This window comes from Megalobrama amblycephala, unplaced genomic scaffold (assembly GCF_018812025.1).
Source record: "Megalobrama amblycephala isolate DHTTF-2021 unplaced genomic scaffold, ASM1881202v1 scaffold253, whole genome shotgun sequence".
NCBI classification, from domain to species: domain Eukaryota; kingdom Metazoa; phylum Chordata; class Actinopteri; order Cypriniformes; family Xenocyprididae; genus Megalobrama; species Megalobrama amblycephala.
In genome coordinates this window covers 934,525-995,472 of record NW_025953340.1, presented here as the reverse complement: position 1 = coordinate 995,472, position 60,948 = coordinate 934,525, and the positions used below count along the sequence as shown (strand labels likewise).

Below are 60,948 nucleotides of genomic sequence, written 5' to 3'. Positions count from 1 at the left end.
GCCAGATCTGTGCCTTGCCACAATTCTGTCTCTGAGCTCTTCAGGCACTTCCTTTGACCTCATGATTCTCATTTGCTCTGACATGCACTCTGAGCTGTAAGGTCTTCTATAGACAGGTGTGTGGCTTTCCTAATCAAGTCAAATCAGTATAATCAAACACAGCTGGACTCAAATGAAGGTGTAGAACCATCTCAAGGATGATCAGAAGAAATGGACAGCACCTGAGTTAAATATATGAGTGTCACAGCAAAGGGTCTGAATACCATGCACCATGTGATATTTCAGTTTTTCTTTTTTAATAAATCTGCAAAAATGTCAACAATTCTGTGTTTTTCTGTCAATATGGGGTGCTGTGTGTACATTAATGAGGGAAAAAAATGAACTTAAATGATTTTAGCAAATGGCTGCAATATAACAAAGAGTGAAAAATCTAAGGGGGTCTGAATACTTTCCATACCCACTGTATATTCATGACATAAAGCTCATTTAATCCAATCACTGCGCTGTAGTATGCATAAGATTATAATTGTGGTATTATGCATGAGAAAGTATCACTTTTCTTGCCTTGTTCTCTTGTCATTCAGAGACATATCGTTGGTGTTTGTTTCCTCAGTGCTACAACACAATGTGTTTTCTTGTGACGCAACCAGAGCAGAGGTTTGTGTGCACGTGGATTGTTTTGCTGTAATCTACCAGCGCAAATGGAAAATATGTTCACGTGAGATCACATTACAGCGGAGAATTCAAATGTCACAAAAGTGCAGCTCATTCTCCTCTGCCTGCTCTAGCTGCGTTCAAACACGCGAGCCATAGGCTGTTTCCTTCAGCACAGCAGCACATGAGCGTTGTTTGTATTTTGCCCGTGATGCGGTCAGAACTAGAGTTTGAATACGGACACATGAAAAATCCGACTTATTATATACACGCAGAGCGCGCATATGATCGGTTTCAGCGCGGAGCTCCGCGATGAGTTTAACAACACTAGCCACGTGGCTCATAGCTCATACAGAATAAAGTATCTGTGTAAAGTTTTTATTTCACACATTCTCCTGCACCAAACATTAACCAGCACGGTGTAGTTTTGCACACATATTTCATCAAGTCTTCTTCAAATGAATTATATGTGCAAACTGGACACTGATATAGTGGTATAGCCTATCTGAACGTGATGACACGATTATTCTAATAGACAAAAGACTGATTTTGAGACTGCAGTGCTCGTAAAGGTAATCAAAGTAGCATATTATTAGCCCTATTAAATATTCTTTCGCATTTCTCCCTTGTGCTTGGGAGTTTGTTGTCATTTTCTCCGTGCTCATATATTAATATTCATTATTCTGTATAATGAGTGTGTTCTATGTCTGTGCTTCATTGGTTGTTCTCTCCCCTCTTCTCCCCCTCTACACTCCCACTTTTACAGAGCTTTACACGCCCATTTTTACAGAGTTTTCGCAGCTCAGAGGTGTGAACAACCAGGCTAAAATGGGGGGGTTTCATGACCCTTTAAAAAAATGAAAAGACACTTAAACGTGAAATTAAACCCACCAGCTGGTGGCAGCGAATGTCATTCAGATTCAGCCAATTCATTCAGGAAATGCTGCTCAGAGACGCAAAACAATTCTGTGGACTCTGGAACTATTTTGTAGGTGAAATAGAGTGAAACAGACGGTTTCAGGCAGTCCTTATTGTCGAGCCCTGACACAAGTAACACTGTTTCATTTAATCACCATTTGGGTGTGTGGTGAAAATTTTGGACCCTGGCTTGTTCAGTGCTGTCAGAAACAAACCATGCATGAAAATGGAAGCATTTTATGACTTTCAAATTTCAATTTTCATCATTTTTTATCCCCCCACCCAAAACAATATTTTTTTCTTAGGGTGTACTCACACTAGGCAAGGTTGCCTTGAACCGAGCGCGATTGTCCCCCTCCCCACTCCCCCGCTGGCCTGCACTCATATTGCACTTAACGTTCCAGGCTGAAGCACACTTACATCATATACAATGCAACTTTTTGAATGGAAGAAAACAGGAAGAAATTCACTTTCACTAAGATACTGCCTAATATATTTATCATTTTTGCCGAGCAGCGATTTTCACTTGCACGGGGATTATTACAGCAGCTGACGTCAATGGAGAATTTGCAGCTTTACTCGCAAACTACAATTCCTATTCATCAATAAGGTGAGAATCAGACCCGTTATAAACCCACATACACTCAAATTAATTACATGAATTGAAAAGTAGTAAAAAAAGATGTTTGCCGTTGTAATGATGACAGTAGCGCGCACAAAAGTAGCAAGGAACGGAGCAATCACACTTGTCAAACGAACCAGGCTTTGAGGGTCAAACGCACTCGGGCATGGTTCAGATCGCCTAGTGTGAGTACACCCTTAGACTTATGCTGTCAACATTGGTCATACTTCTGTAAAAATTTGCAAAAAATATCACATTCATTTGTCTCTTGTTATGGCATTCCATTGAGAGCAGATGTCACATTCAGTGACAAAATCATTTATTGTTATAGCATTATTATAGCCAGGGCCCTAAGCAAATACCAGTTGTTTTACTTTTGTAAGTATATAATTTGTATATAATCTAAAATAAAATATATAATTTGCTGTCTCATAGTTCACTACTTGACATTTGCACCCCCCAGGCAGGGATAGGAATAGCTAGGAGTGAGGAGATTGGGTGGTGGAGGGATAAAAACTCAGGCATTTTGATCAGCAAGTGGATTAGGCATAGGCCGGTATAAGATTTTGATGGTATGATAACCTTAAGCAAAAATATCACGGTTTCACAGTATCATGGTATTGCAATAACAACTCTAAAATGTGTTATTTTAAAAATGTCAACAGCTTTTTTTCCTTTGAACACAATATATTTCTATGCAACATAGAATATTTGGAAAAGTAGTAAACATGTATTTTAGATTAAATAATTAAAATAAATAATTTAATTATTCTTAATTAAATTAAAATTATAAAAATAAAATAAATGCAGTCATTTAAGTGAGCCTAAACCTGCAGCTCAACAATAATTAGAACAGAGATTGAATTATTTTCTGTAAAAGTTGCAGTCACTTGAGTTAAGCATGTGATCAGCTATAGAAGCTTTATATTTATATGATATAATAATTTGTTATTTTTATAATTCAGAACTACAGTAAGATTTCAGTACTAATATTCACGATGTCTTTATTTCTTGCTTTCAAACGTTAAATCCTTGAGCTTTTATTTTGACTGAAAACCAGAGGTCCAGGAAGATGTTTTTCTTTGACAACAGATTTATAAACTACACTCTCAGTATAGATGTTTGGTGCACGTTGTGTTCCTAAATGCAAATGATAAGCGACTCAAACACACAGCACTTGCAGAGCAGCATTTTCTGTGAATCGAAGCTGAAAGCTGTTTTACTCCATACAGCACATCAGACTATATATTTCTATAATTACATCACAACCATTGCGATTTGATGATCGCACTAAGACATATCACATTCTCACATCCATGCATTGTCAAAATTCATAAAAAGTTACCAGGAAACTGGTAAATAAACGTTTTAGTTCTGATTTTTACGCTTTGAACACTGGCGATCATGCTAAGTGTCCCGCAAATGGCACTGCGAGCTCGCGCAGCTCTATCAGAGCAGAAACAATCCGTGAATTAAATAAAGGTATTAGAAAATGTAACATTTTGCAGTTTATTAAGTATTTGTTCAGGCCATTTTGCGATTTCAATCATCAGACATTTACCAGCCACTTCACTTCATCTTTTTCAATAGGGGAAAAATGGCCTCCTTCTGCCATCCTACACACACACACAAACAGGTGACTGTCTGTCTGACTGCTCACACCAACGGAGGGGGAGGGGTTGTGTTACTCACTATGCTGCACACAGCCTGGAGGATTCCTGCACTTTGCGTCTTTGACATGACATACAAAAACAGCAGACACCACAGGAACGGTATCACAGAAAAATTTAGTGGTTTTGAAACCGTGACGTTTTCAAACCGTGGTATACCTTGAAACTGTTAAACGGCCCATGCCTAATTCTATCTAACCTAAATGCCTCTGATAAGTCATTGTGTTCAAGAAATCAACAGGTATGTTGACTTTGACAGTTTTCAGGTGCAAACATAAATCCACCCTGGAGCATTTGCTAAATATGTTTCACCACATCAGATGGGCCCCCTGATTCCCTGAGGCCCAAAGCAGCCACTTCACTTATTGGTTAGGTCCGTCTCTGATTATAGCATAGTTAATTATTTTAAAACCATTTACCTCAATATCTCCAGCTGACAGTTTGGATTCTTCAGTCCGTCAGAAAGAAGCTTCACTCCAGAATCCTGCATATCATTGTTACTCAGGTCCAGCTCTCTCAGGACAGAGTTTGAGGATTGTAGAGCTGAAGATAAACTTTCACAGGACTGAGCAGTGAGATTACAACACTGTAGCCTGTGTAAAGAACAAACAAATGGCAACAGTAATGTTTATTTGGTAGCATTTATAATCTAGAGCTTAAAAAACATTGGACTGTAGTGATGTAAGTGTAACCCTGGTTTTTCCTGCTTTTACTTTCTCTTCTCACGACTCCCCACTGTTCACGCTATTGCGAGATTCATGCAAGTATCACGAGATTTGACAGAGTCCACGTCATTTCCCTTTAAATGTGGCGCCACGCTATTGTTTTGTGTGTGTGTGTGTGGGAGTCGATGTGTTGTGCTGCTGCAGGTAGGCGTTTAACCCTGTAAATGTTTTATATTGACTCATTAGACTGCCGGTTTTGAACTGTTATGCCTGCCAACCTTTTTAGATGCCTCCAGTTCGGTTGAGACTGTGCCGTGTTGAGTGATTTAATGATACAAGAACTGGTGAGTGTCATTGTTTGTATCATACGGTGCTAAAGCTAGCGCTTTTGTGTATGGCATATGAATCTGTTAGCAGGTGCTGGCACTGGTGCTGACTGTGGTTGTTATTGTATTGATTCAGATTATATATATTATGTGCTTAATTATATCGATTTTATATGAACAATGCACTACTATTGACATTTATAGCAATATTGATGTTTCTGATTATGAAATGGTTTACTATTTAATATTGAGATGAAGTTTGAAACTATTTACATGTTAATTATAGAGTACTCTTGTAGATTGTTGAATTATATTGCTATATGCAGGATAAATTTGAATCATGTACATGATAATGATGGAATATGATGATAATATGATGACATTATGATATTGTATGATTATACGATTTATGTAAAGTGTTATTTATTGCTTGGTCCTGCTTACAGGCCAGGTTTCTTGTATCGATGGCGAGCTACTAGACCCTGAACCAAAGACTGAGAGTGCAAGCATCTGCCGGTGTGGTAGGAGGCACTGCAACTGCTTCCCTCACACACCCTCGCACACCATTATACACCTATACACACTCACACATCTTTATTACATACTTTCAAGCACATTCATATTGCTTTATGGACTGATTTTTCCTGAAATTCTCTGGATTGTCGGACTTTGCTTATTGTGTGAGTGGTATATGTACAGTTGCAGCACTTGAATCCTCGAATCAATGTATAAACTCTGAGAACACGTGAATTGCTCATTAATAATTTTGAACTCAATACTATCTATGTGTATATGTAAATATTGTAAATGTTGTCAACTTATTTCATTGTAATATACTTCACCATAGGGTACTGCAATCTTGTTTCTGTCTCACTGAACGCACCATTTTCCTCCCTGAGCTGAATTTAGTTCTTCTGATATTGGTCCATTATTTCAATCTACCATTTCAGTATTTATACACGTTACATAAGCAAAGCAAAAAAAAAAAAAAAAAAAAATCTCCTCATAAAAACCAGTATTTACATTACCACACACATTACAATTATTGATTTCTGAACAGTCTAGTCCAACATGCCACCCATGTAAAATAAAGGCCCATTTACAAAAAAATAAAAGTGTATATAAATTAATGCAAATAAGATCCTCACAGTGCTCTTCTGGTGTTTTTGATCACTGGCAGAAGTTTTATCAATGCTTCATCAGATCTTCTGTATTTCTGCAGTTCAAACTTCTCTTGAGTCTCTTCTGACATGAGGAGCACAAACACCAGACCAGACCACTGAGCAGAGGAGAGATTCTGTGCTGAAAGCTTTCCTGAGCTCAGATTCTTCTGGATTTCCTCCAGAAAGTCATCTTTCAGTTCACTCAGACAGTAGAAGAGATTGATGGTCCTCTCTACTGATTTCTCCTTCTCTATCTTCTTTTTGATATAGTCAACAGTGTCTTTAACATTCTCTGTTTTGAGTTCCAGTTTTGGCAGTAGTTCCTTCAAGACACTCTGATTGGACTCCAATGAAAGACCCAGGAGGAACCGAAGGAAAAGATCCAGGTGTCCGTTCTTGCTTTCTAAAGCCTTCTTGACTGCAGCCCTGTGAAGTTTAAACAGTGGCTTTTTGGAGAATTTCCATGCAAATTTTTCTGTCCATGATTGAAGAAATGGGTTTTCTTTGTTGTCTCTGTTAATCAAAAACACATACAGACCAGCAAGGAATTCCTGTACGCTGAGATGTACAAAGCTGTAAACATTTCTTGCTGAAACAGCTTTTTCCTCCTGAAACAGTCGAGTGCATAACCCAGAGTACACAGATCCATCGCTGACATCTAGTCCACATTCCTCAAGATCTTCTTTGTAGAAAATCAGGTTTCCTTTCTTCAGCTGTTGAAAGGCTAGTTTCCCAAGCTTCAGAATAATCTGATCAAAAGACCTGGCATTGGCTTTAGGTTCAGGATCATCACAGTATTTTTCTTCCATCTGTTGCTGCTGAGAAATTAAGAAGTTTGTGTACATCCCTGTGAGAGTTGTGGGAGTTTTGTCATTGCTCTCTTGAGCCAGTAGAGGCTGAAGAACAGTGAGAGAGATCCAGCAGAAGACAGGGATATGGCACATGATGTACAGACTCCTGGATTTCTTGATGTGACGGATAATGTTTTCAGAAACCTCAGAACTGCTGTTTTTGATGAAGTATTGCTCTTTCTGCTCATCGTTAAATCCTCGCACCTCTGTCACTTGATCAATGAAGTGACGGGGTATCAGACTGGCTGCTGCTGGTCTGGATGTGATCCAGATGAGAGCAGAGGGAACCAGATGTTTCTTGATTAAGCTTGTAACTATCTTACTCACTGTTGTTATTTTGTGAACATCTGTAATTCTATCAGGCTCTTTAAATCTCAAAGAGAATCGACATTCATCCAGCCCATCAAAAATAAACATGATTTTACCATCTCCTTGAGGAAGAGAGGGCAATTCTTCAGTACCACTAAATAAGCATTTATTAAGCAGTCCCATGAGACTGCACTTGTTTCTGATCAAATTTAGCTCACGGAATGGCAGAGGTAAAATGAAGGCTATATCCTGATTTTCTGTTCCTTCAGCCCAGTCAAAGATGAATTTATTGACAGAGACAGTTTTCCCAACTCCTGCTATCCCCATTGTCAGCACTTTTCTGTTTCGTCGACCCGTGTCACACTGGAATTTAAACATGTCATTACAATTGATTTGCATCTCCTTGGCAGTCAGTTGGTTGTGATTTGTTTCGATCTGTATCACCTCATGGTCATTCACTCTTCCTCCAGTCTCATTATCGACTACATATAAATCAGTGTAAATATCATTTAGGTGTTTCTGATGACCCGTCTGTGAATTACCAACCAATATCTTCTCGTAGTCCTGTTTTAATTTGTTCTTCAGTCTGCAGCTGGTCTCTGTGTAATCATGGGGAGTAGCTTGACTGTCATCTGCAGCTGAGCCTTTAAGAAAGAGGGAGAAAAAACAGCAAAGACTAAGTTATCATGCTTTTCATAAATTCATTCTTCTACTTTATTTAAATAAATCACACTTTTACTGCAATAGTGTTTACATGCACATCTTAAATGTACTTGTATAAGATCTGGCCCAGTAATTGCTGCTTGCTGTTATATTTTCAGTCAATCACATTACAGTCAATCACATTACAGTCACTGTGAATTAAACATTACCTTGCTTGAATTTGTTCTCCAGTTGCTTAGCCAGATTATTCTGGTTCATCTTCCTCAGGATCTCCATCGTGATCTTCACAGCTTCTTCTGGTGCAAAACATGCTACCATCTTATCCACTGTGTCTAAGATATCTGCATTCTCCATATCAGAATTTGATATACACCCATGTTTCTTTAAGTGCCACTGAAACTTCTTTAGTTTAGCTTTTTCCAGTTCATTCAGTGATTCCTCAAGCAGCTCTTCAACAGACGCCATCGTCCTTCACCAATTCACAGCTGCAGGATAAAAAGAAAAATATCAGGACCCGTATGTATAAAACCTCTCAGAAATGCTCTTAAGAATAGTCTTAAGTTTTGACTTAAGTGTTAAAAAATTCTTAGTAAAAAGTAGGACTTTTCTAAAAGTAGGGGACTCTTATATAGACGCTAAAAGCAACTTTCAGTAAAGTCTAAGAATGATTCTTAAAGTACTGACTTAAGAGTTGTGAACTAAAGCTACAACTCAAAATGGCCGTCCTCAACCTCTGAATCATCATTGTATTTATTGCATTTTTTTTTTTTTAAATATATATTTAAGGCATTATTTATTTTACAAAGGTATTTATAAAGGTAAAAAATGCACTGGAAAAAACGATTTAAGAAGGTTATTGTCCCTTAATGGAAATGTGTAACTGCAGTCTAAGTGGAAAAGAGAGGGTACACAGAAGATATTTAATCCCTCAGGGGGTACAACACTCTAGAAAGTTTGAGAACCACTGAAATATGTACAGTTGCACAAGTGCTACTGCTATCAGTGCAATGTCAATACAGCCTGTTACCTTGATTCAAATTTTTCATAAGCTTGAATGAATTGGTCTAAAAAGAAAAATTATGACTATTTTGTCTAAAGACTGCATATAAAATAGCTAATCAAAATTAATGTTGGTAACTGTAGTTTGACTAAAAGTATTGACTAAGACTTGACAAAAATTTGATAACTTTTCGTCGACTAAAACTAGACTAAAATATGAAAGACTAAAATGACTAAAATGTGACTAAGATTAAGGGAGCATTTTCGTCTGAAGATGAAGACTAACCCTGCGTTCCATTCGGAAGGGCTCATCCCTATGCCCTAATCCCTTCAAAGGGTTTACCCTCCGGAGTGAGAGCTTCGAAGGGATGAAGGGTGTAAGGGTAAAAAAAAACTTATTTTGGAACGCACTTCAGCGTCATCTTAACGAGACAATCAAAGAGGAGTAGATTGTGCAAGCTGCGCCCTTTGTTTAACGTTAGTTTATTTATTTATTTTAGGTTTATCGCACCATTTATATTGTGTCTATGTATGTAACATTTGAATGGACTGAAAAAGAGAGCTGTAAAGTATTTTTGTTGAAGTACAATGTCGTTTTGACCATAATAATGTACCAAATATAATCGTATAAATATTACAGCAGTATAGAAAAATACTATACATACATTTATAGGTAAAATCGAACTCCGAGCCACCTGTACCCATTCTGTGACGTCAAACAGCTTCCTTGTGCAAAGGATCATGGGGGCCCGAAGTGTTCATCAGTTGTACCCTTCGAAATCCTTCATTCCGAAGGGCCCTTTGAAGTGGCCAGTTTTCAGCATATCGGTTTGGAACGACCCTTCAATATGGCGGCCATGATTATTTTCACTCCGAAGTGCCCTTCGGAGGGCGATATATCCCGTTTGGAACACACCGTCAGACTAAATAAAAAATGGCTGCCAAAATTAACACTGATACTGCGGAGCTTATATATGGCGTTGTATCCTATAGGTAGATGTGAGTCACCTGCGAGTCAGCTGATGTGAGCTTGATGTGAGCTTGACTTTTTGGTGTCATTAAATGTATTAAAATGTATTAATTATTTTTAAGTAATATTTAGTACATATATTTAAAGTTATTACATTTCTTATTGGGTTAGTTACAAAATTAATTTTTCAATCAAGTTTAAATCATTTTATCAAATCTGTGTCATCATATAACTCCAATACAGCATATCTTTATTGGAAAGTGTGTACCTCCTCTTCTCTGCTGCCATCTTGTTACTCTTAACTAGGTTAAGACACCTCTCCATCACTCTTAATTAATTTAGGAGCTGAGACCTAGTTTTGACACTTAGGAACCTTTATGAATCACACTTATTCTTAAGTCTAGGAATAAGAGTAAAATTACATCATTCTTAGAATTTTGACACACTTAAGACTAAAATTTTATTCAGAGTGGCTTCGTACATACGGGCCCAGAAGTAGTTTCACTCTTAACATGTGGACCGAAGTATTCAAATGCTTTTTTTGGATTAGGAAATCTGTGATATGGGCCTGTATTTATCAAGCCTCTGAGAATTCCTCACAAGAACACTGCTAAGAATTGACTTAAAGTGTCATCAAACATGAAATTCATGAAAAAATGTGTAAAGCTCTGGAAAAGTGGGAGTGTAGAGGGGAAGAGAGGAGAGAACAACCAATGAAACACAGACCTACAACACACTCATTATACAGAATAATGAATATTTGAGCATGGAGAAAATGACAACAGACTCCCAAGCACAAGGGAGAAACACGCAAGAATATTTAAAAGGGCTAATAATATTTTCATTAAGTTTACAAGCACTACAGTCTCGTGATGAACGACAGAAATAATAAAGACAGTAACTTTTTTGTCCATTCTTCTTTGAATTTTTAATCTAAATGAGTCTTTTGTGTATCAGCATAATATCATCGCGTTCAGACACCACTGTATCAGTGTCCATTTGAAGAAGACTTGATGAAATATGTGTGCATACACCGTTCATGTGGTTCATGTTTGGTGCAGGAGAATATGTAAAATATGTCTATAAAAACTTTCAACACAGATACATTATTCTGTAGTAAGATCTATGATCCACGTGGCGAGTGTTGTTAAACTCATCATGGAGCTCTGCGCTGAAACCAATCATATGCACGCTCCGTGTGAATGTCGTAACAATCGTATTTTTCATGTGTTCATATTCAAACTCCAGTTCAGACCAAAATACAAACAACACTCATGTGCTGCTATGCTGAGGAAAACATACACACGACTTGCGTGTCCAAACGCAGAGTTGAATGAACAGCACTTTTGTGACATTTGAATTCTCCGCTGTAATGCGATCTCATGCGAACATATTTTACATTTGTGCTGGTGGACAAGAGCAAAACAAACCGCCTACACCCAATATAACGGTATTGACGATAATCGTGATATTCAAAGCATGAAATATCGACATCGTGTTAATTTATGGTGTGACAATATACCGGTTTTGGCGAAAACCACAATATTTAAAATGAATAGGACGCTTATGATATGTAAATACTCCAGCGCCAGTACCTGGTTGAGCTCTCAGGTGGCAGTATTGCACCTTAACGCTGACGCCTGTCAAACAAAAAGAAGATGCAGTGCGCAGCTATTCCGAGCGGGAGAGTGAAAGGCTCTGTCCACAACCGAAAAAAGTAAAATAAGCTTGACAGAATGGGAGTGTGAAAAATGTGAATACTAATTAGTGAATACTAATCACACAAAAATGAGACATTTGTCTAAAGAAACGTTGAAATGTCAGGTTTTAAATCATGTAAGTCAAATCGAAAACTAATATTCTCTGTTTATGTAATCTGTTTGAAAAGAGAGTGATGTCAGCCATGGCTATTCCCAACTATATTGCTATACTGAGATGAGTGAAATTGTCTGAAATACGCAATAAATACTGAAATAAAATGTGTTAGCAATGTATTTCACTGCACATTAACATTTAGGCTCTATAATATAAAAAATATATGAAATGCCATAGAGATAACATTAATTTTTAGACGCTTTGCATCACAGAAATGCATTATATTTTAAAGTAAATTAAAATAGAAAACCTTTATTTTAAATTGTAATAATATTTCAAAGTATTGCTGTTTTTTTGGTTTTTTTTGGTATTTTTGATCATATAGCTTGATGAGCTTGAGACTTCTTTCAAAAACATTTTAAATAATAACGTGTCCAATCTTTTGACTGATACTGTCATTTAAAATATAGGCCTATACAAAATTTTCTTCACATGATGTGCGATAATATGTGCATGCATAAGATCTCAAAAATCATGTTTTCTGTTAAGAGTGGACATTATATTAATTTTACAATAGCTGATATATAGCTCACAGAGGGTTTTTTCTTTTATCTCACAGATTTGAAAATTATATTGGTCCATATTGGACTGCATGAATATGATACTGAGATCACTGACTGGAAGCAGGAAAGTTTTTTTCTTCTTCTTCTTCTTTCCCTCCTCCATTGCAGAAACACCAAATTCCAGGTATGTGATATCAGGTATATATCTTTGAACAGGCATAAAATGTTCGCAGATGCCCATCGATCTCCTACCCCTGTATACCATCCTGGAGATAAGGTCTGGCTATTGACCCGGGATCTACGCCTCCGCCAGCCATGCCGGAAGCTGAGTCCCCGCTATATAGGTCCATTTACCTTTGAGAGGCAGATGAATGAATTTTCACCTACCGTCTTCAACTCCCTGCAAGGTACCGAATTCACCCCTCATTCCATGTTTCCCTCCTTAAACCTGTGTCTCCCTCCTCCACAGAACCGGACGAGTCGCCAGGACCTCCTCCTCCTGAGGTCATTGAAGAGCCTCAGATCTATCGAGTGCAGGAGATCTTGAATTTTCAGCGACGGGGCGGCCTTTTGGATCTGGTGGATATCTTGTGGACTGGGAGGGATATAACATGATGATGCATTGGACCCTACACTCCTGACTGAATTTCACCAGAGCCACCCAGACGGTCACACACCCAGAGGTCATGGCCGCCCCCATCGCCGTAGAAGGGCATCAGGAGCTGCCCCTGGAGGAGGGGGTACTGTCAGGGAGTCAACTCAGATCCCAGTCACCCGACTACTGATTCCCTCCACCTGTCAGCAATCAGCTCCAGCCCCATATATACTGCACTCCACCCGTTCACTCACTGTCTGGTCTCAACCTTACCTAGTTGTGTTCCTGGATCATCTTGGATCATTTTCTCCTGTGTTTTTCCAACTTTTATGGATATAAAATCATCAAACATAAACATTGTTGGACTGTTCCCTGGTTTTCACTAACTTCTGCTTTTATCTGCATTGCAAAAAATGCTTTCCTTACTTGAGAGTTTTTGTCTTGTTTCTATTTAAAATATCTAAACATTCTTAAATTAAAAAGCATTTTCTAGAAAAGTTAAAATTATTGTCTTAAGTGAGTTTTTTCTTAAAACAAGCAAAATAATCTGCCAGTGGGGTAAACAAAATAATCTTATTTTAAACCGAAAACAAGATTACTTCGCTTGTCCCACTGATAGCTTATTTTGCTTGTTATTTTGCAGCTGTACCCCTCTGGGCTAACGTGGTGTTGTTTGGTGTGGCTGTGTATAGTGAGTGCTGCTCGTCACAAATTGTGTAAGGCAATGTTCTTTGTTAATAAACTTGAGTCACCTATTGCTACCCCTTTTCATCTCTTGTCTTTTCCCCCTTTTGGTTAACATAGAGCTTTTTTACACCTCGTCACAACTGCACTAATTTAACTCTTTCTTGGCTGGATTTTCCTACACTGTTAATTAGTTTGGAAAGATCATAATGTTTTGGAATACAAAGCACAATGTCTGTTAATATGACAATTCCAATTAAATATTGTTAATCTGTCATTTTTATGTTTAAGGGGATACTGGAGTGCTCCATTTAAGTATAGCACAATTCATACACAAATCAAGCAATCTGCGTTAGTTCAGGCAGGCCTCGTAGTCAAGCTCTGCTGTCAGCTGATTCGCAAATTCTAACCCCACCCATATCAGCTGATCTGATTTCTATGGACTCCATTGTCAACTCTAAAATAAGGCGCATTACTTAAACGCAGCTTCCGTCTCTCTGCTTGCTTGGCTGCTTTCACTGCACGCTGCTTGCAATAAATTAAGATAAGTGAAACGGTCTTTGTATGCTATGTCACTATCATTTTCGTGTGGTCTGCTTTATCAGGTCATTATGAAATAACAATATGAGGTTTAATTCACGTGTCAGTGAACAGTCTGTTTTAATACTCAAGAGTGATTTACTAAGCATATAAGAAGCTAGCCAATATGAGATTTGCTTTTATTCAGAAACGAGTTTTGCTGAACTCTATTAAAGGAGGCTTTTCACTTTGTATTCGCATCTCAAACGAAGCTACAGAAATCATAGATTTTGTACAGCAGAATGTATAATAGATTCAGACTGCATGTTAGCGAATATCACCAGCAATAGATCGCTAGCAGATTTTGCGGTTAAGCAGATGCTGTGTTTGCTTACTATTTGCATCTTATGATTAAATGCAAACAATGTATTCACCTATTTACATAGGAGTACGCGAGCAGCTGCATTTAGGCGATTGTATCTGGGCATATACAATTTCATAACTATGAGATGAATAGCGATTTATGATAATGACATATTCGTCAGCGTATTGGTAGGCTTCACTGCTGTCACCTAATATTATTTCAACTTACTGAGTGTAGCAGTTCCAGGTATTCTCAACGAAGCAAGAGCACAGTGATGCTGTAATCATATCATTTTGGCAAACGTTGGTCATCAGGTGTTCACTATATCAGTCACAGTCACTTAAGGCTGATTTATACTTCTGCGTCGAGTGTACGCCGAGTGTTGATGCGGACAACGACCCAGAAGTATAAATGAAAACAGACGCATAGCCTACGGTGCAGAGGCTCTGGCGTAGGTCCGACGCAGAAGTATAAATCAGCCTTTACTGCTCAAACGCAGAGCCGGCCCTCCCTATAAGAAAACTAAGCAGCTGCTTAGGGCCCCGCCGCCACCAGGGGGCCCCCAAGAGCAAATTAACTCTGGGACTCTGCACAATAACAAAAGTTCATTATTTGCATGTGCTTCAAAGCCTTGCCAGTTAAACATTTAATTCATTTCATTCTGATATGCGCTTTTTCTGAGCGCATACACCGGAAGCATGCGCGCACACACTACAGCGCCCGAATAGCGGACTTTATCTTTCACGTCTGATTGCACTAATACTGTCAAATACACACAAGGTTTACATAAACACAGTTGGTTATGTCTAAAGTGAAAGTAATCAGTTGAGAGAAAATCGGATGCGTGTCTGTATTTTAGATGTGTGCAGGTCTTAAAGTAACAGCCGCCTAATAGTAAACATGCTGCCCTTGTCCTTAAAGGGACAGTTCACCCAAAAATGACAATTCTGTCATTATTTACCCACACTCATATTGTTCCAAACCTGTATTCATTTCGTTCTTCTGTTGAACACGAAATAAGATATTTTGAAGAATGTGGGTAACAAAAGAGTTGGTGACCAGCAACCCACATTCTTCAAAATATCTTATTTTGTGTTCAGCAGAAGGAACAAATTCATTTAGATTTAAAACAACTTGAGAGTGAGTAAATGATGAGAGAATTTTCATTTTTGGGTGAACTATTCCTTTAATGTTAATACATTTATTATTGTTATCTTCCTACAGGTCCATCTGAACTGTTATTTTTATGTCATTAAGTATTTAATATTGTCCATTTTGTACAATTACATTTATTTTTTATATAAGAAGATACTGTTTATCTTAAGTTATTTTAACCGAGGGGCCCCCAAATAAAATTCTGCTTAGAGCCCCATAAAAGCTTGGGCTGGACTATCAGGACTCCAAAGCTCTGACACTGTTTTCAAAGCACTATCACACCAAAGCTATAGATATATGGACTTTGATCACACGCTGTGCCACTGCATGTATAGAAATATCAATACTACATGAATACCACGTGATTTGTTCACACGCTTTTTCAAACCACATAATTGCTGCAGTGATTTGTTAGATAAGGTGGAGAAAACAAGTCTGACTTGTTTTCACTAATTTTCACTAATTTTAACGGCTTACTGATGCAGCTGCACTTCCTTAGACCGCTCGGGCTGAGATTGAGCTAGGGGTCTTTGCATGCTCTCGCGGCCATATGTAATTCATGAAATAAAGTGTTCATACTGCTGTGAGGACTGACAGTCTGTTGCACGCTGCAGGGTTTGGAAGTGACCGCTACATATACGTGGGATTTAGTATCAAAATGCATGGATTGACATAACATTTTGAAGGGACAGAGATATGCCAAGTAGCAATGCATTAATGTTAACTCAGACTAATAGTATGTTAGGCCTCTAATAGAAAATTAGTATCAGAAGCTGTTTCTTGCTCAATAGGATATGCATTAGAGCACCCTCACTAAATTTGGGTAAAATTCTGGATTCCAGAACGGGGCTTGGCATTCACATCTAAACCTTTTCTTTTAATCTACGAATTATCAAACAAAGGAGGGTGTTTACAGTTTTGCATAGAGGAGTAAAATACAAGCATATAACAGTAGTGCTACATATGAAGTTTATGCAGCAGCATCAAGCCATCTACGTAAAAAATTACTGCAACTAAACATAGTGGACATGAGATGTTTGGTGATGGGCTTTTTCATGTATGGACATTTACCAGGGCTCAACTATTTTCAACGCCTTTTCCAATGGGCTGATATTTTCATTTAACCATGTGTTTCGGGCTGATTTCAGCTGAATGAGTGTTGGACACATACTATCATCTGTCCAAATGACCCTACACATTTACTATAGGGATATAGAGGGTTTGTTGTGATTTTGTGTTATAATGGTCAGTGGTTTGCTAGTGTATTGCAATGAGTTGCTATCCATGCTGCTATCACCTTGTCAACCGCTCTGTTGTAATTGATCCATTGTGATAGCTGTATTCTGTGGGGTAAACACAAGTCTAGAAACATTGTTCTTTATTCAACCATTCATATTAATAAGGGACTGTATACAGTCCAGATTACAAAGATTTGAAGTTGCCTTATTGGTTCAGTCATGGTTAAATTCATATTTCAGGCTGCACACATTCCATGCTAAACAACCAATTGCTGATTCTCTGTCTTTGTTTGAATTTCAGAAATTCCACCTCTTGTGTCTAGAGGCAGTGCCATCAGCCTGGTCTGCCCCCGCTTCAGCCAAACTGTACTAGACTAGATATGACCCTTCAACATATTTGCACTCTGCAGCTCACTACATGTGTAGTCGTCTAGCCAAATCTACATTTTAAAAAATGTGTCTGCTGGGTCTCACTTCAGTTCTTCTGTGCCACCTTCTCCATAGCTGTACTGCCTTCAACCAAAAGTATGGTCACCTGCACTGCCTGGATCCATCTACCATCAGCATAATAGAAATCCATCTATTTGTTTCCTGCTAACAGGCTTTAAAAAGAAACCTCATGTCAATGATCAGCTTTTCCTCACGGTTTCTCAGAGGTGGCGAGTTTTCGACACTCACAGATTAATCTGTCACATGACCTCACAATATTATTTGCACCACCTCATATTTCTAAAGCACTCTAAAACTGATAGGAACAATAAATGAATAGTCGCTTTAATCTCTGAATCTAACTCTGCTTTTATCCTCTGTCATCTATGTTGGACTACCTGAGGAGCCGTCCACAAGCTGGTCAGCACGACACATTATTTGCCATGGAGGAGGGAAAGCCCATGTCCAGGGCCTGGTTTACCTCCCATCTACACCCTCTCTGCAATACTACAAGCTTCCCTAGAGCTTCCTTCACTCACTGTGCTATGTGCTGCTACAACTGCAGCTTCCTCCACTCCTGTCTCTACATTGAAGGCCATGGGGCGATGGTCTTCAGCTGCTTATGAACGTTACCTCCGGCCGATACTCGAGCCAGAAAAGCAATGAGTGCTGCTCCTTGGTCCATGGCTTAAAAATAAATATTATGGCTTCAATAGCTGTTGGGTCTATTTACATTTAAATACTGTAAATTTGACCGCAGATGCGTGATGACGCTGCGTGTGCTTGGTGCGTGTCCACTGGCAAGGAGCAGAGTGAGCGTTTTCAATTCATTTCTTTAAAGTTGAGCTTGAAGTTCAGAAAAGCTGAAGCAAATTACATTCACAGGATTCATTGACAGGGTATGAGAGACCTGTGAGAAACGCATGCTTTACTTCATGTTTACACTTGCAGTTTGCGGTCTCGTCCGCCGATGTGCTATTTTCTGTACAAATGCTCTACGAAGGCATCATTTATGTTGTTTGGAATGCCATGGGCTTATATAAAATATGAAATTCACTGATGGAAGGCTGCTTTCGATTTCAAATTCTCACGTGCGCTTTGGGAAGAGCGCTCACGCATGCGACTAGTCCTTTAAATTAACTTGTTAATGCAAAATTAAAAACAAAACAAAAAAAAACCCTATTTCGATCATTGCCTTTTGCTACATTCCTCATGCTAGCTTCGCATAGATCGATTGGCTCTTAATTTCAGTAAGACTAGCTTTCTGAAATGCTCTTTTGGTTCCTCTGCTGGCTTTTCGATTGGCAGAAAAAGCCAGGGAGGATAGCCTTGTATGGTCTGTTTGGGGGGGAATTTGTGCTCTCCCTGATTATAAAATGGGAGGTAGTCCCCAGAAGCTGCTGCTGTTCCCTGTCTTAACTTATCATGGAGCTCATGTAAAGGACAGGGAATTTTAGAACGGAGCCATACTTATTTAATATTTATTTCTATTGTTTGCTCTAGCTACATTTCTCATACTAGCTTCACGTAGCTTGATTTGTTCTTTTACAATTATTGTTGCATTGGCTTCCTGAAATGCACATCTGGATCCTCAGTTGGCTCTTTGATTTAGCAGGAAGAGCCAGGGAGGATTGCCTGGTATGGTCTGTTTGGGAGGGGGATTTTCTGCTGCTCTCCCAGTTAAAAAATGGGAGGTTGTCCCCAGAAGCTGCTGCTGTTCCCAGTCTTGGCTTTCATGGAGCTCATGAAAAGGAGGGGGAATTTAGAACAGAGCCATACCGCCAAATGTAACTTTAGCAAAATATGCCAATAAAAAATTTGTAATTTTTGACTTAAGTGGTCCTGACTGAAATATGAGTGTTATACTGTATACATGACATACAGTTAAACCATTTTCTATCAGTGAGTGCTATGTGTATAGTTGTACACTATTATTTAAAAACAAAATGTCATAAAAAGCGTGGATCACGGGGTGCTCGAAGGTAAACGGGCCCCCACACACTGTTTTTGCATAGGGCCCAAGATTCAGTGCTGCGCCCCTGCATACACAATGTGTATCTGATATGAATAAAACAATTTGTGAAATTATATAATTGAAAGGGTTATTGTTGCAGCTTCCATAGACATCAGCATATGAAATTTTAAGAAACTATAAATGTCTTTTTTGTGTATTTAAATGTCTGAAATCTAAAATAAACCTGATGTGGTTGAAAACAATGCTTGTCATGCATCACAACTATTCAGCGAGCGCATCTGTCTCTAGCTCAGCACCAAAGCACATTTGAATTTAGCAGTGAATCTTTGCATTTTATTCTTTGCCATAATCCTAATTGAACACTGGGTGTATTACAGCTTCAGAATTATATTCGTATTGACTGTCAACAGTTATAAGGTATAGTTAAGAGTGCTCCAGACCATCCTTACGAAAGTATGACTTACAGAAGGTATACTTAACTAAGAACGTTTCGGGAAACCCATATTAATGTTAAGGTACAACTTAAGGTATAATTTAAGAAGGACATAGAGTTAAGAAGGTTTCGGGAAACCCAGCCCAGCTCTGTAGTGAATATGAATATCCAAACTATAGAGAAAACACTATTAGCAAGGTAACAAAGATCGGCAGTTTAAGACATTAAATTCGTAAGCACATAACACAAGGCACTTCTCTTCAAAAATATAAATGAGACTTTATTTATTATTCTAACAAGCTAATATCTAACACAAACACATTCACATGAGTCGCAGAAAGAAAGGAAGTGAGGAAAGAATGAGTTTTAAGAGAGTGAAATGATGAAATCCCAAGTTTCTAGCAATTTTATTTTTATTTATTTTACCTTTATTTAACCAGGAAGTCTCATTGAGATTTAAAAGGTCTTTTACAAGAGATACCTGGCCAAGGTAACACTCAAACAGTAAGACAATTTTAAAATACAAAATGTGTTTACACATTACAACAATATTTAAACACATCCTCTCAACAAAAACAATCACAAGCTTCCAATACCACTGTCTTTGTAATGCATTTAAATTCACCAATAGACAAATTTATCTAGTTTTAGATCCTTTTGCAACTTATTCCATGCCCAGGGTACATAATATGAAAAAGCAGTTTTCCCCAGTTCTGTACAAACTCGAGGTATGTTAAAAAGCAAACACTTGGAAGAGCGTAGCTGGTAATTGCCAGAACAAAGACAAAGAAGAGTACAGAGATAAGCTGGAAGTTTACCTAACATTGCTTTATAAATAAAAGTGTACCGGTGCTGTTTTCTACGTACAGATAATGATATCCAACCCACCATCTCATATAAAATGCAATGATAAGTACGGGATTTTGCATTTGTAATAAAACGTAGTGAAGCATGGTATATCGAATCAAGGCATGTTAAAATAGAAGAGGCCGCATGCATGTATAATATCTCACCATAATCAAGCACAGTTAGAAAAGTAGCTTCTACAAGTTTCTTTTTGGTCTTAAAAGTAAAATTAGATTTATTTCTATAATAAAAGCCAAGCTTCAGTTTGAGTTTCCTGATTAAATTAGCAATATGTACATTAAACAAAAGCTTATCATCAATCCAAATGCCCAAGTACTTATAAAAAGGTACTCTTTCAATAACTTTACCATCAGATGCAAAAATACTAAAATTATCAAGTACTTGTGCCTGAGCTTTTGAAAAAACCATAAACTTTTTTTTCTGTGAATTTAAAACTAATTTTAAACCAACCAGAGCATCTTCCAGTGACTGAAATGCAATCTGAAGCTCTTTCACCGCCTGTGTTATAGATGGAGCAAGTGTATAAAAAATCGTATCATCAGCATAAAAGTGTTTTTTTGCTTGAATGTCCTTACCCAAATCATTTATATAAATAGAAAACAAAATAGGTCCTAAAATGGAACCCTGGGGGACCCCCTTAGATATATCAAGAAAATCAGATTTAAGATCCTCCACATGAACACACTGAGTCCGATCTACCAAATAATTTCTAAACCATTTCAATGTTCCCGGACCAAACCAGCACTGCTAAGTTTATTTATCAATAAATCATGATTCACTGAATCAAACGCCTTAGACAGATCCACAAATAAGGCTGCACAGTGTTGTTTTTTTATCCAGGGCACCAATAATATCATTTAACACTACCGTAGCAGCAGTAATGGTACTATGGCCAGTTCTAAAACCAGATTGATAAGAATATAAAATATTATTATCAAATAAAAACTGTTTCGACTGTGAATTTACCTGAGATTCAAAAATCGTAGTCAAAATCGAAAGTTTGGAGATGGGACGATAGTTGTTCATGTCTGAGGGATCACCACCTTTAAATAATGGGAGAACATAAGCAGCTTTCCAAATTTTAGGTAACGAGTTTGATACAAGACTTAGATTTAATATATGAGTAACTGGCTCAACAATAACATCCGCTGCCACCTTCAAAAGATAAGGGTCTAAGTTTTCTGGGCCCACAGATGTCTTATTATCAATGCCTTTCAGCGCTTTACAATTTGATTTACTGAAACTGCTTTAAAAACAAAAACATCCAGATTACCAGTCGCTGGTGTAATCCCAGAACATGGTGCAGTTGTATTTGCATTTACATTTAAACTGTCAAATACAGACCCAGCATGTATAAAGTCTTTATTTAACTGGCTAATCATAGCAACTTTATTATTTATTTTATCTAGCCCAACCTGAATATATTCAGGTAGGCTAGAGGCTACATGAGTCCCTGATGTGGATTTAATTATTTTCCAAAACTTTGAAGGGTTATTTAAATTCTCTGTAACTGACTTTAAATAAAACTCTGATTTAGACTTCCTAATCATCCAAGTGCACTTATTCCTTAGTGATCTAAATGTAGACCAATCAGCAGGATTGTTTGAAAATGTAGCTTGTGCCCATGATTTATTTCTTACATTAATTAATTCTGAAAGACTATCTGAAAACCAAGGATTATCCCTACCACTGATCCTGAACTTATTAACAGGAACATATTTATTAGAAATAAACTGAAAAATTGATTGAAAGTATTCCCATGCCAGTTCATGTATTAAAGTTACCCTTCTAAGATCCCTATGGTATAAATCATGCATAAATGCTTGTTCCTCAATTTTTAAAATATCTTTTTAAAAAATAAAACAGGGTTTTACCTTAGGACGTTTTGTATCCCAGACACAAGCAATTATAGGCACAAGCAATATACCAGTTGAAATAAATTTATGAGCAGCATTTGTTATGATTAGATCCAGTAAAGTAGATTTATGTTGCGCTTTAGGATTTAGCCTTGTTGGTACATTAATAAGTTGCATAAGGCTTAAGGAGTCACACAATTCTTTAAGACAATCTGAGGTCCCAGAGAGCCAGTCCCAATTCATATCACCCATAAGGATGAACTCAGAAGAGTCATTTAACTCATGTAAAACATCTGAAAAAGCTTTGAAAGCATCCCCTGTACCAAACGGAGGTCTATAACAGCCAACCACAGTGATATTAGAGACTATTGAAACATCCACTTTGATGGCCAAAACCTCAAACTGTTTAGCTCTAGTAACTGATAAAGTTACAGAGCTAACAAATTTAGATTTAACATAAATGGCCACCCCGCCTCCTTTACCCACCCGATCAGTTCTATAGACTTTATAGCCATCAATATAAATCAAATCATCAGTGATCGATTTCTTAAGCCAGGTTTCAGAAAGAACAATTATATCAACGTTTGTCATATTTACCCAAATCTTAATCATATCCAGTTTAGGAACCAAACTTCTAACATTTAAATGCATAAACCCAAGGCCTGTTCTACTTTTGAAATCTGAGGGAGTGGGTAAGCAATGCATAGATGCAATAGGCCCAGGATTTGGCTGAACATTTCCAGATAACATCAATAAAAGCATTATCATACATCGTAATTTTAGATTAACAGGAAATGATTCATCATGATCCCCATCAATGGTAAACTGAAAAAAAGAGTCCTCTGTGAATGAATGAAAAGAAGTCAAGAGTTGTTTTAAGTAGAGCAAATATAACTCGGGTTGACTCTCCTTATTGTGTCCATTTAATTAATTTGATCCCTGGTTGCAGAAAATAAGCAACAGTAATATAAAAGATACATGATGCCAACTTATATGCTGATGGGTTAAAAGTTGTATAAATCAGGTAGCCAGATGGATTCCAGCCTGAACAATTGACGAGGCAAAATCTATAGACTCGAACAAACTCAGTCACACTGCTACACCCAGGGTCCACAGTTTTAACAGTAAATATGCTCACCTTCCAGCTTCAACCAAAGGTCTAACAGCTCTGATAATCCATGTACTATTCAGATCCAAGGCAGGCCAAAATCAAAGTTCAGTTGAGTTCAGTGGCAAGCCAATAACATCCAAAAAAGATCCCAGATTGAAAGTGGTGATATTTCTCTTAAAAAAACTACTCAATCAAACTTAAATGAGACCCTTTGTCCTTTTTAGGAGACGTACACCAGCAGGTAGTTTCCAAGCAAGCCAAAATCAAAAGGATTGCTACAGATGCTACAGATCTAAAGGATTGCCACATATATAATCACTTCATAAGACCTGATTTGAACGAACCATCATTTATTAATTTAACCTTCTATCGCTTCTTAACTGGGGTATTAGACTTTATATCAGTGCACCACAAAGGTGCAAGAATTTTTAAACAGAGGTGTTTTTCCAACCTCTTTGAGGAGCATCATTAGGTATCATCTTTGTTTCAGAGGTGGCTTTTCTCCTCCCCCATCATAAGTTACATTATCTGTGGTCTCTTAACTTTCAGAGAGAACAGATTAGACATGATTGCTCTAAAAATACTAGTAATACCATACATTTTACACAGATTTCATTCATGCCAACCTTTGAGTTATTAGAAATCAAGTGTTGATTCAGAATTCTATGAAATATTGTGTTTCAACAAGATTCATTTGTGTCTGTTTCACCCTCAAATCCTCCACCCTGTTTACTGAAATCATCTGAGTTTGGCAGTTTGATACGTGCTTCTGACCACTGCTTCGAAACAAATGATTCGCAAAGGATTCAAAGCTTCACAAAGCAGTGCTTTGAAAGCGCTCATCACTAGAGTCAGGGCTGCCAACTCTCAGGCATTCAGTGAGACTCGCGCAACTGACCCCTATTCTCACACAGTGAAAATTTGTGAAGCAAAGAGGAGACTGACACCGACAGACAAGACAGAGCAGGTTACTATGATATGAAATTAAGTCTCAGCTTTCAAAATTACAAATCTCCAATTATAAATACTGTTTATTTCCTCTTAAATGTGACGTGACGGATCAAGCGGCATGTTAAACAAACATCAGAAAATATGTTGAATGATACAGAAAAACTTACAGAAATGTAGAGATGTCAATGATAGGCTACAGATTGTAAATAATGTCAGATAACATTACATTTACCTCAGGAAAGCCTTTATGACCAGCATGTTAGTTAGCTAGAGAGGAGTATTTTGCTAAATATGTGCATTATATTATATTTTTACTCATATCATTATAAACATTATAATATTATTATCAAAACCACATATTACTTAGTTGAGTTGATCATTTTAACCTTTAATAATAAAACCAGCTGACAGGCTCCCTGTATGCTTATAGCATTAGTTGAGAGATTTTTTTCCTCGAGGAAATTAACATGTATGATATTCATCCAAATGAATCGATATTGAATCAAGATCAAAATCAAATAGCATGCTTATGAACTGAAATAATGAAATGTGTAAAGCACTAATAAAAACTGTAGCCACCAGACAGTGTACCATATAAACATTGAAACATGTTGTCTCTAAACTTAATGAAATTCTGTTTAGTTACCAAATTTTTTGACAAACACAAAACACTTGAAGTAGTATTTACTAACCATGAATAATGACGATGTGGATCTTTCTTGTTCCTCCACTGAACTTGAACTGAAGTAATTTTGAAACTCCTTTCAGTTCAGTGTTTTTATAAAGGACTGTGGAGGAGGAAGTTTTTTTTCTGAACTTAAACCTGTTAGACCAGAACTTTCTCAGAAAACTAATACAACCAGTTTCAAAAGCACTCGTGACATAAGCGTGGAACTATGTGGAGAATCACTGTCTGTCGTCAAAACACCCTCACATGACATATCTGATATTACAGGTAGAAAGAGACAAACACTGAAGAGACAGATAAACATATATATTAATGTATATTAATATATACAAAAAGCTTCCTGAAAAAGCATGTGAAACTGCACAAGTACTGGACAAAAGCTCTGTCCGCTCTTCACAATTGTTTTGGGTAAACTCAGGTTAATGTGGACGGGGGTTAATTGTTGAATGTCACACTGATAACCACTAATGCTGAAGGACATAATACATCTGATGTTCAGTGATGTTGCACATGCAAAGTTAAAACCGGTGTGGCTGTTTAAAGAGAAGCAGAGGAGTTTGTGTCCCAGAAAAGGTTCAGAAGGCTAATATCAATCACACGGCCAGAATGAAGGTGTTGATCAGATGACTAGTCAGATGATCAGTTTTGTGTTGTATCATTTAGAGAGGTGCTTTTCAGAGATCGATGTTGGTCCCAATGTAGAAGTTATCCTGAAATTTGGGTGAAGATGAAGATTTGTTGGATCTGAGTGCTGTGGTGGATGATCATGCTGTGCTGATCCCAGATTGGACTTGCTTTGGTCTCGCTATGGCTTGCTTGGACTGAGAGGTTCTTTGTTCTTTGATCTTTCCATGTACGAGGCCGCGAACTTAAAAAACCTAACCATGAAGAGATTCAGGTAGAGGTCCAGCTGTATGATGTTTTTTGACCAACTGTGGTTTTTCTTTCCTGCAATTTTGCATTTTGGTGAGACTTAACAGTTTGGCTCAGTAGACTTCACATTATTCAAGTGATCTTTTTCCTTGAAAGCACTGAATGCCATGATGTTTAATCTTCTGCAGTGAATATAGTAAGAACAGTTATTATAGTTGTCCAAACTGAGTGACTAAAGCTACAGAATATCATTGGCAAAGTCAATGTGAACTCCAGTTAGGCTGTTATCGCACAAGATTAAGATGCCTCAAAACAGCATGAAGTTTCTGTACTTCTCACCTGAGTAGATCTTTCAGCACAACAGAATCTGTGTATTAAAACTGTCTTAACCCTGTCGCCATCCATCAATCTATTTCCCTCTATAGATATTTCCCTCTAATTCCCTTTGGTTTGCTGGCAAGTTTCATGAGCACATTTTTCTGGGCAGCATCAGCCTTTCTGTCAGCAGAGTGACTAAAATCCTGACAGTCTTCACGTTAGAGGACTCAGCCGAAGACACAAATTAAGAAGTCGTTTCATGAGGAACACAAGGTTCATCTGTTTTATTTCTAAAACTTTTTAAGAGGAATGTCATTCTGTTCTCCATGTACACACCATCCTGAATGCACATTTCATGTTAATGGTAGCCTGCGTGACCTTTCACCTTTAAAGAAAAATGCATGCGCAGATGCTTCACAAACCATTGAGGTAAGCTGCATCTTAAGCATTCTTTTTTGTTTCTAAAGAAGAAAATGACAGTAGTGTAATAACTACAACAAATGAGATACTGCTCAATTTTAAATGTAACAATATCGTCCCGATCATTTATTTGAATGTAAAGTGTGAGATCATTCATTTAACGACATTAACTTGTGCTAACGTTCACATGAGTATTTACCTGCTGGGAAAACATTTCACTAATTTGACATGGACGAGAAGAAAAGACACAGACAAGAGCTGGAGGTTCTTACTTTTTTCACTCCTCCCCTCACTGCTGTCGCTTACTCTCGACTACATTTCAGGTGAGGCGGATCTCAAACAAGTCTATTGTTTGTATAGGTCAGCTCCAACCCCAGTCAAACACACCTGATCCTACTAATCAAGGTGTTCAGGGTTGCTTGATAATTACAGACAGGTGTGTTGGAGCAGGGTTGGAAGTGAAGTCTGCAGGACGGTAGATCTCCAGGAGCAGGGTTGGACACCCCTGGTACAGGTAATGTACCATATCTACATCTTCGCTCCTCCATAAACCCACATTTAATGTCAGAATCAGCACAACCAGTGATTGTTGTAAAATGCAGTCTTTATTGCGGGACATGTTTGATAATTATTATTATCAAGGCTTTAAAACGTTGAAAGGACAATAATCCTGTTCTGTTCCCCAGGCTAAATGTGTGCGCACACCAAAATCATTCGCAAATAGACAAACAAATTACACTTTTGTCTTTGGGTTCACTTCCAAACAATCAAATACACACACAAATGTGTCAAAATGACCGGCTTGGGGTGTGTTTACTTAAACATAGTTTATATCTTAAGTGGAAATGAACTGCTGGGAGAAAATCCAATGTGTAATATCTTAAAGTGACAGCAGTCACCTTCTGACGATTGTGCCATCAATGTGAATCAAGCAACAAAATGAAAAGAGAAAATCAGCCACAGCTCTAAATCTGAATATTGTTAACTTTAATAAACATCAATCTATTCATTTATAACACTGTATGCAGTGCTATTTTACATTTGGTTACTTAGATTTCTTTAAAAAAAAATGCAGTGCACATTTAAAGGTCTGAATTAGTGAAATACTTCAGTGAAATTCAGTGATTAGTGAAATTCAAACGACTCTTCTGCGGGGCAAAAAAAAAAAAAACTTTAAAGTAAGAATCATGCATATATTATAGGAATTTGGGGGTGTTTTGTATATTTTTGTGTCCTATACATTGCTGGGGAAAAACAATAAATGTCTCAGTAGCTGCGAGAGAGTGTCTTGTGCACACGCATAATGGTTACTGGTGCTTTCACTTGAAAATGTTCCCATTTTTATATTCACAAATAACTACAAAATGCGTTGGGTTTCTGCCATATTCAGAGAAACAGAGGAAATATAACTCTAAATCATGTCTGCAGGAAAATTACATTGTATCTATTGTATTGTATCTCTTGTCAAGAGTCACGAACCGCGGTCACCTCCTCCGGAGAAGCGAACTTCTTGCACATCTGGCCAACTTTAATGCTAAGTGTGGCAGGGTAGAGCGGCACATACTCCATCTGCAGCTCTTCAAGATGTACCACAGCTGCTGAGTAATCATTGAGAAAGGAGATTTTCGGGTTGTCCGCATCATGCACAGATTTTTTCTTACTGTCGAGGGCGAAGGGTTTACTGGCGGCTGCCGTCACTCTTTGCCTGTCTTGGAAATGGTGAAATCAGACGATGACAGGGCGATGACGGCTGCCTTGAAATGGCATAGGAGTGAACAAATTGAAGCTCTTTCTAGCTTCAATTTACCCACCTTCATGTCCAAATGATTGTAGTCTGGGATCCACTTTAGAAGCAGAGCAGATTAGATCCCTTTGTATCTTCCGGTAAGCCGATAATACGTACATCTTCTTCCACAATTCTCCAAGTCATCTACCTGAAAAAACATGATTTAATATCATTAAGTTACATCAAGAGTCAAATCAAATAGAAATAGCACAATATGTTAAAAGGTACAACTGCGTGGTGTATTTTTGTATGTGTGCTGTACAGGTCTGGAATAAAGAATGTTTCTGCTCAAGTGGCCAAAATGTCCATCCAGTAGAAAAAAGGTTTTGCTCAGCAAGAAAACAACTGTTATCATTATGACTGGTCATACTCCTGGATTCTACCTAAATTCAGTGGCATATACAGGGTTGTACTAGTCCAGATAAACCTCTTGTCATGCTCTGAATGTTCTTCTATTAACTCATATTAGCAATCAACACAATAATCAATATCACAATCTACACTTACTTGTGTGGACATGGAGCTCTTTAGGGCCATGAAAGTAGATGCTGGTGTTGTACATGTACTCCCAAGCTTGTGAAAATATTTTGAGGAGGCCTTTATACTGCCCACTTTTTATATATATAATTTAAATTTATATATATATATATATATATATATATATATATATATATATATATATATATATATATATATATATATATAATTTAAAAGGGTTGAATTGCCCCCATCAAAATATTGGCGGAGTTTGAGAAACTCTTCCATACATCTGAATTCATTTTTGGTCACTGCAAGTATGGCATGAACAAAAGCCCTGCTTGTTTTGTGATTCTTCACCTGTATAGTAAAAAAAAAAATACGCATAAGAACATGAAACATGAAAAAAAACAACACTTGATGACTACTAAAACACTTAGAAAAATTGTGTAGCCATCCTCTCCCTGATCTTCTTCAGTAGTGAGGTTGAGGACGACACCTGGCCTGAGTCCAGAGCCTGTGCCAACCAACAACCCCCGAGAACCCCACAGAAGTGATCCAAACTCACCCTGGTTTTGTTTTCGACAAGGGTTTCTAAAACACAATGAAGAGAAATCAGTCCACACAATGAAAACCATTAACAGCAAAACCATACTCTTACTCCACTAATGCACTGTGTTGTCTGGAAGCTTCAAAGAGCTTTGCAACTTACGCAGGGCTTTGGGCATGTAAGACAAACTCTGCATGCTATAGTGATATAGTGGTTAAGTCACTGTTTCCCAACCTCTTTCTTGTCAGGGCAAGTAAAAAAATCCCACAGCACACCACTGCACTTAAATAACAAAACTGCACAAACATGCATTGCTTCAGAAGGCATATTATAACTGGATATTATATCAAAAGTAGTCACATATCTTTGTGTAAAACTTTCTGAAGATGAATCTTATTGTGATCTCTTCACATTAATCAGATTCTCAACAGAAATACAAAAAGGTTTAACTCTTGGTTGCAGAGAGATTTGTCCATTTATGGTCTTGTCTTATTGTCTAAATCTGAAGGTTTGTCAAGATCTGCATATCTCCCAAACTCTATTTGCACCCAAGACATTTACTAAAGAGTTGTTATTTAAAGAAAAGTATATTATTCTATCCATATGATCAGGGTGGTTTGAATGGTTTGAATAGCACATTTAAAATAAATTGGTCAAAAAAATTATTAAAAATAATTGCTCTATGTGGAATATTTCCCCCAACTATTTATTTAAACAACTTGGTGGTATTCATTTTCTTAAATGCAGTTGATCTTAACAAAATACCTCTTTGATTATCTAATTTTCACAGGCAAGTCCTTTTGATGTGGTGTTTGGCTTTCAAACATAACTTCTCTCCTAACTCCTTTTTTATTTGGAATAATAAGTATATCACACACCAAAACCAATGGCAGTGGTCAGTATCTATCAAAAGTGCTCCAAGGAAGGAACAGTGGTGAACCGGCGACAGGGTCATGGGCGGCCGAGGCTCATTGATGCACGTGGGGAGCGAAGGCTGGCCTGTGTGGTCCGATCCAACAGACGAGCTCCTGTAGCTCAAACTGCTCAAGAAGTTAATGCTGGTTCTGATAGAAAGGTGTCAGAACACAGTGATCGCAGTTTGTTGCGTATGGAGCTGCAGACAGTCAGGGTGCCCATGCTGACCCCTGTCCACCGCCGAAAGAGCCAATAGTGGACACGTGAGCATCAGAACTGGACCACGGAGCAACGGAAGAAGGTGGCCTGGTCTGATGAATCACATTTTCTTTTACATCACGTGGATGACCGTTTGTGTTGCTTACCTGGGAAACACGTGGGCTCCACCTCACAACTTACAGGACTTAAAGGATCTGCTGCGAACATCTTGGTGCAGATACCACAGCAAACCTTCAGGGGTCTAGAGGAGTCCATGCCTCGACGGGTCAGCGGAAAACGCTTAAGCGTGCAATAGAAGCATAAATATTCATTTTGCTAAAATATTTTTTGAACAATAAATGTGCCATATGTAGAATTTTAAAACTACAAATGAGTATATTTTTGATAGCAGTAACTGTAAAGTGACTGTTGTAATGGAGTAATAAAAAAATAGCCCTATATAATTAGTATGTGCTTTTGTTTTTATTTATTATCATTTTTAGTGTAGTGAATGTAACTTCTGCTTTATAAAGCATGTTTATTTTTAGACTGTAATGTTACAATGTTAGAATGTAATGTGATTTGACCTTTTTTTTGCACATAATAAGTAGACTACATGGTTATATTCACTATATTTGTTATAGTCTTCAATATGAACATTGTTTGTAGGACATTGGGCAGGATGTGAAATAAGATTTTTTTTTAAATAGAGATTTTTTTTTCTAAATCAAAATAGTAAAATATAGATCGTATTATATACTGTATATCACCATTCAGCCAAAAAATAGAGACATGAGATTTTTTTTTTGTCCATATCGTCCAGCCCTAATATATTGTTGAGCTGATTATTAATTTAACCATTGTTTAGTCATTATTTTTACTGCTTAGAAATACATGCTGCTATCAAAAACACTGTTGAATCATTTACAGTTACTTTATGAATAAAAAAAAGCTACTTCAGGTGTTAGTCGGTGTGACCTTTAACCCTAGGATTGTTCAGGTAGGGTAAGGTTAGTCCAATCTAGTCTAAACCATAAGATACTCGCCCGCCGGCAGGTTGAACTCCTTCAGGAATGACACAGAAGACTCCCTTGTGGTTGATCTTTATCGAGGCTCAGTTTGTAGTAAAGTCTCACTCAAGGCAGTTGTACAAATAAAATATCTCTTTTATTGATTACAATACAAAGCAGTTAACACAAAAAAACTAAATAAAACTTAAATCATCTTAAGCTAAAAAGCTCTATATATTACTGATCAATTGATCAACACCTCCTGTTGCAATCTTACCAGTCTCTGTAACTCATAATTAATCTGCCAGATGTTCTTCCTCTGTCGTTTACACTGTTATCTGGATCACCTCCACTTAAGGTTGTAACATGCTCTCTTCACCCTCATGTACCCTCTTGTTAACCTTTGTGGTTGGTTACATGAACTTTCACAACTTTATGCACAGCTCATCTTATTTCAATTACACACAAGATGCAACATCATTCTGAGTTGCAGTTTGCACATCATAGCATTTCATGCAAGCATATATGGTATTAACTCAGAAGTAAATAACATAAGTAAAAACATAGCAATTATTATTATACGGCAGTAACTCAAAACCAAGTAAATATCATCTTTGAACAGGTAAATAGCAATATCAACATCAAAATCCAAAACACAGGAAAATAGAAAAACACTGTGTTGTCAAAAGCCCTATTCGGACAGGATTAGTTTTACATGGAGATGTGCAGTGATGCAATTTTACCTCAGGACGTCTGTAATATTAATTGGCTAATTCGCACGGGACAAGACATCTCAGTAAAACTAGCAGAATGCGAGAGGGGTAACTCGATTTACACACCGCCGTCGCCTCCCTGTCGTTATGTGGGTATGTGTTGCTTTCTGATACAATGTGCGAAAACACATATAGGCCTAATATAAATATATAAACTATAAATAACAGGTTTGATTTATTAATTAAATTCTGATTGGATTATGATGGTAATAGGCACTTAGCACTAATCCCGTCCGAATAGGGCTTAAGTTGATATTGTGGCTTTATATGTGGTCAAACACTTGCATGCGAGTTACGAGGTGTTTCACCAGCAAATGTTGGACGTGTGTGTTTTGTCCATCATTGGAACGGCCGAATCTGAGGCAGGAAGTGCATCACATTACATTTTTATCAACTTACAGATTATGAAGTTTTTTGAAGCTATGTGGGTGTTTTTATTTGACCACATTTCATGTTATTAAAGACAGAAGTGCGAGACACAGGATATTTAAGACTATTTAGTACTTGCTATGACTCGATGACAAATGCTGAACTCTTCGCTCCTCAAATACACAGAACCTTAACCATTATACAGTGGCATGAAAAAGTATGTGAACCCCTTGCAGAATCTGTGAAAATGAGAATTATTTTAATAAAATAAAAGGGATAATAAAAAATGCATGTTATTTTTTGTTTAGTACTGTCCTGAGTAAGATATTTTACATAAAAGATATTTACATATAGTCCACAAGACTATAAAAAAATAGCTGAATTTATTAAAATAACCCCATTCATAAGTATGTGAAGCATTGATTCTCAATACTGTGTGTGGTCACCTGATGATCCACGACTGTTTTTGTGTTTTGTGATGGTTGTTCATGAGTCTCTTGTTTGTTCTGAGCAGTTAAACTGAGCTGTTCTTCAGAAAAATCCTCCAGCTCCTGCAGATTCATCAGTTTTCAAACATTTTTTGCATATTTGAACCCTTTCCAGCAGTGACTGAATGATTTTGAGATCCGTCTTTTCATACTGAGGACAATTGAGGGACTCAAACTCAACTATTAAAAAAGGTTCAAACATTCACTGATGCTCCAGAAGGAAACACGATGCATTAAGAGTCGAGGGGTGAAAACTTTTGATTTCAAATATCAAGGTAAATTGTACTTAATTTTTCTGCCGGGAAACATGCAAGTATCTTCTGTTGCTTCCGAAGGGCAGTACTAAATGAAAAACAACAATATTTAAACAAAATAAGAAAAATGAGGACATCTTTATCCTGTTCAAAAGTTTTCACCCCCGACTCTTAATGCATCGTGTTTCCTTCTGGAGCATCAGTGAATGTTTGAACCTTTTTTAATAGTTGAGTTTGAGTCCCTCAGTCGTCCTCAGTGTGAAAAGATGAATCTCAAAATCATACAGTCACTGCTGTCTTGTGGACTATATGTAAATATCTTTTATGTAAAATATTTACATAATATTACAGGACAGTACTAAACAAAAAATAACATGCATTTTTTATTATCCCTCTTATTTTATTAAAATAATTCTCATTTTCACAGATTCTGCAAGGGGTTCACATACTTTTTCATGCCACTGTATATAAATACAGTGTTTATTGAGTCAAGGGTGACCATAATTCTCACGCATTCATGTCAGTGAGCACGGCATCGCACGTCACACTTTTAATCAGTGCATTTAAACTCTGATTTTGGGCGCCTCTCAAATGGGTCAAACCATAGATATTACCTGAGAAGTTCAGGGATGTGCATTTACTGCATGGATGGAGAAAGAACATAATGTCGGCTGTGTCTGAAATGGATGTGCACCGTTCAGTTGAATGATAAAGTTCACCCACGGCTACTGTACTGAAGAGGAACATAACTTTTAATAAGCAGGGGAAATTGCTGAATTTAATTTAAATTTAAAAAAATTTAAATGTTTGGGATGTTTGTGTTGTATACATGTACAGGAAGACTTTAGCTTTAAAAATACTGACTTGTTTATGTCATGAGCGATTCAGTCATTTAGATAGAATAGACTGTAGACAGTTTCTACCACTGATCTGATTCATCAACACAGTTTCACTGATGATTTATAACCAACCCCAAACCCAGGATAGAGTGGTTGAGTGAATGTGGTCTGGACTGTGTGGATGAGGATCATTGTGTTTCTCTTGACGCTGTAGAAGGACAGAGTTCCTGCACTGTGATCCACATACACTCCTATTCTCCTGCTGATGATGGAGTTTACAGGGAGTTTAGTCCCTCTGTTATTGTGTGTGAATACACAACTGTCTGAAGAACAGAACAAACTCCATGACTGATTATTATATCCAAACACACACTCATCACCCGATCCCTTCCTGCTGATGCTCTTATATGACACTGATATATACACATCATCTCCACTCCTCTCAATCTCCCAGTAACAGCGTCCACACACACTCTCTCTACATAACACCTGAAACAGATGATCAAATCTGTCTGGATGATCAGGATACGAATGGAGTGTGCCAGTGTCAGTAATCACTCTGTTATTTTCAGACAGACGGAGGCGTTTATTCACCGTGTTCAGATCCAGAGTGAACTGATGGGAATCTGATGGAGATAAAACACATCACAATCAGGAATTATCAATGTGTCAGATCTTTCAAGCTATACTGTAAAGTTTTTTTGCTGCTTGTATTTAATTAAAATGAGTATATATAAAAAAAAAATACTGAAAATGTTGTCCTAATTTTATAGTGTAAAATCCAGAATCTAGTTATTTTAGATTATACAGTTTTAAATATAGATAATTTTCTTACAAAAAAAGAAATTGACTGAAAAACACAGGGAAAAGTGGCAGATAATGTGAATGTCTGTGTGTGTGTGTGCGCAGTGACCCCTTTGTCAGAAGTTAAAACAACTTGCATATGCAGCCACTAATAAAAAAGTAGTATGCCTTCATAGTTTTGTTTCACTTGTTTTCTGGAGTAGAAGGATGTCTGTGCTCGGTTGCATAAAGCACCTTAAGTGCAATTTTCCTTAATATAGGAAAACTTATAAGCTTTTGGAAAACTTCACCTTTAGTGTTACAAGGAGCGAGCAGGTTCAATCCAAGTCTTCTAACGAGACACGATTGACCGCTTTATATGAAAAACATTTTAATTTTAAGTGTTTATACTCAACTCTCTTGTGGAGTACCACAGGGCTCAATTCTTGCACCTATTCTTTTTTCTCTGTATTTACTTCATCTGGGCTCCATCTTCAGAAAACATGGTGTATCATTTCACTGCTATGCAGATGATACCCAAATCTATTTAACCCTGAAACGTAACTCAAATGCTGCTCTGGAATCTCTTTTTGTATGCCTAGATGAATTGAAATTGTGGTTCTCTCAAAATTTCTTGTTTGTGAACGAATCAAAAACTGAGGTTATACTCTTTGGCCCCCATCATAGCTCTGGGAGCAAAAACATCGGACTACCTGGACTACCTTACTTCTTTTACCTCATCCTGCATTAAAGACTGTTTTTTGGGACCAGAACTTCACTTTTGAAAAACAAATAAACTCTGTGATTAGCTCTTTTTTTTTTCAGCTACGTCTCCTCTCTAAGATTAGATCCGCGCTCTCCGAAAAAACCTTAGAGATTGCGATCCATGCACTTATTACATCTCACTTGGATTACTGCAATTCTCTTTATTATGGAATGTCCATATCCTCTATTGCCCACCTTCAACTAGTGCAAAATGGCGCTGCAAAATTTCTCAAAAGAAAATGCAAATTTGTTCATGTTACCCCAATTTTTAAATCGTTGCACTGGTTACCTGTACATTTTAGAATTGAGTTTAAAATTCTTTTTATTTTTTCATCCCTAAATAACCAGTCACCAAGCTATCTGTCTGAGCTACTCCACCCCTACAATCCCACACAAAATCTGAGATCTGGTGATAAGAGAGTTCTCTGTGTCCCTAGATCACGATTAAAGCAGAGAGGTTATAGAGCCTTTGCTATCGCTGGTCCAAGGCTGTGGAACAGTCTACATGCCTTTATCAGATCGGCACAGTCTCTAACTATTTTTAAATCTTCTCTTAAAACTTACTTTTTTTCTTTAGCTTTTAATTCAGTTTGAGTATACTGTGTGAATGTATGCTTCACTTTGTACTTTCTTTTTTTTCCCTTCGCTTTATTGTTCAGCACTTTGGTCAGCCATGCTTGCTGTTTTTAAATGTGCTATATAAATAAAACAACCTTGAACCTTGATTAACATATTAATGCACATAAACATGTATTAACAAATTTTATAACGGAAAAACCCGGTTCGCTGTCCTGAAACACTTAAGCCTTGTTCAGACTGTCCGTCCAAATCTGATTACTTGTGTATCCGATTGGAATCTGATATAAACATTTTAATGTCCACACTGTGTATCGCAAGTGTTCAGATCTGATTTTTGTGTCTATGGCGCTTTTTCGTTTTCTGGAATATCTGCATTGATCTCTATGGCAATGACGTTGCGTTCGTAGGAATACGCCAAAAACAACAACAACCGCAACATGGAAGGGTTTGCAAAACAGATGTTGTCTTGACATGTCTTGATCATTGACAGTGTGTAGCTTCCGGCACTGGACTACTGCGTTATGAGGCAACAGCAGAAACACAGGAGGCTGGTATGAGCGGCTTTATTCCATCCTGTCATATCCGCCGGCCTATTGCTAACTTCTGCTCGTTCGGCACTTTGCAACAACACAGCATTGTTTCTCACTTTTTTTTTAATTAAGAACTTGTAAACAGTACAAAAAAACAGGCACTAACGACAAAGCTCCAAAGATAAATGGAAGAGGGGAAAAAAAAGACATTCACAAGACGCCAAATACAGACTCATAATATGTAACAGTAGAATTACCTTTTACATTTTTCACAAGTTTAAGAGACTTCATTAAAAGAATGAGTTCATTACAGAAAACGTCTCAGGTTGCATATGCTATGGGGAACTGTCACTCGTGACAGGTGTTCAAAATGCCAAGAATCACACCACTCCAATCCTATTGGCTGGCGACAGCCTATGACGTCATTACGGCGCGAACCATGACGTATAAAGGGAGCACCTGAGGAAGCAGTCAACACCTACTCGTCTTTGAGGGACTGTTCAGCAGGCAACCCGAAGCATGGCAGTGTAACACAGAGTCTCGTTCCCTTTTCTCAGAGAACCATGGTTACATGCGCAACCTGAGACGTTCCCTTTCGAAAGGGAACTGAACTCTGCGTTTACCGCTATGGGGAACAATATACCCATGCTGGAGGAGAGTGCATGCCAAATGTCTGGACAAACATCCGGCAGTTCGAGAGAAAACCCGGGAGCAACTCTCCCCAAGGCTGTCAGTGACAACATTCCCCATGGTCAACAGTCCAAGCTGAGCCTAAAAGAGGCCTTCCAAGGCTGCTCAAGGCATCTGGGACCAGCAATCCATGGGAAATGGTCCCTTAAAGGGAGTGTGGCCAGGAAACCAAACTGAACCCCAGCCAGTCACTAGAGGGGAATGAAGTCACCCACAACGCCACCAAGGAGGCCGTACTAATCTAACGAAAGCCAAATATAGTCTGGGCCAGCCCTGTCTGAATCTCCAAAGCACATTCTTCAAAGAAGAGAGCAGATAAGAGCGACTGCGAAAGAGCAGTAAGCAACTCAAACCCACAATCAGAGACGGGCATCCTGAAAAGCGGAACTCAGCTGAGCGCTATAAACCCTCGTATTGAGGGGAGTATAGTCCACTCGTCCTAGGATCTACTCAGTGTCTGATTAAAGCACTGAGGAGGCTGTGCGCTAGAAAAACCCTGATACAGGGGAGTACAAACCAGCCTAGGGCTAGTCTGAATGGGAGACTTCATAGAAGTCTACAACCAATGACCAGCTTAGGGAGCTAAGCACAATTACGCAATCAACCCAAAGGGAAGTACGAAGCTCAACCTAACAGACAGACCATACTGTAGGCACATAGTCATGGAGGCCGACCGGAAGGGGCCTACAACATAACTAAAGTTCTTACAAATGAACTAATATCACACCAAGAACCCAATTCATATGGTGGTATTCAGGATGGCCCATAAGGCTATTCGACTGAAAACATAGCATGCTAAGCGCACGACCAACCAAGTAATTAGGTAGCTGTGAGTGCCCATGAAACAGCCCGTCCAACACAATCCAACAAGCAGTGTACTCGGTAAAAGCACCTTTCTACTCTTTAAGCAAGAGGAGTACAGCGTATGCCATCACACGCTAAAGAAGACCCCATGGGGGTTGCGATCCTATCAGACTTATGATAGCAACCTGATTCGTAACAAAGCACTGTTCGCCAGAGGAGAACTGCCCCCCCGACTAAGCCTGGTTTCTCCCAAGGTTTTTTTTCTCTATTTTAACACCTATTTGCCACTTGTTTGCCACCTGATGTCACCTGTTGGAGTTTGGGTTCCTTGCCGTTGTCGCCTTTGGCTTGCTTAGTTGGGGACACTTTACATTTGACTTGACATTTGATATTCAACAGTATTCTTTACATTTATTCAACAGTGCTTTGATCTGCCTGCATTGACACTATTCTTTAAGAGCTGCTGTGCAGCCAAAATTATGTACCAGTTATCAATGTAAAGCTGCTTTGACACAATCTGCATTAGTAAAAAGTGCTATATAAATAAAGGTGACTTGACTTGACATGGGCCTATAACCTCAGCAGACACGTGGCATCAGCTCGTGGCAGTGTTATCAAGGTTCAGACTAAACAGACCAACTACAAAGGAGGTCATCAGTCAGCCCAGGCCCTGGCCAGCCAGCGACACAAATCCCTTTTTTACTGTTTTCAGTAAAATTGTCAGAGAAAACACTCAAAAAGGTACATGCCAGCATGCACCCAAAGGAGGCCCTTAAGGCCTACCCGTGATATGTGGCGTCAGCTAGCGGCCACTGAAGTTCTAGGAGCAAAATAGAACCAAGTAACAAACTTGCACTGCGTCTCAGTATGCTATGTTTGCAGTTTGTTTGGTTGTCTAATGTTTATTTGTGGTTTGTTAAGTGTTTGGTTTTGGTTGTGGCCCTGTAAAAGTAAAAAGATGAAGGTTGGAAGAAATGTACTCTTGATCTGGATTCTGTGGATGATAGGCCTCTTTGGACTATGTTTGGCGATGTAATCTCCAACTGCACGTGGAATTTTGACAACATGCGGCGTCACAATGCCGTCTGCACGCCCATACAGCCGGGAAAGATTGCTGGAGCTAAACTTTACGATGACTCAAGAAATGAGAACAGCTCAAGTCAGAGATTTATTTGAAGATATTCCTCCCGAGTTAGTGAGGACAAAACGAAAGAAAAGAGGAAGAAGAGGTGGTATTCGGAGTCGATTGCGAAGGAGATTCAATCGGCCACCTCTGCCGTCTATCGTCTTCAGTAATCTACATTCTCTAAACAACAAAGTGGATATGATACGATCACACACAAGGTACTGTAATGAATTTCGTGAGGCATCCTTGCTCTGCTTTACAGAAAGTTGGTTGCAGTCCTCAATGCCTGACTCGCTCTTTGAAGTCCCTGGATTTACATTGGTACGAGCTGATAGAGACAAAGTTTCAGGTAAAAGTAAAGGAGGCGGCATCTGTGTATATATAAACGAGAAATGGTGTCAAGCTTATTCAGTTAAATACAAGATGTGTGATCCCAATGTGGAAATTCTCGGCATGACTTTAAGACCATTTTATCTGCCTAGAGAATTCGGTTGTATTTTGCTGTTCGTGGTTTATTTTCCGCCCAGTGGTAAATCATCTTAGGCAGCCAGCCTGATTGCGGACTATGTTCACTACAGATCAGCCACTCAGAATGCGCCCGTGATTGTGCTGGGTGATTTAAACCAGTGCAAACTGGAGACTTTGTTGCCAGGATTCAAACAGTGTGTAAAGACTCAAACAAGAAATAATACTATTCTTGATAAGTGTTATGTGAATGACATGTTATGTGAATGTTATGTGTCAGAGTATGCCTCCAATTCTAAACTCTGACCATAATGTAATATATATGATTCCTGTGTACAGGTCTAAATTGAAAAGAAGTAAACCAGAAAAGAAACTGATTAGACTGTGGTCAAACGAAAGTACACAACAACTGAAAGCTTGTTTTGACTGGACAAATTGGGACATTTTTCAGGAAGGTTCACTTGATGAAAGAACTACAGTGTTAAATTACTATATCAATTTCTGTGTAGAGTTGGTCATACCTACAAAGGAGATTAAAGTTTATCCAAATAACAAGCCATATGTGACTAAGGATATTAAAGATATTATAAATCTGAGGAAAGTAGCATTTAGGAATAAAGATATTAGGGTACTTAAACAAACAGAAAGAGAGTTAAGAAATTAAAGGAAACAAAAGAAGTTCACAAGAGACGTCTAGAGGGAGCCTTTAAGTCTAATAATACTAAAAAGGTCTGGGACATTATGAAAACAATGACTGGATTGGCATCTTCAAATAAATCTATTGTAATTGATAATGAATTTTATTTTGGGAATGAATTAAACACCTTCTTTACAAGATTTGAATCAATAGGTAAACATGCTAAATATAATGAAATAATAGATACTTTGGTTCCATCATCTTTGAATAGAATTGTTATTGAGGTTGAGGATGTTAGGAAAATGTTTCAATCTGTAAATACAAAAAAATCCGTTGGTCCAGATGGATGTAGTGCAAGCCTTTTAAAGAACTTTGCACATGAATTGGCTCCGGTGTGGCAACCTGTATTTCAAGCTTCAGTTGACACACATACTGTCCCTGTGTTATGGAAGACCGCATATATAAAACCATTACCTAAAGTTCCATGTCCAAGAGAATACAAAGATTTTAGACCAATAGCCCTTACTTCAGTAATTGTGAAATGTCTTGAAAGTCTGATACTTCCGCACTTAGTTCAGATGGTAAAAGTTAGTTCAGAGAGTTAAAGTGAATAAAACGTTGTCATCTACTATCATAACAAATGTCGGAGTACCTCAAGGTTGTGTTAGCTCTGCCATACTTTTCACCTTGTATACAGATGACTGTCGAACTGACAAGTTAAATCAGTATATTTTAAAGTATTCTGATGACACCGTGTTAATATCTGCGTTGAACGTTTCGGACAGTGCTGGGTTCCATCAACAGGGTGTGACTAGTTTACATGAGTGGTGTGAGAACAATGATCTTGTCATTAACACAAGTAAAACAGAAGAGATTATATTTGGGTCTACATCGGATACTCATATAATGCCTGTTTTTATTCATGAAAGTAAAATCAGGCAAGTTAAAACTTATAAGTATTTAGGTTTATTGATCGATGATATGTTAACATGGAAAGATCACATTGATGCTCTCTGTAGAAGAACAAAGCAGAGAATCTATTTTCTTCGCCATCTTAGGTCTTTTGGCGTAAGCAAACAGATTCTTCTGTTGTTCTTTATGTCTGTAATAATGAGTGTACTGCAATATTGCTGTCACAGACACGTCAGGTTCCAACATCACCCAATCACAACGCACGCCATCTCCAGAGTACTGATCACCGCCACCTGCACCTCATCACCCCACTCATCAACAGCACTATAAAGCACACACGCACACAGCACTCTATGTCCGGTCTCGTTCGCATATACATCCTGTAATGCTTACCTCAAGGACTCCTCTTCGTATACTCACCTGTCTCCAGCGTGTCTCCTTCCCTCTGTGTGCTTCGTCTGCTGTGTGGGTGTGTTCCAGCCAGCTCCAAGTTACTCCAGCGATCTCCAATCTCCAACGTATCTCTACCTGCAACGGAAAGGACAGTAACTATCCCTCATACTATTAGTTCTGCATCATCTTCAACCAGTTCACTCACCTGTGTGTTATCCTCTGCTCTACTGTGGTCAATAAAACTACCAATACCTGTTACATCTGTGTCTGCCTCCTGTGTACCGTAACAGAAGACCGGACCAACACCGCAGACCCAGTATGAGCCAGCCGGATCCATTTCAGGAACTGGTGGATGCGCTTCGGCGTACATTTACCATCAATCCACCACCGCCATTTCCAGTCACTGTCCCTTCACCTGCACCAGCGAACACCACTTCCAATGCCAGCAGTTCTCCTTCTCTACCGCCGTACGCCAGTCCCATGGCCAAACCGGCACCCTTCTCAGGATCGGCAGAGGATTGCAGCGGATTCCTGCTGCAATGCACACTGGTCCTGGAGATGCAGCCGCACCTGTACCCGAGTGACACATCCAAGATTGCATTCATCATTTCTCAGCTCAGCGGCAAAGCATTGAAATGGGCCGATTCCATCTGGTCCCAGCAGGGCGCTGTAACCCAATCCTACTCGGCGTTTATTTCCCACTTCCGGGAAGTGTTCGGGAAACCGATCACAGATTCTTCAGCTGGTGAGAAGCTCTATAATTTGAAACAAGGGTCAATGTCTATTTACGATTATGCTTTGCACTTCAGAACGCTTGCAGCACTCAGCGGATGGAATGAACAAGCCCTGATAACAACTTATCGTCAAGGATTAGAACCTCGGGTGCGGCTGCATCTCGCTGCATGCGAGGACTCCATCGGCCTNCTCTGCCGATCCGAACCCGTCAGCTCCCCAGAACCAGCCAACGAACCTATGGATGTGGAAAGTTCTCGGTTAACTCCCTCTGAGCGCCATCGTCGGCTGACCCTGAACCTGTGCTTGTATTGTGGCGCTCCCGGGCATGCGATTGCGGCGTGCCCCACACGACCTCCTCGACCCATGGTGAGTGCCATAATCCCTTCTATTCAGAAAATGAAACCACTCACCACTGTCGTCATTCTTACTGCCGCTGATGTCTCCCTCACAGTGGTCGCACTCCTCGACTCAGGGTCAGCCGGCAATTTCATCTCCGGCGCCCTCTGCCGGCAACTTCGTCTCAAGACCTCTCCGTCTCCAACGATCTACCAGATTAACTCCATAACTGTCAAGCCTCTCAGCCGTAAGCACGTCTGAACTGTGGCAGGACCAATCAAGTTGCAAGTAGGACTTCTGCATCAAGAGGAATTACATCTGCTGGTTCTGGAGGATTCCACCGCTGACGTGGTTCTAGGGCGCCCCTGGTTGGAGCAGCACAATCCCACCATCTCCTGGAAGACGGGCGAAATCCTGAAGTGGGGTGAAACCTGTTTCTCTCGATGCCTCGCTGAACTTCCTGTACCACGAACTCCTCCTTCAGATCTTCCCATCTGTGCAACATCCATCGAGAGTCCAGTGGAGAAACGTTCCATCAACATCCCCAAGTGTTACGCCCCCTTCAGCGATGTCTTCTGCCCTCAAAGGGCTTCCAAGCTGCCTCCACACCGGCCATGGGACTGTGCCATCGATCTGCTTCTGGGTGAACCAGTGCCAAGGGGTAAGATCTACCCCTTATCCATCCCGGAGGAGAAGGCCATGGAGGATTACATCAAGGAGGCCCTCGCTCAAGGATACATCTGGCCGTCTACTTGCCCTGCTGCTTCCAGCTTCTTCTTTGTGGCAAAAAAGGAGGCTTGCGGCCATGTATCGACTACCGCTCACTCAACAAGATTACCGTAAAGTTCAGATATCCCCTTCCTCTCGTCCCAGCGGCCCTAGAACATCTCCGTGGTGCCACTGTGTTTACGAAGTTGGACCTCCGCAGCGCGTACAACCTCATCCGGATACGTGAGGGGGACGAGTGGAAGACCGCCTTCATTACACCCACTGGCCACTATGAGTACCTTGTGATGCCGTATGGCCTGGTCAACGCCCCCTCCGTATTCCAGGACTTCATTCATGAGTTTCTCCACCGATTCGTCCTAGTCTACGTCGACGACATACTCATCTACTCCCGGAGCCAGGCCGAACATCGCCAACACGTTGCGGAGGTCCTCACCCTCCTTCGTCAATTCCACCTGTTCCTCAAAGCAGAAAAGTGTTAGTTCCATCAGTCTACTGTATCATTCCTGGGATACATCATCGACCACAGTGGCATCCGGATGGACGAGAGGAAGGTGGAATCCATCACCACCTGGCCAGAACCCACAACCATCAAAGAACTACAACGCTTCCTTGGATTCGCTAACTTCTACCGCCGGTTTATCAAGAACTACAGCTCCATCACTCATCCTCTCACCAGTTTACTCAGAAATAAGCCCAAGTCTCTGTTCTGTATACCAGCTGCCACCAACGCCTTCAACCGCCTTAAGGAAGCCTTCACCACCGCTCCCCTACTCGTCCATCCCGATCCAGAGCTGCCCTTCATCATGGAGGTGGACGCCTCTACCACCGGAGTGGGAGCAGTGTTGTCACAGCAGCAGGGGACGCCAAGTAGACTCCATCCATGCGCCTTCTTCTCCCGCAAGCTCAGCCCGGCGGAAGTCAACTACGACATCGGTGACAGGGAACTCCTCGCTGTGAAGCTTGCTCTGGAAGAGTGGAGGCATTGGCTGGAGGGAGCCAAGCATGCGTTCCTGGTCCTTACAGATCATAAAAACCTTGAATATCTCCATGCTGCCAAAAGGTTGAATCCAAGACAAGCTCGATGGGCCATGTTCTTCTCTCGGTTGAACTACACCATTTCCTATCGACCTGGCTCAAAGAACACAAAAGCGGATGCTCTCTCCCGTCTCCATGCTCCTGAAGAGAAGTCAGAAGAACCTGAGCCTATCATTCCAAGCTCCCTCATAGTAAGCCCTATCACTTGGTCAGAAGAGACCATTCCCTCCTCCAATGCCTCCACGAACCCTCCGCCGGGCTGCCCACCTGGCTTGCTTTACATCACCCTGACACGACGCACTCCAACCATCCACTCAGCTCACACGTCACTAGGCACTGGTCACCCGGGGGTCAATGAAACCCTCTCGTTGCTGAAAGAACGCTTCTGGTGGCCAGGGATGGCAGCAGATGTCAGAAGGTACGTGCAGGGCTGTCAGGAGTGCGCCATCTCCAAAAGTCCACGTCATCTGCCAGCTGGGAAACTCCTTCCTCTGCCCGTTCCCAACCGACCTTGGTCACACCTAGGAGTGGATTTTATAACGGACCTTCCTGCTTCTGACGGAAATGCCTGCATCCTAGTCATCATAGATCGTTTCTCCAAATCCTGTCGTCTCATCCCACTGAGAGGGTTACCTACAGCCATGGAAACTGCAGAACTGCTATTCAATCACGTGTTCAGGTATTTCGGAATTCCAGAGGACATTGTATCGGACAGAGGACCCCAGTTCATCTCTCGAGTATGGAGGGCTTTCCACTCGCTCCTAGGTGTGGCCGTCAGTCTAACATCGGGGTACCATCTGCAGTCGAACGGGCAGACAGAAAGGAAGGTCCAGGAGATCGGCCGTTTCCTCCGTACCTTCTGTCATGACCACCAGGACTCTTGGAACCAGTATTTGGGTTGGGCCGAGTACGCCCAGAACTCTCTCCGGCAGTCGACTACAGGACTCACTCCATTCCAGTGCGTACTCGGCTACCAACCCCCACTGTTCCCCTGGACCGGGGAACCATCTAACGTTCCGGCGGTGGATTACTGGTTCCGAGAGAGCAAGAGGGTCTGGGACTCAGCCCACCATCAGTTGCAACGAGCCCTGCACAGACGCAAGATGGCAGCGGACCTGCGGCGTTCCAACACCCCTGTCTTCCAGCCCGGACAGAAGGTATGGCTGTTGACACGGGACATCAGACTGCGTCTGCCCTGCAAGAAGCTGAGTCCCAGGGTTACAGACACGTCAGGCTCCAACATCCACCAATCACAGCGCACCCCATCTCCAGAGTACTAATCACCGCCACCTGCACCTCATGAAGTCAAGTCAAGTCAAGTCACCCTTATTTATATAGCGCTTTTTACAATGCAGATTGTGTCAAAGCAGCTTTACATTGATAATTGGTATATAATTTTCCTTTTAAAGAATAGTGTCAATGCAGGCAGATCAAAAGCACTGTTGAATAAATGTCAAGAATACTGTTGAATATCAAATGTCAAGTCAAATTAAATTAAATTAGGGCTGCACGATTAATCGTATTTTAATCACGATAACGATATCTGCTTCTCCCGATTGATTTTAAATAATCGTCACGATATTGGCCCACTCTATGAAAATGAACATAATTTGGAAATATTGGAAGTAATATTAGGAGTTTCGCTGTTTTATCTTTTGAAGTTCCTAAAGGTGTTACCAGTTTTCATAATGTTGATCAGCTAGAAATGATTGTTCTTTGCTTTACAAATTTGCCGGGCAATTTGAATCTGGTTTGTCTTATTGCAAACAAATTTTGTTGCTTTAAAATCTAATGTGAATACATATTACAAAGCGCTCACCAAAACCATGTTTTGTATTGATTTACCATCTAACGAAGTTATCATAGTTGGTTAAATTAAGTCGTTGTGCCACCTACAGGCCTTTTGGGTGAATTGTAGGTTGGTAAAGAACTTGCAAAATAGCCATAATTACATTACTCTTTTTGATAGAATAAACGTAATTAATAATCGTGATTATAATTTTGAGGAAACTGTGGCACTGGCTGTCGTGTTGATGAGGCCTTCACAATGGATGATCTAGTCGACTCAATCTCGGCTGATACTTCAGGGCTGCGTTGTGGTCGTATCAAGGCGCCGGTCCTCTGTCTCATCTGGATACGGCCTGAATCCGGTTGACTACGGTAAACCTCGGGATAAACAGAAAGACTAATATTAGCGTAGATGCCATTCTTTTTCTGATGTAACGAGTACATCTGGTGTTATAGGAAGTGTTCCCGGTTCCGGCTGAACTAATTTATGCAGCCTAATAATCCTTTAACGGATTTGAAAATATAAATTTATAATGTGTTATGTGTATGCCAGGTTAAAGAGATGCGTTTTTAGTCTAGATTTAAACTGACAGAGTGTGTCTGCATCCCGAACAATGCTAGGAAGATTGTTCCACAGTTTAGGTGCCAAATAGGAGAAGGATCTACCACCTGCGGTTGATTTTGATATTCTAGGTATTATCAGCTGGCCTGAATTCTGAGATTGCAATAAACGTGAAGGACTATAATGCATTAAGAGCTCGCTTAGGTACTGGGGGGCTAAGCCATTTAGTGCTTTGTAAGTAATTAACAAGATTTTAAAATCTATACGATGTTTAACAGGAAGCCAATGCAGTGACGACAGAACTGGGCTAATATGGTCATACTTCCTAGTTCTAGTAAGAACTCTAGCTGCTGCATTTTGTACGAGCTGTAGTTTATTTATCAAGCGAGCGGAACAACCACCCAGTAGAGCGTTACAGTAATCTAGCCTCGAGGTCATGAACGCATGAACTAACTGTTCTGCATTCTTCATTGAGAGCATATGTCATAGTTTAGATATATTTTTAAGATGGAAGAATGCGTTTTTACAGATGCTACTAACATGGCCTTCAAATGAAAGATTGGTATCAAAGAGCACACCCAGGTTCCTAGCTGACGACGAAGACTTAACAGAGCAGCCATCAAGTGTTATACAGTATTCTAGGTTATTACGTGAAGAAGTTTCCGGTCCAAAAATTAGAATCTCTGTTTTTTCTGAATTCAGTAGTAGGAAACTACTGGTCATCCAGTTTTTTATATCAGCTATACATTCTGTTAATTTTGTGAATTGGTAAGTTTCGTCAGGGCGCAAAGAAATATAGAGCTGAGTATCATCAGCGTAACAGTGAAAACTAACGCCATGCTTCCTAATGATATCTCCCAAGGGTAGCATGTACAGAGTGAAAAGCAACGGTCCTAGTACTGAGCCTTGTGGTACTCCATATTTAACTTGTGATCGATATGACATCACATCATTTACTACTACAGACTGATAACGGTCAGATAAGTATGATTTGAACCATGCCAATGCAATTCCACTAATGCCAACATAGTTTTCAAGTCTATTTAAGAGAATATTGTGATCAATAGTGTCAAATGCAGCACTAAGATCTAGTAACACTAATAGAGAGATACAACCACGATCTGAAGATAAGAGCAAATCATTAGTAACTCTAATGAGAGCAGTCTCAGTACTATTACGGTTAAATCCTCTGGAAATCCTCACAGATATTATTTCTTTCTAAAAAGGACATAGTTGCTACTGCCTTTTCTAATTTTTGCAAGTAAGTTTGAGATTGGCTGACAATTCTTTAGATACCAGCTTAAAAGTAGTATCCTAATGACAGTGAATTAACAATATTAAGAAGTGGATCATGACTTCTGGAAGCATTCTTTCATAGCTTATTTTAGGGTCTCTCTGTTGTTGAATATTAACAAGTTTAGACAATCTTCCTCTCCTAAAGCAAAATGAAATAATTTTTCCTCAGAACTACAATGCAAGGTTCACGATACTGTAAGACAGTCATTATAATTTTCTCTCTAATATTATCAATCTTGCAAGTAAAGAAGTTCATAAAGTCATTACTGTTGTGCTCTTTGGAAACATCAGAAGTTGAAGCTTTATTTCTTGTTAATTTAGCCACTGTATCAAACAAATACCTAGGGTTGTGTTTATTTTCTTCGAAGAGTTTTGAGAAATAGGCAGATCTAGCAGTTTTTAAGGCCTTTCTGTACTCAATCATTTTCTCTCTCCACGAAATGCGAAATACTTCTAGTTTTGTTTTCTTCCAGCTACGCTTCATTTTTCTGGCTGCAGTTTTTAGGGCCAGAGTCTGCTCACTGTACCATGGCATTGGATTAATTTCCTTAATCTTTTTTAAACGCAAAGGAGCAACTGAATCTAATGTGCTGGAAAAGACAGAGGCAATAGTTTCTGTTGCAACATCGAGGTCTTCTAAGCTGTCTGGTATGCTAAGGCGATGAAACTGATCAGGAAGATTATTTATAAAGTGATCTTTAGTGGTAGAGGTGATGGTTCTACCATATTTATGGCGGGGAGGCAGTTTAGCCGCTTTCACCAAATGTAATATACACGAGACTAGATAATGATCTGAGATGTCATCACTCTGCTGCAGAATTTCAACGGCATCAATATCGATTCCATGTGACAATATTAGATCTAAAGTATGATTACGACAATGAGTGGGTCCCGACACGTGTTGTCTAACACCAATAGAGTTTAGAATGTCTGTAAATGCCAATCTCAATGAGTCTTTTTTATTATCTACATGGATATTAAAATCACCAACAACAAGGACTTTATCTGCAGCTAGTACTAACTCTGATAGAAAATCAGCAAATTCTTTAATAAAGTCTGTATGGTGTCCTGGTGGCCTGTATACAGTAGCCAGCACAAATGTCAGCTTACATAATGTTACGTAAAGCACCATCACTTCGAAGGAATTATATTTGAAAGACTTTTGACTAATACTGTAAATATTACTATAAATTACAGCAACACCTCCCCCTTTGCCTTTCTGTCGAGGATTGTGTCGATAATCATAACCTTGAGGGCTGGACTCATTTAAAGTAATGTAATCGTCCGGTTTTAGCCAGGTTTCTGTCAAACACAGCACATCTAGATTATTGTCTGTGATAATATCATTTACAATAAGTGCTTTTGAAGAAAGTGATCTAATATTTAACAATCCAAGCTTTATCATTTGTTTATCATTATTATCTCGATTTTTTATTTGTTGAACATCAATTAAATTTTTTCCATTAAATGGGTTTGGAAGTTTTTTGTTTTTATTAATTCGGGGTACAGACACAGTCTCTATGTGATAATATCTAGGTGTAAGAGTTTCTATGTGTTGGGATTTATCTGACTTCTGTAACGTAAGGCAGCTAGCAGACGGTCGGTTTAGCCAGTCTGTCTGCTTCCTTACCTGGGCCGTAGTTTGTCATGTTTCAGCTCTAAGACTATGTGCCATATTACTAGAGAGAAGAGCAGCACCATCCCGGGAAGGGTGAATACCATCTCTTTTCAACAGGTCAGGTCTGCCCCAAAAACTTTTACAATTATCTATGAAACCTATATTATTCTGCGGACACCACTTAGACAGCCAGCCATTGAGTGATGATAATCTACTAACTATCTCATCACTCCGACGAACAGGAAGGGGACCAGAGCAAATTACTTCTCCTGACATTGTACTTGCGAGTTCACACACCTCTTTAATGTTAATTTTAGTGATCTCCGACTGGCGAAGTCGAACATCATTTGTGCCGACGTGAATAATAATTTTAGAGTATTTACGATTAGCATTAGCCAGCACTTTTAAATTTGCTTTGATGTCAGGTGCTCTGGCTCCCGGCAAACATGTGACTATGGTGGCCGGTGTCTCTATTTTCACGTTCCGTGTAATAGAATCGCCAATTACTAGGGCACTTTCAACAGGATTCTCAGTGGGTGCGTCACTGAGTGGGGAGAACCTGTTTGATGTTCTTAATGGAACGGAAGAGTGGTGTTTTCCGCGACTAGGCCGCCTCACCGTTACCCAAGTGCCCTGCTGCGCGGGCTCTACAGCCGGAACCGAACAATGAGTTCACTAAGCTAGTCGCATCCAAAACAGTATCTGAAGCCCCTGCATTCTTACTATCCTCGATTAAAGTTTGGATGCGTGTCTCTAATTCTGAGATTCTCTCTGTCAGCCTGACTATTTCCCTACATTTATGACATGTAAATCCCTCGTCGCTGACAGAGAGGGCTATGCTAAACATGTGACAGATGGAACACGATATAACACTGGGAAAGGATGACATAACTCACCGTGTTTGTAGACTGATCCGAATTGCCACAGCTGTTTGATGAACGCGTTGGAAGAGGAGCGCGCGAGACTGATGACAAGTTAAACAAGCTAGCGGGATGCAAACGCGTTGTATCAGCGATTTAGATTCAAAGATTACAAGCTGGCGACGTCAGATTAATGTGGTGGGCAATAGTATATATATAAAGTAATGATAATATTGTTACGACCCTGTCTTTTCCTTCGTCACCTGGTGGTGGCAGTGTGGCGTTTGGATGTGACGTAAATGTCCAATTGGATAATTCATGGGCGGAGAGTATAAATAGCCGGCTGATCTACTCAACAGTACTTCCTCTGGTAGAACGGGTTTCTCCAGAGAAGTCGTTTGCTCCAACCTGCTTCCATTTTTGTTCTTCCCAACATTTCCTACCCACTGGATTCTTATTTTCTTTTGGTTTATTTATTCCCCTAGACATTGTGCTATTTTGTTTGGAACAGATAATTTTGTAATAAACAACATGGCAATTCAAGGAACTCATTTGTGTGTGATCCTCTTTATGTTACGGTCAAGAACGAGCTGGCCGTGACATAAATTGGGTGGCTCGTCCGTGATCCTTTGGAGTGGGAAATGTTGGTGAGTATTTAACTATTTTTGTGAATGGTCACCTTTTTGAATGAGAACTCTGGTTAGGAAGAGTGTATCCAGTTGGGTTGTGTATACAATCCTTCCGACGGAACACTGGTTGTTGTTTTGTTTATTATTTTGTCTTTTTTATTTTTGAGGATTATCCTGGGTGGAGATATAAATCTCTGTTGGGGGTACGCTTTCGGACTTTCAGTTTGACTGATCGTCACTGAGTTTAGCGTTTAATGCCGCCCCGAGCCCGGTACATCCTCGAAGACTAGATAGTGATTAGTTAGTGATTATTTTCAGGTAGGAGCTGGAGTTTCTCAGTTCATGGAGGTGAACCTATGCAGCAAAATCTGTGAAATAATAATTTGTTTTTTAGTGCGCTCTCTTCTTTCCCGCGAACCTGCAACGTGTTTTTGACTTGTGGTAAGTCTTTGAAGTTTTTGTGAATGAGTGTGTTACGTAACGGAATGACGTAAATGAAGCAGTGGCTTATGGGAGTTGTAGTTATCACGAGTGTTCCACGTGCGTGAACTGTTTGTTTGTATTGTCGCATAGGTGTGTGAGAACGAAGATGTCTTCGGTGCTCGAAGATTTCTTTGCGTGTCCCTCAGAATCTTTACTTGAGAGGTGTACAAAGGAGCAATTATTACAAATTGCCGAACGCTTTAGTATCGATCTTACTACTCAAGATAAGAAACTGAAGGAAACGCTTGTGACGACATTAAAACGATCACTCGTTGATAGAGGAGTTTTTGAGGTAAGAACTGAGTCTATTGCTCCCAGTGATTCTTCTGTGTTTTCTCCTTGTGACGTTGAGGTTGAAAGTGAATTGAAATTTCGAAATATGTCACTGCAAGAGAAGCAGCTGTATTTAGATGCGGCGAAAGTCCGTGCTGAGCGTGAGGATCGCGCTATGAGAGAGAGGGAGGTAGAAAGAGAATTTGCAGCAAGGAAATTAGAGCAACAGTTATCCGTACGTAAACTCGAACTTGAGTTGGAGAGAGAACGGGAAGATAGAGCGTTTCAGATAAAGAAGTTGGAGTTGGAGTTGGAGTTAGCAGCAAAAAAAGCGGAAGCCCCGCAAATTGATATGCCTTTTGTTGAATCGCATTCGTCGGCTGATTATGATCCTGTGTTTGACGTTCACAAGAATGTGAGATTAGTTCCTCCGTTTTCTGAAAAGGAAATAGAGAAATATTTTCATCACTTTGAACGAGTTGCTTTGTCTTTGAAATGGCCAAGGAAGTTTTGGACTTTAATGTTACAGTGTGTTTTCACAGGTAAAGCTCGGGAAGTTTATTCAGCTCTCAGTCTGGAACAGAGTGGTGAGTATGATATAGTGAAAACTGCCGTGTTACATGCATATGAACTTGTGCCTGAGGCATATCGACAAAAATTTAGGAATTTTAACAAAAATGATGAATGCACTTTTGTTGAATTTGCAAGAGAGAAAGAGACATTATTTGATCGATGGTGTACTTCAATGAAAATCACCACTAAAGAGCAGTTAAGACAATTGGTGCTCTTAGAGGAGTTTAAACACTGTGTTCCTCATGCTGTAGCTACATATCTTACCGAGCATAAGGTGAGTAAACTTTCAGAAGCTGCTATTATGGCTGATGAGTTTGTGTTAACCCATCGTGGGTCGTTTGGTTCAGTCAGTTTTAAGAACGACACGGGTAAGTCTAAGTTTTGTACTCAAGCCAAGACAAAGTCTGTTTCAATGGGGCCAAATATTAAAGCGACAGTAGTTGAGAAGTCAAAGCCTGTATTTTCAAAAGACATGATTTGCTTTTATTGTAAAAAACCTGGCCATAAGATCTCTGATTGTCTTGTTCTTAAGAGAAAAGAAAGACTCTCAAAACCTGTTGCTTTGGTTGCTACATCCCCATTCATAAATGATACTTTTGAGGAAAGAGAGAGCCCTTTGTCTCATTGTGGTAAACCTGCTGAGCAGAGTGTTACTGGCTCTGTTGATTATACACCTTTCATCACTGAAGGAACTGTTTCTTTATCTGGTTCAAAGGAAACTGTGTCTGTGTGCATTCTTAGAGATACAGGAGCTGCACAGTCATTTCTTCTGGAAGGAATTTTGCCTTTGACTTCTGAAACATCTACTGGAACTCATGTGTTGGTACGGGGTTTTGAGATGGGGTTTGTTAAAGTACCTTTGCATCGAATCCATCTTTCCTCTGCCATAGTATCTGGTGATGTTGTAGTTGGTGTCCGTGCTGCACTTCCAGTTCCTGGGATTACATTTATTCTGGGAAATGATCTAGCTGGGGGGAATGTTTGGGGTGAGGGTAATGTGGCAGCTTCACCCATAGTAATATCTGTACCCAGAAAAACTGATGTTGAAATCTATAAAGAATTTTCTGATTTGTTCCCAGCTTGTGCAGTCACTCGATCAATGGCTAACCGTCCATCTGAAAACCAGGATGATGAGGTTTTATTGAATGACACCTTCTTTTCTACTGTTAATACAGGTGAATCTGATGTCTCTAAATGTCCTGAACAGAGTGACTTGAAAGTTTGCTTTTTGCCCTCTTCTGATCAGGCAGAGTTTACAGAACTGCAAAATGAATCTGATACATCTGAGGTCCTATCCACTTCTGAAAGCATTGGTACTGAACTTTCTAATGTTGATTGTTCTTTGACTTCTCTTTTACAGATCTCTCGAGAGGAGCTAATTAGAGCACAACAGACCGATGATACGCTTAAGTTTTTATTCTTTGCAGCAAGGTCAAATAAGTGGTCTGATCTTCCTTCATTGTATTTCTTTGAAGACGGCCTTCTTTGTAGGAAGGGGACCATGCATAAGGATATGGTGGAACTAAAAATTCAGATTGTAGTTCCTCTGCCATTTAGAGAACCTGTTTTGAAATTGGCTCATGAAGGACTCGCTGGCCATACTGGAGTCCGGAAAACTTATAGTCGTATTATGCAGCAGTTTTATTGGCCTAAAGTAAAACGAGATGTGGCCAAATATATACGATCTTGTCACACATGTCAGATTACCGGTAAACCCAATCAAAAGGTGCCAGTTGCTCCGCTACAGCCTATTCCTGTGGTTTCCAACCCTTTTGAACATCTAGTTATTGACTGTGTTGGTCCTCTCCCACGGTCTAGGGCTGGTCACCATTATCTTTTTACCATCATGTGCCAGACTACCCGCTATCCTGCAGCTTACCCATTGAGATCTATCACCACTAAATCTATTTTGAAAGCCCTCACTAACTTCATGTCTATCTTTGGTATTCCCAAGATTATCCAATCAGATCAAGGTTCAAATTTCATGTCGAAGCAGTTCTCAAAAGCTTTGCGTCAACTTCGAGTTACACACAATGTTTCCAGTGCCTACCATCCACAAAGTCAGGGGATTCTTGAAAGGTTTCATCAAACTTTAAAGTCTCTCTTGAGGTCATATTGTGTGGAACTCGATGCAGACTGGGAGGAGGGTCTGCCATGGATGTTATTGGCTATACGTGAAGTAATTCAAGAAAGTTTGGGTTTTAGTCCAAATGAATTGGTGTTTGGTCATCCAGTACGAGGACCTACTGCAGTCTTAGCTGATGAATGGCGTACTACTAAGCCTCCAGAAAGTATCGCAGACTATGTTGGTGGCTTTCGTTGTAGACTTTATGAGGCACGGGCGATGGCTCAAAAGAAATTGGGTAAGTCTCAAACAAAAATGCAACGACTTTTTGATAGGAAGGCAAAGTTTAGGAGTTTTCAGGTAGGTGATCAGGTATTGGCTCTATTATCTCTTCCTACAAATCCATTTCAAGCCAAGTTTACTGGACCTTACAGTGTAGCTAAGCGCCTTTCGGATAATAACTATCTGTTGAATACTCCTGATCGTAGGAGAAAAGTGCAGGTTTGTCACATTAATTTGTTAAAGTCCTATGTTGCTCCGGTAAGTTCTGCTTCTGTTGGCATTGTAACATGTGATCCATCTAATTTAGGTCAGTCTGTGGTTCCTTCTCTCTCTTGTAGTAGGAGTGATGAGTCTTCCAAGGATATTGATGAGGACGGGAATCTTCTTTCTCTAGAAAAAGTAGACGGACGACTTAACAACTCTCAGATTCTTGTTAATTTGTCTTGTCATCTGTCTTATTTGGCTGAGAAAGAGAGAAATGACATCATTGATTTGGTAATGTCCTTTCCTTCGCTCTTCCTTGACGTTCCTGGTTGTACTTCTGTCATTGAACATGACATTGATGTTGGAACTTCTTCTCCTGTTAAGCAAAATGCTTATAGGGTTAATCCAGTAAAACGAGAATTGTTACAACGAGAAGTGAACTATTTACTCACTCACAAATTGGCCGAACCCAGTTTTAGTTCGTGGAGCTCTCCTTGCGTGCTAGTGAACAAACCAGATGGCTCATATCGGTTTTGCACCGATTATCGGAAACTTAATTCCCTAACCAAACCTGACTGTTTCCCATTACCTCGTGTTGACGACTGTGTGGATCATGTTGGCTCTGCCCAATATGTAAGTAAGTTTGATCTCCTGAAGGGGTATTGGCAGGTGCCTCTAACTGCCCGAGCGAAGGAGTTATCTGCATTTGTTACCCCTGATGCTTTCCTGCAGTATACGGTTATGCCTTTTGGGGTCCGCAACGCCCCAGCTACTTTCCAACGTTTGGTAAATCGTATACTGTATGGAATGTCTGGATGCGAGGCATATCTTGACGATGTCGTCTTGTATAGTTCCTCCTGGTCTGAACATCTTAACCAAATAAAAGACTTATTTTTACGTCTAACTGAGGCTAATTTGACCATCAATCTAGCTAAGTCTGAGTTTGGAAAAGCGACTGTTACTTATTTGGGTAAAATAGTTGGAAACGGTTGTGTGTCTCCAGTCGGTGCTAAAGTCGAAGCCATATGTAGTTTTCCTATCCCTACCAATCGTCGCGAATTGCGTAGATTTCTCGGAATGATAGGTTACTATCGGAGTTTCTGCCAGAATTTTGCCAGCGTGGTTTCACCTTTGACTGATCTATTGAGTCCGAAAGTCGTCTTTCAGTGGTCTGAGACTTGCCAACAAGCTTTTGAAAATTGTAAGGCTTTATTGGCCAATGCCCCTATTTTGAAAGCTCCAAACTTCGAGAAGTCTTTCCGACTTGCAATTGATGCCAGCGCTTGTGGTGCAGGCGCTGTTCTCTTGCAAGAGGATTCAAACGGAGTTGAACATCCTGTTAGTTATTATTCTAAGAAATTCACTCATCATCAACAGGTCTACTCAACTATTGAAAAGGAAGCCCTTGCCCTTGTGTTGGCTATACAACATTTCGAAATATATTTGGGTTCAATTGCTGCCCCAATTATTGTTTATACAGATCATAACCCTCTGGTTTTTTTAAATCGCATGAGGAATCGAAACCAAAGACTTATGCGGTGGAGTTTAATTTTACAGCCTTTCCACCTGGAAATTCAGCACGTGCCGGGGAAGGATAACATAATCGCCGATGCTCTTTCTAGAACATAATTCCATGATGTCTCTGCGTTTTTTCCTCTTCTTTCTTCTTTTTGCGTCTCTAGGGCCCAGAGGTGCTGGAAGATGAGGTGGAGTGAGAAGCGCTTTATGAATGGATGGACCATATTTTTTATTTTTTGTATTTTTCCACAATGTGCTTTTGTGTTTTTTCCTCTTTCTCTTTGATTCTTTGCAGAATCTTTTTGAGGAGGGAGGTGTTACGACCCTGTCTTTTCCTTCGTCACCTGGTGGTGGCAGTGTGGCGTTTGGATGTGACGTAAATGTCCAATTGGATAATTCATGGGCGGAGAGTATAAATAGCCGGCTGATCTACTCAACAGTACTTCCTCTGGTAGAACAGGTTTCTCCAGAGAAGTCGTTTGCTCCAACCTGCTTCCATTTTTGTTCTTCCCAACATTTCCTACCCACTGGATTCTTATTTTCTTTTGGTTTATTTATTCCCCTAGACATTGTGCTATTTTGTTTGGAACAGATAATTTTGTAATAAACAACATGGCAATTCAAGGAACTCATTTGTGTGTGATCCTCTTTATGTTACGGTCAAGAACGAGCTGGCCGTGACAATATAAGCAACAAAAAGTACGAGATTCAATAAAAGTAAGAGAAAACAAAGCTATACGGAGATACAAAACACTGAGCAGCGAGGCAGAGAGGCAGGCAGGAGCAATCGAGCAGCAATCGAGCAATCCAAAACTCGAAGCGAGTTTCATTGCACTCATCAACAGCACCATAAAGAGCACGCACACACAGCACTCCACGTCCGGTCTCGTTTGCAGATACTCACGTTAATGCTTACCTCAAGGACTCCCTGCTTCATACTTACCTGTCTCCAGCGTGTCTCCTTCCCTCTGTGTTCCTAGTCACCCTGTGTGTGAGTGCTCAACCCTTCTCCAGCGATCTCCAGCTCCAGCGTGTTCAAGGATTTCCATATCTGAAAAGAAAAGGACAGTAACTATCTCCATACATCCTATATCCATCTACATTCCATTACTGCTTACCTGTTCTCTGCCATATGCTCTACTGGTGTCAATAAACATCCATTACCTGTTTACATCTGTGTCTGACTCCTGTGTACTGTAACACAGATAAATCAGTTGACCGACTTCCTCCATTTTATATTAATTCTGAATTATTGAACAGCTCTTTTGGAGTGTTCTTAAATTGTTAAGATAGTATTCTTAACTGGTGCCCCGTGTTACAAAAGGGGGAAGGGGTCATCTGATACACTCATAACCACACCTTAAGTGACACGTGATCAAAAATCACTACGTCACCAGTGAATGGTGTAAAAATCACTACAGTGGCCAATAGGTCTCATAGCAAAGACAATAGCCTCATTCGATTCATAAGGTTATGGTGAAGACTGCTAAGCAGGGGGTTGTCAGAGAGTACTTAATACCTATATGTGATGTCTTTCTTTTGTCAAGTAATCGGAATGCATAGTGGTATAACACAAGTTATACCAGGCTGAAAGTGTTCTGTGCAGTATTAGTTTATCTTTGGAAGCTGTATTTTGATTTGTTTAAGTAGTTTGTGTGTGACACCTTGTGGTGAAAAATGTTATTAAATGTTATTAAAATGTTATAGAACGCAGCAGGAAGCACATAAAACAGCAGAAGAAGAGACTGGTTTTCTGTGATCTGCGTTCTGGATGCACATCATTGTTTGCGGTCTAATCCTTGGAGTAGATATGACTGTAAGTTATAAATTTCATATTGAAAATAACTGCAATAATGTTGTGTTAGTTTAATTAAAAGCTGGTCATTATTAAGATGTTTAGAGATCGATGTTTGATTCTGAAATATAGTGTGATCTGATGGCTAATATGCTAATGAAGTTGTACAGTCACATTTTTCTTCAAGCACATGCTGTTAACATAAATCGGTTGTTTATTTAGTTGTTTGATTCTGTAAATGGATGTTTGTGAATGTGAAAATATCCATGCTATATTGTAAATCACTTTGTAATTTGTATATTTTGTGTTTCTTTTAGTTTTACAGTGTGCATCACATAAGCACAATGAAGAACATGTGATGGAGCTTTATTTCTGTTCTCTCAACGCTTGGTTCAGAACACCATTGCCAGGGCAGAATAGTCATTACTACTAAACTGTACTGGAATATTTTGTTCTGATGATGCCTGTTTATTTGTTAATCTAGCCACTGTACTAAACAAGAACCTTGGATTGTTTTGGTTACATGTTTGTGGAGATGCCCTGGCTGTTTTTAGAGTCTTTTTATAACAGGAAGTGCTGTCTTTCCACGCAATTCTAAAGACCTCTAAAAGAATTTGTCTCCATTTTTGCTCTAGATTATGATTTTCTCTCTTAGCGTGGGTAATACAGTTGTACCATTGTGCAGTACTTTTCTCTCCAAATTTTTTAATCTTTAATCTAATGTATTAGAGAAGATGGTAGCCATTTCCTCAAGTTCATTTGTGTGTTTGGGTATTCTGAGCAGCTGCGACAGATCAGGCAGGTTATTTGTTAATATCTATAGTTGTCAGCAGAATTGTTCTAACTAGTCAATAACGCAAAGCAATATGGCGATTATCAGCAGTATGCAGTATCCAGGTTTCAAGGTAGTGATCAGTAACATCATCTCTTTGTGGTAGAATTTTTATATTGTGTTATAATTAAATCTAGTGTATGATTAAAATGATGAATGAGTCTAGTGAAATTTTGCTTGACCCCAATGGAGTTTAGTAAATCTGTAAAAACAGGCCCTATAACATCATTTGTATTGTCTACATGAATGTTAAAATCTCCAACAATCAGCGCTTTATCGATGTTGACCAATAGGTCCGAGAGAAAATCTGTAAACTCTTTTAGGAAATCAACATAGGGCCCTGGAGCTCTATAAACGGTAGCCAAAGCAAGAGATAGTAGGGACTTTTTTCTTATCCCTGAGAGTGTAAAATTTAGCACATACACTACAAACGAATTAAACCTGTGTTCTGTTTTCTGAGTAACGTTAAGAATATCTCTATAGATAGTTGCAACACTGCCACCACGACCAATCAGACGGGGCTCGTGCTTATAACAGTAGCCTGGTGGAATAGATTAATTAAGACCAAAATATTAATTTGGTTTAAGCCAAGTTTCCAATCCTGTTTTATTTATATAGAATAGTATCGGGGATATGTTAATCCACTGTGAAACAGAAAATAATAGAGAAAATTTTGATTTTAAGAAGAAAATGGGTGTTATTTAACTCATTTAAGACTGCTCTTATGTGGATAATCAACAAAATGGGCATTTTGGCATAATTCTGTGTTATTGTTCGTTCAAGCACGAAAGATAATCTGATACTGGTGCTCGTCTTTCTGTGCACAAGAGTCGTGTGTGCGTCACAAAGACATGACATTCACAGACAGTGTGTTCTCGTTTGTCTTGTGGCGCTTGAATGGTTTAAAATCATTTGCGAGAATAAGAGCGTGATCATACAATGTAACACTAACCAAATTATGACTGAAAAAAAGAACTACCTTCCTAATATTGTGTTGGTCCCCCTTTTGCTGCCAAAACAGCCCTGAACTATCAAGGCATGGACTCTACTAGACCCCTGAAGGTGGGCTGTGGTATTTGGCACCAACATGTTAGCAGCAAATCCTTTAAGTCCTGTAAGTTGCGAGGTGGGGCCTCCATGGATCAGACTTGTTTGTTCATCACGTCCCACAGATTCTCGATTGGATTGAGATCTGGGGAACTTGGAGGCCAAGTCAACACCTCAAACCATTCCTGAACCATTTTTGTTTTGTGGCAGGGTGCATTATCCTGCTGAAAGAGGCCACAGCCACCAGGGAATACCATTTCCATGAAAGGTTGTACATGGTC

At 39.5% G+C, this 60,948-nt stretch overlaps 1 protein-coding gene and 1 long non-coding RNA gene across 2 annotated transcripts; one reads left to right on the top strand and one right to left on the bottom strand.

The window, feature by feature from the left end:
* Positions 1-3,740: 3,740 nt before the first annotated feature.
* LOC125261039 (protein NLRC3-like) lies at positions 3,741-25,192 on the bottom strand. Its single transcript, XM_048179580.1, has 4 exons — positions 25,058-25,192; positions 8,051-8,326; positions 6,004-7,822; positions 3,741-4,457 (listed from the first exon to the last, which is right to left on the bottom strand). The coding sequence occupies exons 2-4, from the start codon at positions 8,304-8,306 to the stop codon at positions 4,280-4,282; spliced, it is 2,253 nt and encodes a 750-aa protein (XP_048035537.1). The 5' UTR covers positions 8,307-8,326; positions 25,058-25,192; the 3' UTR covers positions 3,741-4,279.
* On the top strand, positions 4,432-6,215 carry LOC125261043. The gene is made up of 4 exons (XR_007183199.1): positions 4,432-4,733; positions 4,816-4,873; positions 5,302-5,535; positions 6,078-6,215. It is a non-coding gene; the product is annotated as an uncharacterized LOC125261043 (long non-coding RNA).
* Positions 25,193-60,948: the final 35,756 nt, after the last annotated feature.

Excerpts from the sequence above, each read along its gene's own strand:
- LOC125261039 (XM_048179580.1), bottom strand. The coding sequence starts at position 8,306 with ATGGCGTCTGTTGAAGAGCTGCTTGAGGAATCACTGAATGAACTGGAA. Across the intron at positions 7,823-8,050 it reads GGAGAACAAATTCAAGCAAG|GCTCAGCTGCAGATGACAGT; the intron begins GTAATGTTTAAT and ends TCTTTCTTAAAG. Across the intron at positions 4,458-6,003 it reads AAAAACACCAGAAGAGCACT|GCTACAGTGTTGTAATCTCA; the intron begins GTGAGGATCTTA and ends TTCTTTACACAG.